General features: G+C 40.3%; 1 long non-coding RNA gene and 2 pseudogenes across 1 annotated transcript; 1 reads left to right on the top strand and 2 right to left on the bottom strand.

The window, feature by feature from the left end:
• Window positions 1–22368: 22368 nt before the first annotated feature.
• On the bottom strand, window positions 22369–45179 carry LOC132653549 (uncharacterized). The gene is made up of 4 exons (XR_009591277.1): window positions 44980–45179; window positions 31358–31406; window positions 30799–31020; window positions 22369–23348 (listed from the first exon to the last, which is right to left on the bottom strand). It is a non-coding gene; the product is annotated as an uncharacterized LOC132653549 (long non-coding RNA).
• Window positions 45180–60829: 15650 nt separating this feature from the next.
• Window positions 60830–63552, bottom strand: LOC110556108 (calcineurin B homologous protein 1-like; annotated as a pseudogene).
• Window positions 63553–63763: 211 nt separating this feature from the next.
• LOC110556112 (translation machinery-associated protein 7-like) lies at window positions 63764–63967 on the top strand (annotated as a pseudogene).
• The last annotated feature ends 8122 nt before the right edge of the window (window positions 63968–72089 follow it).

Genomic DNA, 72089 nt, shown 5'->3' with positions numbered 1-72089 from the left:
AATAATAATAATAATAAAAGAGTAGTTATGCCTAGCCCATTGGTTGTTTGTTACAAACCATGTTAGTTGAAAACAAACACCAGTTATGATTTCTCCAGGCTATGGGTATCCTTGGCAGTTCTGCTGATTTTGGCCTTGCATTTTGGGTTTAAGAAATGAGGAGGGCAGTAGATAGAGGGTGGTAATGCCAGTGGTTCAGGCTTGGCTTTTAGAGAGGGTCTCATCTCTGCTCCACATAACCTCTCCTCCTCTAGGATCCTAGCTAGGCCTTATTTTCATGGTGATCTAGAGATCCAAGCACCAATGTTTGTATAGCAAATTCTAAACAAGCACACTCTTACTTTCTATTACAGCTTACAAAGGCTATAGAGGTTCAGCAGGCATTGGCTAAGAGCCTGCCTTATGATAGGTGTAGTGACAAAGTCACTTTGCAAAATGTAGTGTCCAGAGCCATTGCGATACTGAGTCACTTTTGTTTGCAATTAGTCTACGGCACCCGACCTTTGTGGACTTGTCGACATACGAACTCCTGATTCAGACCGACTTAGCCTCGAACTTCTACAGAGATGTGAATGACAGAGCCATGTCTTCAAGGAGTTAGTCATGTCAGGAGCATAGCAACTTAATAGGGTTTAACAATGTATGAATCACATCTTTTTGTTTGTTTGTTTGTTTTTGACCACTGATAGAAAAGCAAGACCCACAAAACTTGCATTTTTTTTTGAAATATTTTACGTAATACTTATTAACATAACTTTCATTTCAATGTAAAATCAGTCTGAGTTTTAGATTTCAAGCCCTGTGTTCCTATCCTTCTGAACCAAAGAAATTCATCGGCATCTGTTACTGGGATTCAGCATTCTCCTGCAGGAATTTAGCTATCTACAGAAAGTACAGAAATGATCATTGGGATGTGCTTTGTCACAACTGTAACATTTTCAATTTACTAGAGGTAAACTTTGGCTTCAAATAAGGAAAGGGGATTCCTCCCTAGGATACCAAGTTTCAGCCTTATCAGGGTATTGCCTTGAAGCACAGAACAACCATTTCTACTTCTGGCAGTCCATCCTGTAGATATCTATACATCTGTGATAGTTGGGGTCCTTAATGTCTCCCAAAGGGTAACAGGTTACGGTTTTATTCCCGAGTTTGGTATTTCTGGGATATGATAGAACTTTAAAAGTATGGCCTAATAGGAGGAAGTTACATGACTGGGAGTGTGTTTCTGATGAGGATATTGGGGCCTTGTTCTTATGTTCTTTCTCTCTCTGCTGGCCTCTCAGATACAATGCTCTAAATAGGTCTCTTCTGTCACCTACTCCTCTTCCATCATATATTGTGCCATTCACATTCTTGCTCTGTAATACCCACAGACCCAAAGTAACAGAACCAAGCAATCATAGATTGAAACTTCTGAAATCGTAAAGCAGAATGAACTTTTTCTCAGTATATCCATTATCTCAATATTTTATTGCCATTATTTTTATGGATTGATTGTGACATGTTTCTTACAAGCTCCGTTGATTGGACTTTTGAGTTTTCGCTGCAAGTACTCGGTTGCGAGGCTATAGAAACTTTAAGAGGTAGCACTAAGTGACAGAAGTGAGTCACTGAGCCCTGTGATGATCCCTCTATCCTACTGTTGGCCCCCTCTTTCCTTCCCTCTGTTCATATGTGAACAAGTTCCTGTCACCATGCTTTCTCTAAATGTAGTAGACTGTATTCCTTCAGACGCTGAACTGAAACAGCAAAGTTCCCTCCTTAACTTACTCCTTCCAGATAATTATCCCCTCTTAGGGAGATTTCTTTGTTTGCAATTATTTCTTTTCTGCTAAGGCTTAACTCCCTACCCTAACTCACACTAAAACACCAAGTTCAAGTGGGGGAAGAACCATAAACTTCCTATAGGTTTGCAACCTGAGGTTACAAACCTCTTGAGGTATGGCTAAAGTACCTGATTAAAATATGAGAAGGGAAAGGTGTCAAAAGAAAAGAAAACTTTGTCCTAGATCATCTTCCATGGCTTATGATTTTATGTACATCAGACCGAGATCTTGTTCACACGTCACTGATTTTCTCCTTCCAAATTAGTGCTCAGAATGGAATACAGTGGTGTCCTTCCACATGGAGAGCTAGCAAAGAGAAGGTCACAGGTGGTAACAATACAGGCAAGCTCATAACAAGGTTTTTGAAATATACCCCAGAGCTGTTAGATGAAGTAGTAGATACAAAATGTCTGCCTAAACCCAGTTCTTTGTCTGGCTTTAAGTGCAAGCCAGCTGTTCACCAGCCTCGGGAAACAAGCTGAAGAATAATAATTAGATGAAGATGTTTCGAGGCTGAACAGGGGAGGATGGTATTTTGATGCACAGAGCGCTGGCTGCTTCTATCATAAAATCTTTCTTCCTCTCTGTGTACCATAACCATGTCCAGCAACTTCAATGGAAGAGGAATTTCTGTAGCCACTCAAAAAGTTGTTATGTGTGGTTCTGACTCAATTGTCTGGAAATCTGTGAGGCAGACCTGGCTAGAGACATATGCGATGAGAAGCGACCGTGCATGGTGAGACTGTAACTCTCTAGCTTCTAGAGACATGTCCTCTGAGAGTCTCCCATGTGTCAGCGACTTACCACTAGGTAAACACTAGCAAACAAAAACCATCTGGTTGTTGTCCTCAAATGATTACGGTCTAGGGAGAGACCCAGGCAGATGTTTGAACACTTAGCTTGAAATTTTCTGTGCTAACATAGCTTGAAAGCTCATTACCATAGGACAGACATAAAGCCAGAGCGCTCAAATATTGAGCAAGTCATCTGGAATATAGTTTTCTTCCTCTTTAAGGTTCACACAACCTTAACTTTCTTTTTATGACAGACAATTTACTTTTGTGTCTACCATTATTCTGCTGCATTTCCATGATATTGGGGTAAAGGAACTTTTCATAGAAGGTATTAGATAATGTTCATCAAAGGATGGATCCAACATAATGATGTCAGTATTAACGTCATTTTCAGTACTTGGGTTAAAAGAGTTAGGTGACAAAAATATGGTTATAGATTAAAGGATGAGATATGACAGCTAATATTTACAGAAACAATTGAAGGCTTGAAACTAAATGAAGAGATGAGATGGAAAACACAATAGGCACAAAAGTCAGTGTGTGTGTGGGTGTGGGTGTTCCTACACATAAGGAAATCAGCTGTTACATTCTAGTCAATTTTTACCACAAGGATAGTGGCCCTGTTGATGCCAAAGCATCCTCATATTTCTAGAACATGCAATAATCCATATTTAAAGGGAATGTCCTCAAATTTCAAGCTTTAGAAGTTATTGTTTCTGTTGGGGGATCACTGAAGGCCACGTGAAACATGTCGTTGAGTTGAGTGTGGCTTTGGACAGCCAGCAGGACTCTAGAACAAGGGTCACGATGCTGTCCTAAGGGAATGCGTCTGCGTCTTTGTAAGTCACAAGAATGAAGAGAAGCTGGGTAAACGTGGAACACAAGATTATTCTCCCAAACTGAAAACCCAGAGAAAGACGTAATACTTTCACGAGTCTACAAAAATATGTTTGAAAAGAAGGACAGTATCTTTGACACATTGATGTCATTATACACAACTCTACCCTTATCTCTTACTTTTACCTTTTGGTTTTCACTGATAATTTGCCTTTAGTGAGATGACGTGTGGATCTTGTTCTGTCTGAAAGGATTACCTCTACATCTTGGGTTGAGCCATGTTAACATACCTCTAGAAATGCTAGGTCCCTAAACCTGGCTCACCAGAGGTTAGCTGAAAATGTTCTGTGTGTGGAGAAGGTAGATTTCAAGCTGGCTTCTAACTTGGTTTCCCAAAGCAATAGATCTGTTCAGTGATGCCTTTCTGGTTGAGGTTAGTGAAACCACAGAAAATTTGCAAACTAAACTCACTAAGATGAGATGCTAATAGAAAGCATATTTTTCTTCTTCATATGCTGCATAGCTGGGAAGAACATCTTCAGAGCTCCAGTCTCTGTGCCCTCACTGTTTTGGGAACTAAGAAGCTGGCAGGACTTTACTTTGCTAAGCACATACTATATGTGTTTTTAGTTCATCTACTCATATTAGCCACAACTTTCATTTCTTCCATAATTGTCTCGATTTGCTCCTTCAAATTTTTCAGATTCCTTTACAACCAACTCCTATGAAGCTCCTATCACCAACTTCTCTGCAGTGGTCCCACTCTTACTCCTCTTCCTACCTGGATGAAGTTTTCATTATCACAGAACCACTCATGCTCACTGGCTTCTGTTGAAGTCCAACATTGCCTCGTGTATTATATTCTCAGAGAATGTACCTTGAGGACAGGGATAAACACATCACTTTTCTTCAATGACTAGCATGTGATTGAAAATTAAGGTAAATGCCCATTGAATGAATCACTGGCTTATGACTCATCAACTATGGTGAAGCATGCATTTAGGTAACCAGATCCTGGCTGGGCTTTCCCAAGCATTCATTTCCAGCTATCATGTTAAGTGTTCAGTATGACCATGTGTATTGTTCCAAATCTGCAGTCCTGTAGATAGTTTCACATGTACTTTTATGCATCTCAATTTTATTGTTTGGGTTTGATTTCTTTGGCAAATTATGTTTCTGATATATAAAAATAGTTAAAACATTTTTCTCTAAATTACTCAGAATGCATTTGTGTTTTGAGAAGACTTTGTTCAGATTACTTGGAGGGTTCAGTTGTGTATGGATTGAATAACATTTTTTTTCAAACATAATTAAAACTAAAATATAAAAGATATATATTTGGTCTTGATTTGGTAAATAATCAGTTTAAATTTTGAGTCAGACTTTTATTTGCACAAATGGCCAACTTTTAATATTGTCATTGCACATTTTTATATCATTATTTTACTCACTATACTCTCTTCAATATAAAGTCATCTTTCATATTTTTTTCTCAGAGTTGAGATATTTTTAGGGTGTATTAGTAAATCAAGAAGAAATACTCATGTCTTGGTACTTTCTAAAGCTGGACTTCCGAGTATCAATTAGTTTAAGAGGAAAACACAGGGTGAAAAAAAAGGAAGTATCAGTACTATAGTTCAACTCAAAAATAAATATTTTTGAAAGTGAACATTGCATTATAATATGATGCATAAAGTACTGACATGGAGAGAGGAACTGAATGTGAAGGAGAGTTGGGAAAATGGTTGAAATCTGGCCTGTCAATGCTTTGCCAGGTGAAATTGATGTTTGGCTCCACCCTCCAATTACTCAATACCAACTAGGTACATTATTTTCAAATGATTCATTGGGGATAAGGGCTGGAAATAGGCGGACATAACAGCCAATTCATTCCAGTAAGTGCATGACTCAATACTCCACTAGAATAAGCTATGGTCTCTGTGACTAAAGGTTTCACCATTAAAACCAAAGAATATTTCCTCGCCACCATCATCCTTCACAGTTACTGTTATTAATGCTTCCCTTCTTGGCCTACCCATTCCCTATAGCTTCTGTATTAATGTTTTCACACTTCTGAAACTCTTTCTCTGAACTTAGGACTGGATCTACCCACTGGCTAGATTTTGGTTTTCTATTCTTAGTTCATAATGTCTCTAGAATATTATAGCTACATACCTCTCCTATCCACCACTATGATTTTGAGTCTAATCTTTAGTTCATATCTTTAAACTTTGAGATATCTATAATTGTAGATGTTAGGTTTGGTTAAGTATCTTAAAGACCTAACGGACCCATCTTTTCCAAAGTAAGTTGTGGCCTGACCGTCATATGATCTCTGCATCCCAAATCATACTTTCATACTTGTTTTTGTTTGTGTTTTTTTTTTTTAATCTCACTATGGAAATTTTCCTTCATTTCTTTGCTCCTCATTCTAACCACAACTTTTTCTTGCTAATAAATCTCAATATTGTATATTCCAAATCTATAATCACTGCTTCTACTCAAGCTATTATTTTACTCTTTATGGAAAACTGGCAGTCTTTCCAAGTAGGTCTAACTCCACCTATTTTAGTTCTTCTCCAACTATTTTTCTCCAATCTACATGCGCAGGATAATTCAGAGTGGTTTTATCCCATTAGCTTCAAATGCACATGGCTTATTCTGAGTCAGTAGCATCTATTACGTCTACCTCAGCCTTTATCTACCTTATCTTCACCCACTTTTTAGGCTTCATAATGTACAAACAATGCCTTTTCTCTTCCTTTTTACAAATGATGTGTGGTAGTTCATTTTTCACATTGTTATAAAAGGATTCTTGACAGAAACAAATTACAGGAGAAAAGATTGATTCTGGTTCCTAGTTTCCAAGGGTTGAGTCCATCATTGTTGGTCAGGAAGTTAAGAGATGGTAAAGAAATATTTGACCCATATTCAGAGCAAGTCTCCCTTCTCTGTTAATACTCTCTGGAAAAATCTTTGAAAATACACTCCCAGGTATCAGAAGATCCTGAATCTAGAAGTCAACAGTGAAAAGCCATCATACAATCTGTAGTCCTCTCTCTCTCTCACTTGCTCTCTCTCTCTCTCTCTCTCTCTCTCTCTCTCTCTCTCTCTCTCTCTCTCCCGTTTCTTCTTTCCCATCCTCCCAATTCTCTCTCTCTTTCCACTTTCTTGGTTCTTCTTCTTCTAACAGGGCTTCCCATGTGGTATGATGTCCTTGAGTTTCTAACTCTGTGACAAAGCACCATGACCAAAAACAGCTTAGGGAGGAAATGATTTATTTCATTAATAACTTCCAGGTGACCCTCCATCGTTGAGAGAAGTCAGAACAGGGACGTAAGGCAGGAAACTCCAGACAGGAACTGAAAGAGAGGCTATGGAGGAGTGCTGCTTTCTGGCTTGCTCAGCTTGCTTTTTGATACAACACAGGATCAACTGTCCAGATTTGCCCCCATCCACAGTGTGGCCCTCCCATATTAATCATTAATCAAGAAAATGCCCAGCAGATTTGCCTATAGGCCAGTATTGTGGAAACATTTTCTTAACTGAGAGACTCTCTTTCCTGAGTGACTCTAGCCTGTGTCAGGTTGACATAAAACTAACCAGTGTATATGATTCTCACCCTCTCAGGTAGCTCTCTCTACATAATTAATTCTTATTTATTGGAGCTGGAGAGATGGCTTGGCAGTTAAGAGATTTTGCTACTCTTTCAGAGGACCAGTTTCAATTCCCAGAACCCACATGTTAGCGTACAAATGACTATAACTCCAGTTCCAGGGAATCAAACACCTTCTTCTGACCTCTAAGGACACCAGACATGCACAGGAAGCACAGACATGTGTGCAGGCAAAACACCCATACACATGAAAATAAAATAAAATTTAAAGTTAAACAATTTTTAACATCCCATAGTAAAGCTCAATGGCTACTTCCCATAGTTAAATATTCTTCCCTTTTCTAATTAATGAAATCTCTTAGCAGATTTCCTCTTAGCATTTAACTCAAGTGCAATTTTATTTTGGTCTGTATCATTATTTATAGCTGTTTATATTATTTATTGTTTCTTAATAACACAATAATCTCTGTTTCCCTCCTGGGTTATAATTTCAATAAGACAGGAATCGTACCTAGTTTTGTATCCATTATATATCTATAAGCCAGGCACTTCATTAATACTGCTGAATGAAGCAATAAAAGAAACTGAAAAATAGTGTTTACATTTGAAAGGTCATAATTGAGACTTGTACATATTTGAGTCCTTAAAAACACTAAACAAAATGCACTTTTTGTAGGGTGGAGCTAGTGTTCCTCACCTCCACATTTGAAAATGCTCTGTAACTTGTTCGAGGACTTGAACTGATGGAGGAGTTAGGTGAAGGGAGACACGAGAATGCGAGGGTGTTGTCCATCTCTTCTGACTCTCCACCTCTGTTCCTGTTTAACTAAAGAATGTCTATGAACTTCTGTTCCCTTAGTGACTATACATTCACAGTAGGAAACCAATGATTGGTGACCAGGTTGAAAATAAGAAAGAATGAAGAAAAGGGAAGAAAATTGGATTTCATAAAGAAATAAAGGTAAAGATTTCTTTTTTTCCTTTTTTAAAAATTCTTTATTAATTATACTTTATTCACTTTGTATCCCCCTGTGGTTCCCTCCCTCCTCCTCCCGTCCCAATCTTTCCCTTTCTCCACCCACTGCATGCATGCCCCTCCCCAAGTCCACTGATAGGGGAGGTCTTCTTTTCCTTCCTTCTGATCCTAGTCAATTAGGTCTCATTAGGAGTGGCTGCATTGTCTTCTTCTGTGGCCTGGTAATGCTGCTTCCCCCTCAGGGGGAGGTAATTAAAGACTTATGGGCAAAGGTAAAGATTTCTAAAAGCTGGAAAAAAAATATTCTTGAAGAACTGTGGGAAACAGTTCCTGTAAAATCTTAGTAATTTCTGCATAACCTCCCTCTGGAACATACGGCTGCCACCATCCTGGATGTCAAATGCCTGCCTTTCTTATAAAACTTCCAAATCCTCATATTATTGGAAGTCAGATATGTTCTCCCAAAGTAGTTTTGCATTCAGAAGTAACACAAGCTGCCCATCCATACCAGTTATGCTTCACAAAATAAGATTATAATAAATGCTCTATTTTCAGGTTTGAGTTTAAAAAGGAGCCCCTGTATTTTTTTAGGTTTTTAACATGGATATTAAAATCAGTATCATTCATAGTAGACAAAACTGGAAATAATCTATAAACTGATGAATGCACAAAAAAATACCTTATACTCATAAAAAGTATTGCAATTAATATAGAGAGGAAATGAGGTTTAGGGAGATGGTTCAGTGTTGCCACATAAGGAACAGGACCTTAGTTCAGATCTCCAGTGCCCACACAAAAGCTGGAAGTAGTAGCACAAGCCTGTAGTGCCCACCAGGTAGGCTCATTGAATCAGAAAACTTAGAAGCAAATGGGAGAACCTAAAAAAAATAATAAGGCTAGAGACATAAATCAACACCAGATATTGACCTGCCGCTTTCATATTTATCTGTACACACCTGCACTCTCTCTCTCACACACGTGCTTACAAGCCTCTACACATACACACATAAGGAATGAAATGTTGACATATATATATAGCAACATGGATGAAACTTAAACTATCGTGTAACTAGAAATAAAATCAGGCAAAAAAGAACAAATGATTTTAATGATTCTGAATTTATATAAAATGTTTAGAAGAGACAAAACTGTAGAAACAAAAACGATATTTATTGGGCACCAAAATCAGACTAGGAATTAACTGGGAATGAGCAAAACAGAATTTTAGAGGTTGATACAAACATTCTAAAACAGGATTGTGGGGATGGATGCCAAGTTTTATAAACATTAAATATTATTAAGTGATATGCTTAAATAAGTAAATATTAGGTACACAAATTTATCCCAATAAAATGTATGAATTCAATTTAAAATTAATACTTATTTTCATTGAAAGACATCAGACTAGCTTTCCTATTGCTGAAGACACCATGTGCTTCAGACACAGGCCTAGAGCCCCTGACCTGAAAATGACCTGAATGCCTTCTCTTGAGGACAGCCTTTAAAAATAAATAAATAAATATTAATTACAGTTTATTCACTTAATAGTCCACCTGTAGCTCCCTCCCTTTTCCCCTCCCAATCCCACCCTCCCTCCCTCTTCTCTACCCATGCCCCTCCCCAGTCCAATAATAGAGGAGGTTCTCCTCCCCTTCCATCTGATCCTAGTCTATCAGCTCTTATCAGAAGTGGCTGCATTGTCTTCCTCTGTGGCCTGGTAAGGCTGCTCCACCCTCAGGGAGAGGTGATCAAAGAGTAGACCAATCAGTTTATGTCAGAGACAGTGAATGTTTCCATTGCTAAGGAACTCACTTGGAGACTGAGCTGCCATGGGCTACATCTGTGCAGGGGTTCTAGGTTATCTCCATGTATGGTCCTTTGTTGGAGTATCAGTCTCAGGAAACACCCCTGTGTCCAGATTTTTTGGTTCTGTTGCTCTCCTTGTGGAGATCCTGTCCCCTTCGGGTATTTCTATCTACCTATTCTTTCAAAAGATTCCCTGCACTCTGCCCAAAGTTTGGTTCTGAGTCTCAGCATCTTTGATACTCTGCAGGGAAGAGTCTTTCAGTGGCCCTCTGTGATAGGCTCCTGTCCTCTTCCCTGTTTTTTTTCTCTCTCTGTCTATCCACTTTATCTTTTTGAATGAGGATTAAACATTTCACTCAGAGTCTTCCTTCTTGATTAACTTCTTTAGGTATACAGATTTTAGTATGTTTATCTGATATTATATGTCTAATATCCACTTATAAGTGAGTATATACCCTGTGTGTCTTTCTGGGATACCTCACTCAGGATGATCCTTTCTAGTTCCCACCATTTCTCTGCAGATTTCATGATTTCCTTGTATTTTAAACAGCAACAAATCATGTAATCCAATTAAAAAAATGGGGTAAAGAGCTAAACAGAGAATTCTCAATAGAGGAATATAGAATGGCAGAGAAACATCTAAAGAAATGCCCAATGTCATTAGGCATCAAGGAAATGCAAATCAAAACGACCCTAAGATTGCACCTTACACCCATCAGAATGGCTAAGATCAAAAACTAAAGTGACAACACATGCTGGAGAGGATGTGGAGAAAGGGGAACCCTCCTCCACTGCTGGTAAGAATGTAAACTTGTACAACCACTTTGGAAATCAATCTGGCACTTTTTCAGAAAATTAGGAATAGCACTTCCTCAAGACCCAGCTATATGCCTCCTAGGCATATATCCAAAAGATGCTCAAGTACACAACAAGGACATTTGCTTAACCATGTTTTTAGCAGATTTATTTGTAATAGCCAGAAGCTGAAAACAACCCAGGTGCCCCTCAGTTGTGGAATGGATACAGAAATCGTGGTACATTCACACAATGAAATACTACTGAGTAATTAAAAGAGAGGACTAGCTTTTTTGGTAACAGAGGGCACCACACAAGTTCCCAAAAAAGGAGAGGCAAGTGATAGTCCCACCCAGCTGTGAGTATACAAACCACAGCAGAGGACCACAGCATGGCCAAAGAACTCTCAGGGTGCAGTACTAGCATTCTTTAATTGGGCTTAAGACCCACTCCCTGGGTGGAAAACCATCCCTGGTACTGGGAATTATACCCAGGGCTAATGACGTCATGTCACTTTACTAAACTAGGATAGTCCCTAGCTAAATTCCAAATGTCTATCCTCATGCCCACAAATAAGTTTTGTCTCCACCCATAATGAAGAAAACTTTTCTTTGTAACAGACAGAGACCACTGCAGAAAATCACAACAAATCAAAATGCAGAATTGTGGGATTTGGTCCCAAGGAATACAAACCAACTTTAAGGCTCAGGGATCATTGTGGAAGAGGGACCAAAAGATTTTAAAAAGCAGAGGAATCAGGAAGTGTGTTGTGAGGTGTTTCTTAGAAGTTTCACTTATAAAGCGTGAACATGAGCTTAGTGAGTACAGCAGCAAAAGCCATGTGAAAGTAGACCATGGAAAGCCCATGAGGACTCCTAAAACTTTAGGCAATTAAGGAATGCTGTGAGCATGAGAAATAGTCTTCCCCAGGGGAAAACACACCAGTTGATTACACAGTACCAAATGATAAGCTTTGAAAACATACATGCAATTAATACTATGCACACTGAGAAAATTGTATTTATGTGTTTAAGGACATGTATGCATATACTAATGTGCATGTAACACTAATTTTAAAATGTGACCATGCAATTAAAAGAGAGCAAGGGATGGCTAAGAGGGAGAAAAGGGAAGGGGAAAATGATGTAATTATATCATAATGACAAGAACTAAAAGAAATATTTTTAAATGTTAAAAACAAAGACATTAAGTAAGCCAAACTCCAAAATAAAAAATGTGAACTTTTACAGATGATCCTCAACTGACAATAGGTCAAATTATAATTTTTCCTTAATTTTTTCTTCTCTCATATATCACATCCAGACAGCAGTTTTCCTCTCTCTTCTCCTCCCAGTCCTTCTCTCCTAGATCCAGTCCTCTGTTTCCCTTCATAAAAAGGCAGGCCTCCCAGAGATATCAACCAAACATGATATGTCAAGTTGCAGTAAGACTAGGCATCTCCCTTCATATTAAGGGTGGATGAGGCAACCCAGAAAAAGACTCCCAAAAGCAGGCAGAGGAATCAGAGACAGCCCTGTTCCCACTGTTAGGAGTTCCATAAGAATACCAAGCCACACAACTGTAACATGTATGCAGAGAAGGCCTACATCTGTCCCATGCAGTTCCAGTTCAATCTGGGTGAGTCCCTATGAGCCCATGTAACTTGAGTTTGTGAAGTTTTTGTGGTGTCCTTAATCACTTTGGAAGAATTTCCCAAGCTCCACCTAAATTTTTAAGATGTTGCCAAAATGTTATACATTTAGTAGAACTTTTAATTTGAGTTTTATTTATTTTTTCTGGTAAACCCCAGTGTTCTTATAGGAAGCAAACAGAATGAAGTTCAACATTTTAAACAGGAGTATATGAGTATACTGAAGACATTTTTCAAAATAAAAGGGTATCAAGGCAGATGCTGAGATGCATAGCCAAACTTGGGGTAAAATGCAGGGCATCTTATGAAAGAAGAAGGAGAGAAAAAGACCTGGAGGGAACAGGAGCTCCACAAGGAGAGCAACTAAACCAAATAATCTGAGCACGGGGGTCTTTTCTTAGACTGATACCCCAAACAAGGACCATGCATGGAGATAACTTAGAACCCTTGCACAGAAGTAGCTGAAGGCAGCTCAGTATCCAAGAGGATTCCCCAATAATAGGACCAGGGATCATCTCTAACATGAACTCATGGGCTGGCTCTTTGATCACTTCCACATGAGGGGGGAGGAGCTTTACCAGTCTGCAGAGGAAGACAAAGAAGCCAGTCCTGATGAGACCTGATAAACTATGGTCAGAGGGAATGGGAGGAGGACCTTCCCTATCAGTGGACGGAGGGAGGGGCACAGAAGAAGCAGGGAAGGGAAGGTGGGATTGGATGGGAATGGGGAAGGGGGACTACAGCCAGGAAACAAAGTGAATAAACTGTAATTAATAAAATAAAATAAATGAAATAGAAAAAACTAAAATAAAAGTGAAGCCTATGTTAAGGGCAAACTCAGAATGTTAGAGTTGTCTACAGTAGGCCCACACATCTTCAAAGCCTTCACAGGGTCATGCAGGACACAACCTCTTGCAAGCTCGCACTCACCTCTATGGTCATTCCTCCATTTAGCTCTTTCAGTTTCTTATCTATTTGATCTTGAAATAAGATTCTTTGGATAAAATGACTGGAATTGTAACACTCTATCATGAACTTCTGCCCCATAGTCCTGACTTATCCAAAGAGCATTTTTAACTTAACTTTCATAATATTTCTAAAGTGGTGCCAACACTGAAAATTAGAAATGTACATAATAGTATAGAAAGTTGAGTTACTTAAATAACTTTCCTGATCCTGCCAAACCATGAGCATGGGAGATCTTTCCATCTTCTGATATCTTCTTCTAATTTTTTCTTCAGAGACTTGAAATTTTTTTCAAACAAATCTTTGACTTGCTTGGTTAGGGTTACAGCAAGGTTCTTAATGTCTTTTGTGGCTATTGTGAAGACCTCAACATAAAACCAGACACATTAAATCAGTTAGAAGAAAATGTGGGGAAGACCCTTGAACTCATTGTTACAGGAGACAACTTCCTGGACAGAACACCAACAGCACAGACTCTAAGAGCAGCAATCAATAAATGGGACCTCATGAAACTGAAAAGCTTCTGTAAAGCAAAGGACACCATGATCAAAACAAAACGAATGCCTACAGATTGGGAAAGAATCTTCACCAACCCTCTATCTGACAGAGGGCTAATATCCAGTATATATAAAGAACTAAAGAAGTTAAAAAGCAACAAATCAAGTAATCCAATTAAAAAATGGGGAACAGAGCTAAACAGAGAATTCTCAGTAGAGGAATATCGAATGGCAGAGAAACACTTAAAGAAATGCTCAACATCATTAGTCATCAGGGAAATGCAAATCAAAACAACCCTAAGATTTCACCTTAGATCCACCAGAATGGCCAAGATCAAAAACTCAAGTGACAACACATGCTGGAGAGGTTGGGGAGAAAGGGGAACCCTTCTCCACTGCTGGTGGGAATGTAAACTTGTACAACCACTCTGGAAATCAATCTGGCGCTTTCTCAGACAACTAGGAATAGTGCTTCCTCAGGATCCGGCTGTACCACTTCTAGGCATAGATCCAAAAGAGGCTCGAGTACACAATAAGGACATTTGCTCAACCATGTTTGTAGCAGGTTTATTTGTAATAGCCAGAAGCTGGAAACATCCCAGATGCCCCTCAACTGAAGAATGGATACAAAAATTGTGGTACATCTACACAATGGAATATTACTCAGCACTGAAAAACAAGGAAATCATGAAATTTGCAAGTAAATGGTGGGACCTGGAAAGGATCATCCTGAGTGAGCTATCCCAGAAGCAGAAAGATACACATGGTATATACTCACTCATATAGACATGTAATATAGGATAAACCTACTAAAATCTGTACACCTAAAGAAACTAATATCGCGGAAGGACTCTGGCTAAAATGCTCAATCCCCATCCCGAAAGACAAAGAGGATGGACATCAGAAGAAGAAGAAAACTGGAAATAAGTTAGGAACTTGCCACAGAGGGTCTCTGAAAGGCTCTGCCCTGCAGACTATCAAAGCAGATGTTGAGACTTATGGCCAAACTTTGGGCAGAATGCATGGAATCTTATGTAAGAAGTGGGAAATAGTAAGATCTGGAGAGGACAGGAGCTCCACAAGTAGAGCAACAGAACCAAAAAACTTGAGCACAGGGGTCTTCCCTGAGACAGATACTCCAACCAAGTACCATGCATGGAGATAACCTAGAACCCCTGCACAGATGTAGCCCATGGCAGTTCAGTATCCAAGTGGGTTTCATAGTAATGGGAACAGGGACTGCTTCTGACATGAACTGATTGGCCTGCTCTTTGGTCACCTCCCCCTGAGGGGGGAGCAGCCTTACCAGGCCACAGAGAAAGACAATGCAGCCATTCCTGATGAGACCTAACAGACTAGGATCAGAAGGAATAAATAGAAACCCTTCCGTACCAGTGGACTTGGGAAGGGGCATGTGTGGAGAAGGGGGAGGAAGGAAGAATTTGGGAGGGGAGGAGAGAGGGAACTAGAGTGGGGATACAAAGTAAATAAAGTATAATTAAAAATAAAATAAAATAAAAATTGAAAAAATAACTTTCCTGATGAGGAGAATTATCTAGGCTCTTGTCATTTATATCTTCCCTGTGTTTTCTCCAGCTGCCCACCTCTCACCTTTGACTTACTGACATTTCTAAAACTGATCACAGAGGATGTGAAGAGGACTCTGACTTGGGTCTTCCTTGCACGGTAGGGTTCAAAGTGAGCACTAGGCAGCGCTCTTCTTCTATCTATGAATGAATTAAGAAGGCAAGGAGCAATATGAAAGACAACAAGCCCTTGTCCAAAAGTGGAAAATGGGCTTGTCCAGTGGCATAGAGCATTTGGCAGTTTTGACAATCTCTTGCTTGTTTGTGCACCGCATGTGCTAGGCATGGTACATGCACAGTGACATGGGTTCAGACTTCACTTAAACTTTGTGAATTTGTCTGGCATTAATGAGTGGCATGATACATAGTTACTTAAGTTTTGTCCATTTGAACTCTCTTTTCTCATTCTCAAGCTGATTACCGTGTCACAGAAAAAGATACACATAAGATATTTGGAATACAGTTTGGAAATAAGTAAAGGCAGCACTTGATTATGGAAATGTAGTAACTAAGGCCTAGACATGTAGCATTTTTTAATATGCAGCAAAAATCAGGTTTGGGGATTTCTGATGAGCCCTTTTCGCTGCTGTTGGTATCAGAGGGAAATGTTTGCTTCTGCTGCAATCTGGGCAAACCAGACATTATCACCCCTTGATCATTCATTTTGCTAGCGCAGCCTGTTTCACTTATTACAGAACGGGCAAGGCTGGAATTGGATCTCAGCAATGCATATCTGTGGCTTTATGTGTTTCTGTGCAATAAACAGCCTTGGTGTTTAGCGTCCACTTTTTAGGTTATAATTTGGATTTGTCTTTGCCTGACCCAGTAGTATTATGGTGTCTGTAGCTTTAAATAAGAAATTTGTCAGGAGGAGGAGAGGGCCAAAGTTTCCTTTTGGAAGCTGTTGGGAGTGGGTAGGAAGGGGAAGCTTTTGTTCAGTTATGGAAAATGGACATGTGTCTCATGGTGTCCGCAGTTTAAATAAACATAAACTCTGAACCAGAGATCATACCCATCATTTCCTCAGTGCCAACAGCACTAAACCAGAATATAATTTTATTTGGCTAACCCCAAAGTAGGATGTGGGTACCAGGCTTGAAAGCCACACGATAAGGTTTCCAGCAGACACCAGCAGGGCTGGCCTTGTCTTGAACAGGGAAGTCACAGAGGCATTGCTGCGGCAGCCCATCACCATGTTTAAGCAAACAGCGGAACCATAACAACAGTGTGCAGAGGTGAAGGGTCTTGGCTGGCTAAGCATGAAGTCTGAAATTGCTGCATATCATGACCCCACTGGGGGACAGGGCATCTTTCCAGAGGTGGGAGAGAGATGGAACCCAGGGCAGAACCATGGTTGGGAAACGCTATTTCTCCTCTAGGTTGTGGAGTTCAGTAATCAGGAATCTCTTTAGGAAGACTGCATGGTCTTCCCTCATAAGGCTTTTCCAGGTTTTCTCCTGGGGATTCATTAATAAACAAGCCAGTAACATGGATTTTGTATGTCACTAGTGTCTCTTTCTTAGATAAGAAGGGTTTGGGGAGGGGACTTAAAATCATTCCAGTCACCTCCAATTCTGTGAGCCCCAAGTCGGGTTTTGCTGCCTCACCGGTTTCCACGGTGTAAGTTCTATTTATTTATTTACTCTGGATTGTTATTTTTCCTCACTCTCTGGAGCGAGGAGGGATGAGTAGATGATAGAGTTGGGTGCCCTGAGTTAATGACTACCTCTATATTCACAAGATCGTCTGCTTTTGTCCTCATCTGATGCTTCACTGCTGCCAATGAGTGGGAATTAATTTTATTGAGGACCTCTCAGGTCCTTAAAAAAGAAGAAGAAGAAAATTCAGAAGAAGAAAAAAAACCTGCTTACTTGGCTAGCAATCCTTTGACAGAAGGCCGAGCAGCCGGTCACAGTCGAACACTGTGTCTTCTAGATTTGAGGGCATACAGGGAGCGGCAAATCTAGGCAGAAGGAGAGTGGCCGGAATTATACAGCACAGCCTATCAACAGCTGTCCCGTTCACGGCACACCCTATCCTGCCACTCCCCAGGGACTCTGTGCAGGACCCCCAGGTCCTTCCCAACAATCAACTCCCCAGAAGCAGGTAATCATCTTATGGTGAATTGGAGAAGAAGAAAAGTCAGTCTAGCAAAATGTTAGGATAATAGAAAACTCTTCAGTGTTGTAACCATCTGGCGAGTTGTGCTAACAAAGGGGTGATAATTGAGTGCCCAATAACTTCTTTTGGTCCAAAATAATGCTCACTCACCCAGATTTGTGTTCTTCACAAGACTAGTTTGCCATCATTTCACACCACATCTGCAGCACATTTCTTCCCTCAATGCAGCCTTACATATAAGTTAGCACACTTAATTAAGTCCACATCATTCTCTTACAAAGAACAGAAAAGTTTGTGTGGAGGCCCGAGTGGCAAAGAATCACAAATGAGACTTTAGTGATACTTGCTTTGTGGAAGAAACTGAGATTGATGGGAGCTCATGCCACCAGGGGTTGGCTCCTGGTTGAGGCAGGGTAGGGATGTGCCCAACAGCTTTAGGCTGGGCAACAGCTGTGGCTAAGCTTAGGCAGGCAGCCTTGTGGCCAGCCTTGCTCTGGGAGGGGACAGGAACCCATTGTCCCGTAATCTTGCTTTTGAAATTGTGCTACAATTGATTCGATGTGATTTCTAAGGTACTGTCACCAGAGCATCATTAAAAGTCTTTTAAGAAACCGGAGAATAGACTAGATCACCAAAGGCGGCTTTGTCGGCCTCTTCCCAGCTTTTCTTTAACATGTTCTTCCATCCCCCTCGACAGAAGGGGTGAAGCCTGCAAGTGCAGAAAAATTAACATGGGTAATTTTATTTTTTTCCTTTAATCAACACCCTAAAGTCATTGCAAGAATGAAAACATTATTTCGAAGACAGTAGCTTTAAAATATTGTATCTCCATCGTCTGAGAATAACGATTTATAAACATAAAACTCACCTTACTAAAACATTCACTAGCTGCTAATGCTGCTCCTGCTGCTGCTGTGTGTGTGTCCTGTGTGTGTATCTGTGTGTGTTTGTGCCTTTTACAAATAGTATAAAGAGGCTTAAAAGGTGTCTTCTCTAGAGGCTGTGTGAGCAGCAGACAGCTAGGAAGCCTGAGTCTAATGAGGACGTTAATCAACAGAATAAACACCAATGGATGAAAGCGGAGATTCTTCTAGTCTCCCAGTTATCTTTAGTTATAAGTAAATTAGCAACTCTTTATCCTCTCTTTAAATGATAAGGAGGGAGCCGCTTTGGGGACATTTAAGATATTTCTCACAATAAGTGTCAAAATACCCTGAAAGCTCCGGGGGTCCACCTCCCACGCACAGTATGCCCTTCATTTGTTTATCTAAATGCTGACAAATTGCGGTATTTTAACAGCCTATCTGTAGGCTTGGGTTCATTTGCATGGTGAGCCCCCTATCTTTGAGCGGATAATGAGGCTCAACATAAAGCCTCCATTGACCAGAGCTGCAGAGCCCGACAGTGATGAATACTGAGCAGGAGAATTAGGTGGTGTGGAGAAGAATATGCTATTGTGTGTCAGCCATATCCTTTCATCTTCCCTGCTGCTCACTTTCAGGTCTTTCAAGGAAACTGCCTCCATCCCCTTTCCCTCTAGTGTCTTTTACTTCCCTTTCACTCTGAATGGGCACCATCTTCCAAATCGTCAGCTCAGCCTGTGCTATTTTAGTCACTCTAATTATGATCCCTTCTTATCCTATGAAATGCTAGAGGTTTCCTTTCACTGCTTGAGCCACTGAGAAAAGCCATAAACCATTGTCCCAGGAGCATTTGGCCATGCACCCACTGGATTCTCAGATACACTCTTTTGCATTGCAGAATCCAGGCACCTTCTGTCTGCAACAGCCAGCTGCTGTCACCAGCAGAGTATACCCTCTGGGCAGAGAGAGAGTGTTTAGGAGAGTTAAAGAACCTGGCAATTTGAACTTCCTTGGAAGGCTAGTACTGAGAAGGCACATGCTTGGGCTTCTGTAGGTTTAGCTAATAGTACTTACATTTTTCCAACAAAACTGAGAGAATATTTAGCATAGTTGCCATGAGCAATGCTACATGGACAATTTCTTTGGGGAAGAAAGAATGTTTTCCCATCCTAGAAGGCATTCCTCAATGTGATAATTGGGCAAAGCTTTTGGTGAGAAAATAAAGGGCTTGCAGTGTGTGTTGGTAAGATCCTGGAGATGTACAGAGATGGAAGACTGCTTCATTTTCAGAACAAATGAAGAGGCTTGGAAAGCTAATAAATTTGTCCTGAGTCACAAATGGGTTTGTGAAGGAACCTCCTCTCAAGCTGAGGGCTGGTAAAAGCAGGAGCTAGCTATCTTTTTAAGTAAAACATTTAGGCTGGTTCATCAGACCTACTTCCATTTCAGTGAGCAAATTGTTTACAAAGAGCAATGATAATCCCAGACCTCTGCTGCTTCCTACTCAGGTTGTTGGTTTTAGGATACAGTCCCCCTAATTCTGTAATTGTAACCAGCAATTCTTATGTCATTGGCTTTTAGTTGATCTCCAGGTTAGCTGACTATGTAAGTACATCCTACAATTCTAGCTTCTTAAATTCCCCTACCCTCTGTCAAGTGAGGTAGAGAAGAACCTGGTCCTTTTAGACCGTAATGAGATGGTAAGAAAAACTATTGACCTGCTGGGAAAACAGCTGCTGCGTAAAGCCTGAGACTGCATCCAACCTTCTGTTGCTGAACCTGTGAAACCATAAACTCTTCTCTGTGCTTGTCATACTTCAGTGTCTCTAGTAATTTTACTTATGACTCTTCATTGCTAATGTGGCATTTTGTGTTTTCAATTGTCACTATAGTGCATAACTAATATAGAAGATATGGAAGCTAGAAAAACATTCTTTATTCCTCTTAATCATTTCCAATTCACCATACAATCTTGATTATTGTATTATTTATTGTGTACAGCCCATCAATTTTTCAAATATACCAACAAAAATGTTTAGGGTTGTATATTTATTTCTATTGACATTTTATAATTTTCTTTTTAGAAACAATTGTTTTATAGTACACATTATGCGTCTAAGGAGTACTGTTTACATAGCTCGTACTACATGCTACTAAGTTCCATGAAAGGAGGTGAATAATAACAAACCCACAGGGAATGATAAGTTTGCATGCTTTTTTATATATTGTGTCCAAGAATCCGTAAAATATGTGAAATAGGCATAAATGAAACCAAATATACATGATTTTTGTTTCCAGTTCTAGTGTAGGAAAATTGCTTATCCAGAATAGTCATCTTTTTTTTTTTTTTCAATTTCAGAAGATGGATAACAACATTTTGTCCTCTAGTATCTTATAATGACTTTTGGTCACATGTCTTACACATTTAGTACAGGGCATGGTAAACATGGAAGAGTTTTGGCAAGAGTAAAAGTTAAGAAAGATACTTACAGAAACCTTCCGGACTTCTCTGTGACTGATTCACTTACCCAAAGAAGAGTGTCGGTAGAATCAAATCTTTCTCATTACGAACATATATATGCCAATTTGTGTACAAACCCCAGGAATCGGCCCAGAATTTGTCCCAGCCCAGCTTCAGTGGTCATTGAGAAATGGTTGGAGAACCATCGGCACTACTCTGATGCAGGAGTGACTGATAAAAGTTTTGTACATGCTCTTTGTAAGCCAGTCATACATATCTGCCTGTATGACTGCTCTGATAGTACTGAGATGACTTAGATAGTGGAATTTAAGTGCTAATCTTTGTTTTAGAGAGAAAGGGAGATTTGCACTGGAAACATTTTAAAATACAGAATGGGGATGAAACTATGAAAAATAAATAACAATTCTCAATTTTAGTATAATAGTATTCTTGCTTTGGAATGCAAAAGAATGCATAGATGTATTGGTTTCACTTAAAAAGAAACATTTTTCCCATCTGTCTTTCTAAATGAGGATTGATCATCTTACCCCATGTCCGCTCAATTGATTATCTTTTTTAGGTGTGTAGATTTCATTATGTTTATCATATCTTATAGGTCTATATAAGTGAGTATATTCCATGTTTGTCTTTCTCCTTCTGGGATATTTCACTCAGAATGATCTTTTCTAGATCCCACCATTTGCCTGCAAATTTCATGATTTCCTCCTTCTTGATTGCTGAGTAGTATTCCATTGTATAAAAATACCACAATTTCTGTACCCATTCCTCCGTTGATGGACATCTGGGTTGTTTTCAGGTTCTGGCTATTACAAATAAAGCTGCTATAAACATGGTTGAGCAAGTATCCCTTTTGTGTACTTGAACAAACTTTGGGTATATACCTAGCAGTGGTATAGCTGGGTCTTGAGGAAGCACTATTCCTAATTGTCTTAGAAAGTGCCAGATAGCTTTCCAGAGTGGTTGTACCAGTTTACATTCCCACCAGCAGTGGAGGAGGGTTCCCTTTTCTCCACAACCTCTCCAGCATGTGTTATCGCTTGAGTTTTTCATCTTGGCCATTCTGATGGGTGTAAGGTGATATCTCAGGGTCGTTTTGATTTGCATTTCCCTGATGGCTAATGAGGATGAGCATTTCTTTAAGTGTTTTTCTGCCATTCGATATTCCTCTGTCGAGAATTCTCTGTTTAGCTCTGTTCCCCATTTTTTAATTGGATTACTTGGTTTGCTGCTTTGAATGCTTTGAATGCTTTGTGCATTGAACGTATGACAGGAGTCTACTGAGCGCATCTGAAAGACTCTAACTAGCAGTGTTTTCAAAGCAAAGACTCATGACCAAATCTTTGGCAGAGTACAGGGAATCATAAGAAAGAAGGGGAGTTAGTCTGATGGGGAAAGGATAGGAGCTCCACAAGGACCAAATATATCTGGGCACAGGGTCTTTTCTGAGACTGACATTCAACCAAGGACCATGTATGGATATAACCTAGAACCTCCACTCAGATGTAGCCTGTGGTAGCTCAATAACCAATTGGTTTCCCAAAGTGAGGGGAACAGGGACTATTTCCAACAGGAACTCAATGACTGGCTCTTTGGTCTCCCCACCCCCGAAGGGAGGAGCAGTCCTGTTAGGCCACAGAGGAGGGCTTTTGCAGACAGTCCTGAAGATACCTGATAAAACAGGATCAGATGAATGGGGAGGAGGTCCCCCCTATCAGTGGACTTGGAAAGGGGCACGGTGGAGATGAGGGAGGGAGGGAGGGACTGGGAGGGAATGAGGGATCGGAACATGGCTGGGATACAGAGTTAATAAAATGTAACTGATAAAAAAATAATAATAATAAAATAAAAAAATGTCAAAAAAAAGAAACATTTTTTTAAAAATTTAGATCATTACAAGCATATGTCATGGTAGGATACACTGTGATGGTTTAAGAATAGGGTGTTAAGCTGAACTAGGCTCAGTTTATTCCATGACAAATGTGTGTGATCATGGACTAATAATTGATCTATTTTTAAAACTGATTTTTAGTTGTCTACTAAAATCGCATGTGTTCAAATTATCTTTCCATAAAGTGAACTGCAAATGGACACAATGCTTATAATAACGCAAATGGCGAGCTGATAATAAGAAAGGCTGGTGTATAACTTCCTGTGATGTTTGATCACTTGTCTGAGACACAGCCCCATCTCAGATGGCAATGACAGCTAGCCTTGAGTGAAAGCAGATGCTTTTTCTGTGATATCAAAATGCTACTAATTTTTAAACTGTCTATTTTACCTAATTCCTCAGGAATAAAATCCTCAGTTCCTAAGTAACTTCCTAGATAAATGTGATGTTTTCTAGTATTTCTTGTTCTTAAATGACCATGAAATTAACTTCTGCCCAGGAGATGTAATTGGAGGAAGTGTAATCCCATTTCTGGAAGTATCCTTTGTCTTCTTTCACGTGAGCTGGAATGAGACAGGGTCAGTGCAGAGTCCTATAGTCCACTTGGCCATCCTCAATTGAGTTATGTCTTAAGCGCCATTTTTCTGTGTGTAACAAAAAAATATAACACAGTAAACTTGGGTCCCAACATCAGATAGCAACATACTAGGGTTCTGAGACATACTTACGTCCATACCTTTCAACTAACAAAAGAAAATAGAGATTTGTAGTTTTAAAGCAACTGTTATAAGAACTATTTGCTTCTTACACAATGAGTCTAAGCTTACATTACGTAGCTACACTCAATATTCTTTTTTTGAAATTAAAGTGGATGTCAGGTTTTTGGGACTCTTCCTGTAGTACCCCCTAAACACTAAAAAAGTATAAAGTATAAGAGAGGAATATATATATATATATATATATATATATATATATCTTCCCCCTGATGCTTGCAGATGAATTTTCAACATGGCTCTGAAGGACATGAAGTTATATGATCCAATACAAGAATTTCTAATAGCTCACACATCACACATACATCAGTGGTCTTCCATAGAAAAGAGATGGTTGTGAAATGTAAAGCTTATATACAGCAAATGGTGACAAAGTAATGTAGAGGTAATGGGAGTCCATTGTTTATTAAACAGGTTTGCTTGTAGAGGGCTGCATAAGTTCTTTAATAATCAAAACACATCTTGGGAAAGTACCTTACTATCAGTGAGTTTTCTCATCTGAAAAAAGTTCCTCACCTGGAAATAATAATCGAGTTTTGTTCAAGATTAAGCACATCAATGTATGAAAAACAATTACAGGAGTGTCTAATACACCATAACCACTCAGAAAGACTGGGTTACCCTTTTATAAGACTGGGCTATCCTTTTATAAGACTGGGTTATCCTTTTATTATTTTTATGTATAGAGAACCTCCAAATATAGTAGGAGGAAAAACAGGAAGACGTTAGCAATAGCCTAGCATAATGATTTCGATTATACCAATGTGGATAACACTCTGGACAGCACACAAGAGAAATTTAGATTAGAGGAGGCATTAGGGCTTTTCTCCTAACCCAAAGAAGCCAGACTCACAAACCCTAGACTCATATTATTAGAACATAGACTCAGAGAGGGCTCTGTATACATGAAGAACAAGATTCCAGGCTGGAGCTCAACCTGTGCAAAGACAAAGAAAGCAAGCTATTGCTTAGGATGTGAATAGAAGCAAGGAATCTCACTCTGGTCAGATGTGAAGAACTGATGTGAGGCGTGGGGTTTTCCTGCCTGTGCCTCACTCTAGTATGGCCCTATAAATTACTATGTTATGATACATGATTGATGGTCATGTAGCATGAGTAACGAATGGAACTTTGTAGCATTAATTAACTGATATTAAAATTAACATGTTAAAATTAACAGGGTTAATTTTTAGTTCTTACCTTTACCAACAACAAAATTTTTACTAGATATGGGTAACAGAGAGCAACATCCCATAGTTCTGAGACTCACATCTATAATGTCCATATAAAAAAAATAAAATAGAGATTTGCAGTTTTACAGGAACTGCTATTAGAGCTACTTGCTTCTTATACAGTGAACCTAATCTTACATTATACATCCATTCTCAATGTTCCTTTTTGAAGTTAAAGTTGTTATCGGGTCTCTGGAAATCTTCCTTCAGTATTCCAAAACCGAGTATAGTAGAGGGAAGTAGATGCTGCCCCTCATAGTCAGTCGTAAAGGCTCACCCTCAACCTGACTTGAAGTTAGATGAAAATGGATCGCCCAGCAAGTCCCCAGAATCTGTAGCTTTCACTTAGTGAACTAGTAGTGGGCATCGACCAAATTTCTTTCAAAGGTTAAGAACACGGTAAATTGTGTTTTTGTTTGTTTGTTTGTTTTTTCTGGAAGGAAATATTTGTGAAAATATTGTGTAAGGAAGTTTATTCAAGACAAGATAATATAGTTTCTAGGTTAGTATGTCTCGGGAAAGAAACTAGAAAACTGACTTTTAGCTTTTCTATTGTAGCTAGACTTGACAAATGATCAAAGATTTGAAAAGGATGACCTCATTGAGAATAACATGTACATAGAAGATCTGAAGAGAAGCAGAAATATGAACACTCTATCATAGCTGTTGGGACTTAAAACAGTTTAATCCCATTTTATGACTCAAATATTTCAGAGAAAATGTCTTTTTAAAATTTTATTCACTTTACATGGTTGTTATAGCCCCATCCTTCCTCCTCTCCCAGCCCCACCCTCCCTCCCTAGGGAAAATCTTTTAGATTTGTCATTTTTACTACACCCAATAGCTTTTAAGATAAAAACTAGGTGACTTATGTTGGAAAAATGAGAAAATAAGCATTTTGAATTACATATAAAGAAACAATCACTGTGATTTTTGATATATAGGATTGACTGGAAGTAAATTAGAAAGATGAATTTTTAAAAATTTTTACTGACAAAGAACTCTTAAGCACCTCATAAGACAAACCCCCTATAAGCTTGTATGATTATTGAGATTTTCAACCAGGTACAGTCAGAAAGAAGGCTGAGAAAGTTGTACAGTTTCAGAGATGGACATTTTCCTTGATAGCCATTGAATGTGATCAAAGAATGTAATAGACCAAAACAAACAAACAAACAAACAAAAAACCAAGCCAGAAAAAGTTTAAAGAGTCCTGGGAACATTGGGCTCAGGGTGTTCTGCTCTAATGTGATATTCCGATCTCTCAGGTCCTCAGCGGTCTGTGCTGAGAGGACACGTGGTTGCTTTGTGCTCCATGCTTCCCATCACTCCTCTAGTCCTCTGACTTTATGCAATGGGAAGAAAGCAATACACATGTTTATAGTTAATAAATTTTGGGTCTAAAATGAGCTATATTTGAACATGGCAGAAGTATAACCACATGAATATTCTGGATGTTGAGCAAGATATAATGATAGAACAACATCTTAAGTCATTTATTACAGAAAGAATGTGGGATATAAATGTATATGCACATGTACACACACACGAGAATCTGTTAGGTAAAATGTCTGTAGGAAATTAGGTGATCTAACGTTAGCATACATCAAGGAAGGTTTATAGATCAAGGGACTAGTTAAAAACATGTAGCAGAGTGAGAGAGGAATAAAAGGATACTGTAGAAATCTCAAGCCATTGGCAGCCAGAATCCTGAAGGAATGAGAAGGAGAAACTGATTGCCAGGATCTGGAAGCAGAATAAGACCAAGACATTTGGGTAAAGTTAAGAGTCTAGGAGTGCCAAGGTGACCTCACAGGGAAAGTTCCATGGGCATAAATGCCATGAGCTCATTCTGCATTTCTCTTAAGTCTCCTAGGTCTTTCCCTTGATGGTCTAGCTATGAGTTAATTTTCACAATCCTTTTGATGTAGTCCCCATATATCATCATGTATGGGAAGAGAGCTAGATGAAGAATGGGGAGGGCAAAGAGAAGATATAAGGCATGGACATAAAGGGAAGAAAAGGCTATTTACTGACAATGTCAAAGAGCTGAGGCATGTGATCCCACTCACACCCCCTCTCCTGTTGGTGGGGACTAGACACACACTGCAAGCTGAAGAGACCACTGCTGCTTGCTGCAGGTTGGTCATACACAGAGCAACAGCAGAGCATCACCGGCCTGTAGGGTCTGGACCATAGTCCCATTTCCTAGCCCTTTCCTAAGTACCATGCCGCTGACCAAGGAGCAACTAGTTAAATCGAGGAACAGGAGTGGAGAGTGTGGGACTGACGGTGTGTAAGCACCAGACAGTGATCACACTATTCTTCTTCTAATCTCTTGATTAATTTATTGTATTGGTGTTGCTAATTCTTTATCCTTCTCTATGGCTTTGCAGCTCTTTTCACTAGAGACATAGAATCTGCACCTCAGTACAGGCTGCTTTTAAAGACTGATTTGGCCAACTAGAAAGAGGTATGTGGGCTAGGATGCCAGATCTATACAAAGGGAATGTGACAGATAATGATGATGATAATAATAATAAACTAGTTAGCCTGCAGGAAGATGAGAAATGCCTAAAGCAGAGCCCAGGCACTCTCATCTCTTCCACTAGTCAGCACAGGTTTAGCGGCCTGAACCCCAGGCATAGTATGGTTCCACATCATGTGTTTTACCTGCCTGCATTGTGCCAAGTATGAAAACATACATAGATGCTGTCAGTCCCACTGAGGAATCCATGGCTTTTGTTACATAGCAACTCCACATTCATGGATCCCAATGCACTCTCTCACATCTCTTAAGCATTACATCAAATTGTGCTTCATAAGGCTGTTCTGTTTTAATGACACCTGGGGCTACAAAATGGTGTCAGGGCCTGCTCTCTTGAGTAGCAACTTTTAAGTTGCTTTTTTTAAAAAAACATATTATTCCTTATTAGAGATTGCTAGAATGTTGTTCACACTGAACCTTCTCAGTTGTTGCCTAATTTTGACTTAACATCAGTGGTAAAATCAGTCAATCCTGGGCGTGGATCTTTCACAGATGTTACCTTGGGTAGAATAATTAAGTGAGCTAAGCCTCAAACATCTCTGCAAGAAAATGAGAAAGGCATGGCTCACATTCAATGTGTATGAATGTGTATAAGGCTTTCAGGCATACATCATGAAAGCTTTCCTAGACAGATCAATCACAAAAGATGAGCTCAGATGGCTTGCTGGCTACCATACTTAGGGAAATACTGTGTAGAAATCACCACCAGGAAGGCATGAGGTGGGTGGGGCTTAGAAACACAATTTAGACTTCTGGTTATTGCTCGTCACATCATTTTCAGGGAAGAGCAGTTTTAATGGGGACCAGCAATGTTAGGAATCAAAACAAAGAGGCCAGAGGTCCTCAGCATGTTTGTGGTCACTGTTTACATATCCTCATGAGGGCAGGGTCACAGGCTACTTAATTAAGCCAGCAAGGTTCAGGATTGTACCTAAAGGAATGCAGAAGGCACCTTAGCTGCTGGTGGGAATCAACTGTTCCATAATCAAGTTGTTGAAGCTGTTATTGAATTCACATTTATAAACTTATAGTAAGATAAGTTAGATAAAATGACAAAAAGTATTCAACACTTCTCACTTCCTAATATTAAGTGACATGTTCCTGTGACCCAAACTCTTACCATGTTTGGTCAGTCATACCTGGGTAGAAGGGATGATACATAAAGCCTTGCTGACCATACTTTCCCTGGTCAGTGGCCACTAATGCCACACTCCAGTGCTGAACACAGGCACAGAGGAAGCATACAAATCACAGAAATCGGCGCATCTTGCAACTCTGGGGTTTTTATTTGGAAGCCAATTGATCAACATGCGTAACCACACCTTTGGTGACTGCATTTGTGGGAGTCAGAACCATTGTTGTTGAGCCCCTCGACACCTGCTTTTGTGATGCTAGGATGTTGCCTATTACTAGGCACACCCCTGCATGGAAAGCTTGCCTTTTCCAATATTATACTAATGACTCAAGCAAACCTACAAAGAAAAGCATGGGATTTAACTACAGAATGTGGTCATTGTAATTCTTAGCTACCTCATAATCTGGCAAGAGGTAGGGTGAGAACACTAAAGCAAGGATGAGGCAGCCTTGGAAACCTGGTGCAAATATTTTCTGAGGAGCTTTGACCTGAATTCTTGGCTAACTGTGAGTTGAGGAAGAGAATGTTGACTTGAGACCAGATTTCCAGTTGCCTATTTGTACCTCTGTGACCTGGTTTGTGTTACTTTCATTTATCTTAGAAAGGAGATGAGCATGTGAAACATGCATGAGCTCAGCTTATAAATGCCATGGCATTTAGTTCACAGAGGAAAGAAAAGAGAATCTGGCAGTTAGCTATTTCTGCTCCTTCATTATCTTTGGTGGAAAAGACTGTTTCAGTAGGGCTGTAACCGAGGGATCTCCTGCTATTTATTTTGAGTCAGGAGATCATACAGCACAGGCTGGCCTTTAACTCAAGATGTAGGCAAGGAAAACTTTAAACTCCCGATATCCTGCCTCTGCCTCCCAAATCCTGGGATTGCAGGTGTGAGCTGCCACATTCCATTGTATTCTACCTTAATAAGAAAGAATTAGTGGTGTGGGAATGCTTATCCATCTGGAACGTGTAACCATACCTTTGCCGCTTTGAGTTTTGTTATAGGTCAGGCTGAAGAGGAAATGTTGGGACCTAAAGTCGCCATACAATTTGAAAACTGCACAGACTTTGCTTCTGCAAGGTGGCTGGTCAGAAGTTCCTTTGTGCTTCTCTGTGTCTCTGGAAATGTGACCCTAGAGGGGGTAGGGGTGGCAGAGAGTAATGGGCCTCACATTTTGTTGGGTAAACAGTTACCCTGGGACTAGTCAGCACTGGCTGTCCCAAGCAGGGTCACAGGCCTCCTTGGGGCCCCTCCTCCCTGCTCTGAGACGAACAACTACCCACTGTCTCAGCTTCCACTTGGCTGAGCAGGGACTGGATGCCACTGCCTCTGAGCAGAGCAGGGCCACTCCTTATTCAGCCTGAGTCAGACCAAGCAGATGGTGGGAGCTTCCCAAGCACTGAGCTCTCACTGACTAGAGTTGACTCAAGCCCACAAAACAGAACAGTCAGACTTCTGTGGCTGAGGTCTCCTCACCTCATCCCAACACCCTGGATCATTCCTCCCTAGCTGTGAGCATTCCATCGTGTGGGGAAGCCCAAGCCTAGAAGGACCTAAGAGGAGGAACAAGCAAACAAACAAAACAAAAACAGACACATACACAACAAGAGGCAGTTCTATGGTAGGAAGAGTTGTATGTTTAGGAGAGAGTTGCCCATGTGTCCTCACGGGAAAATTACTTAAACCTTACAAACAAGGCCTAATGTCCTTGGCTTTCACCTTTTGTCGTTTTGTGCCTCTCCTTCTTTGTAAGTCCCCAAAGCCTTGTTGCCCATACTTCTTACAGTGACAGTCACTTAAGGGGCATGTTAAGATTTAAACTTGATATGTATTTGCCCAAGGGGCCTTGCTGTTTCAAAAGATGGCCTTCCCCATGTGCATGTGCTGTGGCAGCATTAGTTGGTATTGCTGCTTGGAGCCATGCTGGAATGAGGTCTGATCTTCGTTGAAGTCACTGGACAAAGCAACATGCTACAGTGCCAAAGATATCCATGTCTCCATCATTTCCTCTATTTGCTTAAGTTTCATGGTGGAACACACACACACACACACACACACACACACACACACCCCTCACACATGACTGTATACTTAATACACGACTTTTTCAACATAATTGGTGGCTTGCACAAAATTTGTCTAGTCTCCAAAGCATAACTGTCTAATTATCTTTGATATACAGCCTCTTATTTAATTCTTACATTTGGTTTCATAGTTATTTATTAATTCACCAAATAAAAAAATTAATAAAATTTAACATTTAATATAAGGAATAATAGTGACATGATTTAGGAGTTAATGCAGTGTACTTCCAGGTATATATCAAATAGAAATACAAACATAAAACCACGGTAAATCTTGCACATAAATGTACACAGAGGTATTTTTGTGTTTGTCTATTTGCTTACAAGACAGGGTTTCTCTGTGTAACCTTGGCTGTGCTGGACTCGCTTCGTAGACCAGGCTGGTCTCAAACTCATGGTGATACGCCTGTCTCTGCCTCCCTGAGTGCTGGGATTACAGGCAAGCGCCACCCTGCCTGGCAGTATTTTTCATGGTAGTTGAAATTATCTGGCATTGAGGACAGAAGACGTCAACTGTAATATACATACGGGTAAGGTTCTCTTCAGCTGCGGAAAGTAATAAAGAGGCAACATCAGTGACGTGACAATACCATGGCTCAGTCTCAAAACGTGAGTGATGAAGCCAGACCCAATAGTGAGGCCTGGAGGGTTGGCTTGGAGAGTAAGCATGCTTAGTGCTCTTCCAGAGGACAAGAGTTTGATTCCCAAAACCTACATGCCAACTCACAACTTTAATTCTAGTCCCAAGGGATCAAATGTCCCATTCTGACACTCTCTTTCCAGGCCCCAGGCACAGCAATGTGCACATGCATACGTGCAGGCAAAACACTCATACACAAATTAATAATAATAATAAATGAACAAAACAAAACCTTTAACTTACCATAGTCTAGAAGAGTCAAAGCCAGAGGCTGATGCAGATTAGTGGCTGCCTGGGAGTTGAGCAGGGGGGGGTGGGAGGAAAGAAAGATTCAGAGCTTCTGTTTGAATGTAGTGATGCTTATGTCACTGTGAATGTGTGAGAATACACTGAAAGCTACACTTTGAATAGATTAATTGAGTAGTGTGTGAACTATACTTCCACAGGCCTACTGTAATGAGGCCAGGGACCTGGCACAGTAAGTACTTCCCGGGCAACAGTGAGGACCTGACCTCTAGAATGGACGTAAAAAGCTGATCATGGTGACACGTGTCTGTCTTAGAACAGGGAGGTGCAGACAAGAGGAAGAACCCTGTGGTTGCCAGCCAGCCACTCTAGCTCAATTGCTGAGCTCTGAGATTTTGAGAAACCATGGCTCACAAACATACAGTAGAAAGTGCTTGAGGAAGAAGCCTGATGTGGACCCCTGGCTTCTACATGCCTGTGTCCACATGTGCAGGGGCACACACACATGAAAACATACACTGACATAACAAATCCATTGTAAAAAAAATTAAATACTCAAATGTACTGATCTTTTTTTCAAATAAATGATCTTTATTTTTCTATATTTGTTATCATTAAAAAAATTTGGTTTGTGAGAGCAATACAAAAGCTAACACTTGATTAACAATTGTATATTAAAGTCATTAGCACAATGATATCAAGGCCTTTTTAAAATGAGTAGTTACATTATGTAACAAGCAGGGAGCTCAAGTTAGTTGAATTACCTAAGGGCACATATTGTTTATCGTCTTATTTAAGCTGCTTTCCTGAGTTTCCTTTGGCTGTATCTTTCATCCTGGGATGTTCTCAGTATTATGGCCAAGGTGGACTGCATCTAAGAAGGATGCATTTCTCTGGGAGTCACCTATTTGGCTGCAGTGGGTTGCGTACTCTCTGAGTCAGGGTTCAAAAATAAAATCACAGAATATACTTTGATTCAGGGTGTGATGTTAGGATTCTCCCTACTGTTTTTCCAGTGTTACATAACACAAGATGTCTTAGCTGAATTTGCTCCTAAGACTATCCCCAAATGCAGTTTATAAGACTATAATTCTATGGTTCATAGCTTCTTCTTTGGGAGGATAGTAGAAGAAACACATCTGTGGGGTAGACAAAGTGACTTGGAGGAGGATAAAACACCTTCGAGGGTGTTATTGCCATAAGGAGGGTATCAAAGTAGCTACTGTGGGAACAACTATGCATGAGCTTTCCTGGTGGTGATCCTGGCTTATCCCAGCATAAAGAGTAAGAGGACCTGGGGTTGCTCATCACAGCTCTGAAGGGTCACTTATCTGGGATTGTTCCCAGGTGTATTAATTTTTGGTCACTTCTTGTCTTGCTGCCTCAAGCTAACCTGACCTCTTAGGCCAAGAGGAAGTTGTGTGGCTATGTTCTGAAGGAGGCATGCCCAAGGTTATTTAAGGAAGGACCTGCTGCAAATGCCACACAAGTGCCATCACATGGCTTGCCTTTTCCCTGTTTGTCAAACCGCATTTCTGATATATAGGCAATGCAGGAAGAACACCAATGTACTTCAGTATAAACCTTGCATTCATAGTCACTGTAGAACTAAGGAAGGCAGAGCAGCAAGAACTCAGGGTGGGTTCATCACATGCCAGCAACAGTGTCCTGACAAGTTCTTTGGGGGAACTCAAGCATAGGAAACCAAAAGATTATTACTTAAAACAGAGTTATGTCATGTTTATAGCTACCCTAAGTAGAGAATTGTAAAAGGTCAAAAGCATCCTTCTTGGATCACAGCAAGCAATTTTCCCTTGTTTGTCTGTCTCCATTAAATAATGTATTCAGGAGACATGAATCACAGAAGATTTGACTATGAAAGTTTTCTCCTTTTACTCTCTAAATGTGAAGTAACTGATTTAAAGTATGTTTCTTTCTTAGAAAACTAAAATTTTCATCTGTTGTCAGCATTCCTCTAAGAGAAAATTATTCATGTATGAGTCTTAACTAGACTACAAAATGAAGTGTGTGTGAGCATGTGGGCACGCGTGCACACACACACACACACACACACACACATGCATGCACTCACTCACTTGCATGGAAATAGTGACCTGGTTTTAACTCTAGTGTACAAGCAGGGCTGTTGTAAGACAAAAATGACTTCATCAGGAAATCAGGAAATCCTCAGTCAAACTTCCAAATATACAAATAGAAGCCTTTCATTCTGCTGTGAATCAAAATGATGCCACGTCCTGTAACTGAGGATGTTAGTGGACAGGTTGAGTGAGTTGCAGCCATTCTTAGCCTTTGTTTCTAAGACAGTCATTTCAAGGTCAACATCACAAGGCTCATAGGCACCTTATTTGGCAAAGACTCAGTTCTATCTCCTATGTTAGGGTGATAGAATTTTCATTTGTTCTTTACCTCAATTGGAGATATACTGATTGTTTGAGCTTGATGCACAAGTATTTATGTATTTTGGGCAGGTTACCATGCAGTCAAAAATAAAGGAATACTGCCTAAAAAGAAAAGAGCATAAAAAGTCTTAGTAGTGATTACAACTGTTACTGAGCAAGAGAAGTAAAACAAACAAATAAAAAACCCTGTTGTTAAATGCAAATATATGTGAGAGTGGGTCAGTAGATAACATTGGCTTAGACTTTCTTTCTTACAGGAAATCGCATGGAGCCATTAGGCTTTCTAAATATTAACTTCTCAAACTGACTGAGTAACTGGCTCCAGTGGGGCTGACACACAACGGCAGGGTGATATGGTCTGTTGAGCTGGGCCACAGAATGATGGGAGGGGAGCTGAAACACAACCTTTCCTCACCACGGCAGGTCTGAAAACACCTCTGAAAGCAGCCTTCAGCCCAAGGTCTGCCTGCATGGGATCTCTTCCTCTGGGTGCAGAAAGAAGCTCTCTGTCCAGCTCCTCCAGCTGCAGGAGGAAGAAATCACCTGAATCCTGAGATAATGCCTGAACTTGCTAAGCCTCTGGTCCTGCCCTCTGCTCCACCCCCATCAAGTTCTATCTTTGTTTGGGCCCTGACTCATGCCCCACCCAGGCCCCTCAGTCATTTGTGACTCATAGCAGAGGTCAGCTAACCCCAAAGCTGAGCCATAGGAACAAGGGAAATATGGTGTCCTTTCCTTCTTCCTCCCTCCCTCCTTTTCTTCCTTCCTTCCTTCCTTCCTCCTTCCCTTCCTTCTTTCTTTCTGAAAGTTTCTGTACCAGCTCAGAACCCCTAAGATCAAGTTCTCAGCGGAAAGGAGATTTATTTGCTCCAGAGAGACAAAGGGCAGAAATAAGGGGCAAAGCTAGGAGATAGAGGACAAGGGAAAAAGGGAAGAAAAAAAGGGAGAGGGGGACAGGATATTTGTCTGGGGGAATAAGGAGAGCCATGTGGCCCATAGGCAAATGGTAGTTTATAAAAATAAAATGGGAAACCCCATGCTAGTATGAGATGTTTAATTTTAATTATAATTAGGCATGTTAACTAGGTCAGCCAAAGGGGGCTTTTGATTTCTTCAGTACTTTAATAGCTGGACCTTGGTAGTCAGTCTCAGAAGGAGGAGATGGCTAAATAAGGGAATAGACCTTGGTGGGTAGCTTTAGGACCATAATCTAATGGCTTTTAGCAAGGCAGACTGAATGGGACAGAAGGGCAAAGCCTGCCAGTCTTGCCATGTTTGCCATACTTAAGCTGTCTCCAATTGCTTTCTCTCTCTCTTTCTCTCCCTCTTACTCTCCCTATCTCTCTCTAACTTGTAAGAAATTTTAGGGCAAATGCTAATTTCTTTAGCATCTTCCTCAAGATCCCCTCTCCCTTCTGCGTCTTTAATTTGGGGGAATTTTTATCCTGAGTATGGCTTTCAGGTGCTTGTTTTCTTTTAAATGGCATTGTGGGTCAAATTTCTTCCTTGGGGCAGGTTCTATCTTTACACAATTGCAAACATGATGCCTAATGATTATTTACTTATTTATTTACTATTTCTTGTGTCCTTGGCCTTTGCTATGTGACCACAGTCATCCCAGTTAATCTGTGTTTCTCTCTACTTCCAGAGTCTGGATTTGCCTTCCTTTGGCCGACAGGTGTTTCAGAAGAGATTCTATGTCTGTTAAATCAGAGCCAAGGCCAAGGCCAGCCTCGGCCAGCCAGACTGCAGGTGACTTCCCCTTAAACTACAAAGAAATGATCTTGCAGAGCAAGCCAAATTTTATTCAAAACTGGAGAACAAATCTCTTGATATCTAGCTTCACAAAACAGATAAAAACAGGATGTGGTTTATCCTTAGGAATTCTGGTAGCTTGTCACTGCAGCAGCAGATAGCACACATGTCCTACAGGTTAGATCCAGAGACTAATGCTGTAGTGTTTCAGGAGATTGTGCTTAACATTATCCTGTTAGTTTTCACAGTGGTGCATCCCAGACTCCAGGATGGGAACGTTTGTGGTGTTAATATGCGCTACACAAGTTAATTAATGGGAAATGTATTAAGTTACACATAGAAGCAAAGTGAAAGCAAAGCGCAGATGCAGTGTGTTAGTTCGCTATCGCCACATGGGAGAGGGCTGCAGACATGGTGGCTTAAATCACAGAAACACGTTTTCACCCTCCTGGGAAACAGAAGCCTGAGTTCAAATATGAGCACGGCTTTTTAGGTCTTTTTAGCTCTCTCCTTCCTTAGAAATACCTGTCTTCCTCTGTGCTATCCCCTGAGCTTTCTTCTGTGTATCTGCGCTCATCTCCTGTTTTATTTCTATTTTTTCTTTTCTTGTGTGGTGCATGTGTTTGCACATACATGTGTGTATAGATGTGAATGTGCTTACGTATACTCAGAGCGGTTAGAGGTCAACCTTCGTGTCTTCCTCTTCCACTCTCCTTATTACAGGCTCTTAAGCTGTGTTGGCCAGAGTAGCTGGTCAGTGAGCAGCTGACACTGGACCATCTCCATCCCCAGCCCCACCCCCGCCAAACCCTGGAATGACCCACATCTGCTGTGTCCTGGTGATCTGACTGGAGCCCTCCTCTTGGCACAGCAACCATTTACCCACTGAGCCATCTCTGCTTTTCTCATAGGGACAGGAGTTGGGCTGCAGTAGGGCTCACCTTATAGCATCACCTTAATGACACCTATTCCATGAAAATACCTTTAATACCTGGGAATGGAGTCATAGGAGCTCAGACTTCATCATTTGAAATTTTGAGAAATAAAATTCAGGCCACAAACCCCACTTACTGTACATCTGCAAACTATAGGCCTGATTATGATATCTGCTTGCTCAATCTTTGTGTGGTTCTGAATTGTAGTTAATAACGTATTACTACTTTTCTCCACAATATCTACTAATTTCATCATTATTTAGACCCAATATTCAAAGCAGCCCTAAATTGACTATTTCCTTCTGTCTTTATTTACAATTATTTGCTCCACTATGGTTTATCCATATTTGCCTCCAGAAAACACACACACACACAGTGAAAGAGAGGCTTCAACTCTCTATCTTTCTTCCCATTGTCTATTTTTTACTCTAGGTTATTGCTTGTCAAAATCCTTTGCAAATCTTAACGCCACTCAAAACTTTCTGGTTTGGTACTGTACACACAGGCCTCTCTCAGGTATGTGACATTGCCCTGTACTCTGCTGCTGCTTTTTTATTTTATTGGACAGCTATGTGGTTCTGTGAGCTGGGGCTAGCACACGTATTTCTATAGTTTCTCTACTATAGTTCCACTATTACAGGGGCACCTACAGTGGAGATCATAATAATCACTTTCTTATTCTTCCACCACAGCCTCTCACTGGATGATAAGGATTATGTTGGGGATTACAGCCTCCCTTGAAGATAAGGCAGGACGGGTGACTGAACTTTGACTGGTCGAGTTTGGATGAAATGTATATATTGTAAATCTCTGATACGTGGCTACAGTAGTCAGCTCTTATTCACTTTCAGTCGCATGTATTACCTTTTCCTATTCTGTTACACACTGTATGATTCATTTTCCTTCTAGACGCTGAGTAGGTCTAGACAATGACAGAAATAGCTGAAATTGGCATGTGGAAGGGAACCGGAAGCTAGGATATTTCTTTTTCTCTGTTTCCCCACAGCTTATTTGTGAGTAGCAGCACCTCTGCGACTCTGGGTCCATCTCCAAGATTCTGCTATGAATCATCCTGTCCTCTGTGGGACATCTGTGACTTCTCTGCCGTCCCTCCAGCCCAGAGCTGCTGCTGAGCTGAGGCAAACTGTATGGCCCATTGGACACCTGTTTAACAGGTATCAAAACCCCTATCTAAAGACCTGTTCAGAAAATCAAATAAGCTCAAATCCGCAGTTAGTAACTGAGGACCTAGCATGCATTACAAAGCATGATGTTTCTCTCCAGAAATGCACAAAGACTTCAGTTTTGATTTTCAGTTTTGTTACCATTTTATTTGATCTTCTGGAGGTTTGTAGTCTGTTCTGCTATCTTTTGCTTGTGACAGTCCTTACTCTGTAGGAACCTCATACAGTCTACTCTGCTGCACTTCTTTTTAGCTCTTTTATGGGAGATGCTTCCTGGTGTCAACCAAAACCTTTTTGCAAAGAGTATGGAGAGCCTTTGTCTTTCCATCCCATTCCCAGGCCTTTCTTGCTGGCTTCCTGGTACTTTGCATAGAAAAACTGTCAGTGATCAGATGAGAGGACTGGACTCCATCCCACCACTCTAAGACCTCTGGCTTCTCAGATCACAAGTGCCTCTGCAAAAGAAAGATGGTTAAATCAAGTAAGTAGATAATGAGCTCTCATGATCAATCTGTGCTCTCTGGACCTCACTGGTGTATTGAAGTAGACACATGTGAAGCAAACGTGTCCACTTCTTTACCTGAGTATGCTTTATTAAAATGGAAGAGTAAATGTTCTTCTCTGGAAATGCAGCTTCAGTGGCTCTTCAGTGGTTTCTAGAAAACTTAGGATTCAAACTTTCCAGGGGCTTCTAACCAGAGATCACAGTGTGAAGATATCTGCTACAGCAGTCTTGAGCATCAGAAATAGTCAGTGCTTAAAGGGAGGAGGACCCCTTCCTTTCTAATGAGAGAGAAGGTGACAGGAAAGATGGATTGTGGAATTTGTCTTAGTTTGTGAATGTTCCGTTCATCCATGCTCTTTGTAGCATACTCGTGTATTAACACAGGACTTCCCATGGGATTCACTCTGGTTAATACTAATATGCTAAAATGATACAAAACAAAGTATAATATGACAGCAAATATTATGAGTATTGTGTGAACTATAACGTGTGTCATATATTTACATACGCGTATATGTATGCATGCACATGTACCTATTATATTAGGGGCTAGGAAGAGAGTTCATGGCGCAGCATTGTCTTACATGGTAAGATCCCAGGTCTAGAGCCCGGTACCACCAAAGAAAAAGTTTTAAACAAGGGAAACTGGAAGAACATTAGTACTTTTTACATTTTATTTATAGTTGTAGTTTTAGAATTTCATAAATGAGTACTGTATTTATAATATTTTTCTCTCACTCTTCGTTTCCTCGTTTGTCAGACCCCCACCACTCCTTTTCAAATTCATGGTCTCTTATTCTTAATTGTGTTATACATGCACACATATACACAGACACACACTTATAAATACCACTGTTAGCGTTGCTCATATATAAATGTGACTAGTTCTGAGCACTTGGGACTGGATTATTTCTCATGAGTTTGTTGTGGGAGAAGGCTGATTTTTCCATCTTTCTCTTTTTTAACTAATTAATTTGTTTATACACTTTACATCCTGATCATAACCCCTCCCTCCTCTTCTCCTGGCCCTACCCTCTCTCCCTCTTCCACTTCTCCCCTCCCCTATTTCTCAGAAAAGGGGAGCCCCCTTACCCACCTACTCCATCTCATCAAGTTGCATCAGGACTGAGGCATCATCTTCCACTGTGGCCTGGTGAGGGAGCCTTGCCAGAGGGCAGTGATTAAAAAGCAGGCAACAGAATCCCTGACAGAGACAGTCCCTGCTCCTTTTACTAGGGAACCCACATGAACCCTGAACTGCCCAATGGCTACATCTGTGTGTAGGGAGCCAAGATCGAGTCCATGAATGGTCCTTGGTTGGTGCTTCAGTCTCTGCAAGCCCCTCTAAGCCCTGGTTAACTGGCATTGTTATTCTTATGGAGCTCCTGTCACCTCCAGGTCCTTCTATCCTTCCCCCGACTTTTTCACAAGACTCCCTATACTTCACTCAATGTCTGGCTGTGAGTCTCAGCATCTGTTTCAAACTACTGCTGGGTAGAGCTTCTTAGGGGACAGCTATGCTAAGCTCTTGTTTGTGAGCATAGCAGAATATCATTAATTGTGTCAGGGGTCCATCAGAATGGCTAAGATCAAAAACTCAAGTGACAATACATGATAGAGAGGATGTGGATAAAGGGGAACCCTCTTCCATTGTTGGTGGAAAGTAAACTTGTACATCAATCTTGCCCTTTCTCAGACAATTAGGAATAGTGCTTCCTCAAGATCCAGCTATACCACTCCTAGGCATATATCCAAAAGATGCTCAAGTACACAACAAGGACATTCATTCAACCATGTTATTAGAAGCTTTATTCATAATAGCCAGAACCTGGAAACAACTCAAATGTCCCTCAATGGAGGAATGGATACAGAAATTGTGGTACATTAACACAATGGAATATTACTCAGCAATTAAAAACAAGGAAATCATTAAATTTGCAGGCAAATGGTAGAAACTAGAAAAGATCATCCTGAGTGAGGTATCACAGAAACAGAAAGACACACACAGTATATACTCACATATAATATTAGACATATATTATATGAGTATGTACTGTATATATACTCACAGTATATATTAGACATATAATATAGGATAAACCTATAAAAATCTGTACACCTAAAGAAGCTGAGCTAGAAGAAGGACCCTGGGTAAGATGATCAATCCATACTCAGAAAGGCAAACGGGATGGACATTGGAGGAAAGAGAAAACAGGAAACAGAACTTTCAGAGGCCTACTAGAGAGGGCCTCTGAAAGACTTTACCCAGAAGTGTATCAAAGCAGATACTGAGACTCATAAACAAACTTTGGGCAGAGTGCAGGGAATCTTACAAAAGAAGGGGAGATAGTAAGACCTGGAGAGGACAGGAGCTCCACAAGGAGAGCAACAGAACCAAAAAATCTGGGCCCAAAAGGGGTCTTTTCTGAGACTGATGCTCCAATCAAGGACCATTCATGTATTTGACCTAGAACCCCTCTCAGATGTAGTTCATGACAGCTCCGTATCCAAGTGGGTTCCCTAGTAAAGGGAACAGGGGCTGTCTCTGACATGAACTCAGTGGCTAAGTCTTTGACTGCCTCCCCCTGATGGGGGCAGCAGCCTTGCCAGGCCACAGAGGACGACAGTTTTAATGCAGCCAGTTCTAATGATACCAGATAAGCTAGGGTCAGATGGAAGGGAAGGAGGACCTCTCCTGTCAGTGGACTTGGAGAGGGAAAGGGAGGAGATGAGGGAGAGGGAGTGGGGTTAGGAGGGGATGAGGGAGGGGGCTATTGCTGGGATACAAAGTGAATAAACTATAATTAATATAAAAAATAAAAATTCAATTAAAAATAGCATCAGGGGTCAGCTTTCTCTCATAGGATGGACCTCAGGTTGGCAGTCATTGGGTGGATTCCCTCAATCCCTGCTCTATCTTTATCCCTGCACATCTTGTAGGCAGGGTAAATTTTGGATCGAAGTTTTGTGAGTTTGTGTTTCTCTCCCTCCCTCCGTTAGGAGTCCTGTCTAATTAGAGGGTGTCCTCTTTAGTCTTCATGACCCCTGTTACTAGGAGTCTCAGTTAAAGTCATCCGCATATCTTCTCAGAAGCCTACCCTGTCCTAGGTCTCCAGCTTGTCACAGAGATTCCAGATCACAGTTTCCCTTCTCTCTATGGGTCCTCGGTCCTCCCGAGTCCTACCCCCAGGTCTGGACTCCACTCTCATTTCTCTCTCCAATTCCTCTCCTTTATTGTTCCCTTTCTTCAACCACTTATGCTGTCTACTCCATTTCCACTTCTGAGTGAGATTTAAGCTTTCTTCCTTGCATGACAAAAGCAAACTTAAACAATATCTATGAGTGGATTTTCTATCTTTAAGAACAGCAGCATTTTGATTTGTGTTGACTTCGTTTCGTTCTGTGCTATTAGGCCAGCCTGTCCATTCAACCAACAAGTCATGCACTCATCCACTCTTTACTCCCAAGCTGAGCTTCATGTCTGTCTACGCAACCAGCCCTCGAGTTAGTGCTGCTCTAGTAAGTGATCTGGTGGAAGCCTTTCTTATCCATGGCTTGCTGGACTGGGACGCTGAACATTCAGTGGTCTTACTGGCCTTCCTCTTTTGTTAGAGGTAGGATTAATGCCTTCATATTTCAGCTTAATGGACACTGGAAAAGCTTCCTGTTTTTGATGATTCCCAACCTCCCAGCCCTCTGTCAGTTTCTAACTGGTGGCACAAAACCTATTGACATACATTTGCGGTTTAAAGCTTTGTTTTACTGCCATCAATACTTCACATTTTCCCACTCTCATCTGGCCTCAACTCACCTACAATGGGTTCTTGTCCCTTCCTAACAAAATAAAACAAAACAGACAAACACCCCTTCCTCCCCCAACACATATACACAGGACATGGCTAGAATGCAGCAGATGTCCATTAAGTAATTAAGTTAAATGCAGTCATCCTTAGTGTCTAGGGCCTCTGTGGACAGCAAAAATCTGAGGCTATTCCAGTCCCTGTGGAAATGCATACTTTTATATGTAATTTGCACATATTTTCATGTGTATCTTAAACCATCTCCATATTACATACAATTTCTAATAAAATGTATGGTTTATAAATAGTCATGCTATATTATTTAGAGAGTAATGGCAAGCTAATCAAATCTGCATGGATAGTTATAGAAATTTTTTTTTCCTGTATCTTTTCATCTGAGTTTGGCTAAATCTATGGACATGGAACCCAAAGATACATAAGGCCTAATATAGAGAGAAAGCCTAAAATATAGTATGACTGGGGTGTGCTTTGGAGGTGAAGCAGAGTTAGAAGACAATTGTACAATGACTGTTTCCAAGCTGACAGGGCTACACGGCATGTCCTGGGGCTGGTCAGGCTTGGTACAGGCTTGTTGCCAGGGTTAGGAGGTTGGGACTGTAGTGGGTGACTTTACTCTCTCTCGTTTCCCTTTGCCTCTTTTCATGTTGTGCGCCCTGGGAAACACCCCCCCCCCATAGGATATCATTAAGTACTGCTTTTATTTAGGGTTCCCAGAGATGATCTTAGGTAAAGAATACAGTGACAATTGTGAAGTTGATAGGAGAAACCAACAGACTAGCAGTAAGAGAAACAGAACAAGTACAAGCCCAGTGATGGCTGGGTTATTATGTTAGCCCTCACTGAGCACGGCTGCTAGATCAGGCAGGAATTCTTGGTGGTAGGGGTTGGGGTTGTGGTACAATGTATTTAGTTACTAATTCCCATCAGTTCTGGTTTAGGCTTCTGTGGAATACACCAGCTACCCAGTTCATTTGCAGTGTCTTTGGGCCAATCATAGCTCCCTGTTAAAAGTCCTTAGGCCAAATGTCTTAAAAGTAAAAAAGCTTTCTGTGGACCTTAGCATGCCCAGGGAAAGGGATGGGGCTGCTGCTTGCTTTGGGAAGCAAGAGGTGCCAGAGGGAGATTTACAGAGTGTAAGGAAAGTTAGATTTTCGAACTAGCTTTTCCCACTTCCTCTGGCCACACTTTGATGTGCCCCTCCACTGATGTCCACAGTTTGCACCAGGACATCCCTTTAACTCCATCTCCCTGGTTTCCAGTAAATGCTTTCCCTGGCTTCCCTTTCAGCCCATGCATGATGGCAATTCTGGGATATCACATTCCCTCCCTGCTTGTCTCCAAACTAATATGTTGCTCTGTAAAAAGTCCCTTTACTAAATGATTAAAAAGAGCATGTTATTTCCAGTCTACTGCAATCTACACATACATGACTGGGCAGCCTTGTTGATACCTCCCATCAATGCAAGACGGCTCTCCTCCTTCCTTCCTTCCTTCCTTCCTTCCTTCCTTCCTTCCTTCCTTCCTTCCTTCCTTCCTTCCTCCCTCCCTCCCTCCCTCCCTCTTTTCTTTTCTTTCTTTCTTTCTTTCTTCCTTCCTTCCTTCCTTTCTTTCTTTCTTTCTTTCTTTCTCTCTCTCTCTCTCTCTCTTTCTTTTTTCTTTCTTTTTCTATCTCTTTTTCTTCCTTTTCTTCCTTTTTTTTTTCAAACACAGGAGACCCAGTGGTAGATTTTCTACGGCTGTGGGGTGACGCCAGAGGTAAGGCCGTGTAGTGAAGAGGTAAATAATAAGGTTGAAGTCCAACTCGCTGCTGCTTAAGTCCGTATGCTAACGTCCCGTGCTGAAGTTCGATTACATATATATTATATGTATATTGTTACTGATACTCCCCAGCTCCGTAGCCCTTTGTCTATCACTCTGCCAGGTCCCTGGCCGGCCCCATAGTTGTTTGATGTAGAGGAATGCCAGGCAGCCACAGCGGGTAGCTAAGGGGCCTCAGCCAGCCAGGTGACGCCAGATGGTCCCCTCCCGCCCACAGAGGCCACCATTGAAAGAGACAAAACGTCTATGGAATCCCCCAAGAGGGACCAGATGCTGCTTAAGGAAAAGCTGTCCACACAGTGCAGTCTGTGGGCATGTGGGGCAGAAGAAACTCGCAGAAGCAGGGAGCAGCCCCATATCATTTCAGGATAAAATAAATGCCCGCTTGTTTCCCATTTGGGGGAAGGTCACTTTCCCCAAATCAAGTTAAAAACAGATCCCTGAAGACACTCCTGCGCCTACAGTTAGCAATCTCAACGGAGAACTGCTTGGGAGAGGAAAAATGTTCGCGGAGGACTCTGCTTCAAACACAACTCCACCCCCACCATCTTGCTAGTATTTCTTTTGGCAAAAGTGAATCCTATTGGAGCATGTCCCACAGACCTTAAGTAGGGGCAGCGGGTCCTGTGGAATGGAGCACTATCAAATGGCGCTCCACTGTGGTTTTGTTTGCTGTGACCCCAAAGTGCCTGCTGGGATCTGCGCACAGACAGCCCCCTGCGAGAGAGCCCTCAGTCTTCTTTTGTCCTGCTCAGCTCCAGGCTGCAGCAGCTGATCTGGTTATTATACTCCTGAAAAGAATTTCTAGGTGGCCACAGTGACCATAAGGAAGCGAGAAACCACGAGGGCTGAAAGCCACGAAGAACAACACATGGGCTATTGAACGCTAATCCTGCCCTAATTAGAGGATGGCCTCAGCCTTGTGGTGCTCACAGAAATCTAAGCTGAGGAGGAGCAGACAGGGTCTGAAGCCATCATTTACCGCATGTGCCGTCATCAGCACAGTTTTTAGAAAGAAGCAAAGGGCTGTATAAAGAATAGAATGGGGACAAAACCAGATCGCAGTTAGGATTTAATCAAAATTGCCTTAGGTTTGTCAGCTCTTTTCCTCTCTACCTCATTCTTAAAATCATGAACAGTTCAATGAAAATTTAATCCGCACAGATCATTGATTTGCTTACCTTCGCCTCATCAAAGATGATTCCATAATTGCCAACATTTGCACAATTTTCTCTTGGAAATTTCTCTTGTGCTGTAGTTCTTAGAAATAAAGCTGACGGGCAGGCCAGCAATGAGCAGACTTGCTTCTTCTGAGACTCTTGTGCTGGCTTGCCAATCCCGCCCTTATCCCAAGCATCTCGGTTTCCATGGCAATAAAGAAGCTGTGTTCTTCATCTGACTTTAGCCTACATGGATGCTCAGAACATGTCTACCGCATCCTACCTACCATGTTCCTTACTATTTTAATTTCTCTCAGTGTGTTTGTTGGCTGTGTGAACAGTATCCAGTCACAGATCTGCTAATCATTTTTAATCACTGAATGAAATATTAAAAGTAGCCTTTAAGAAGTAAATTATCACTTTTCAAAGTGCTACAAACCCACCCACCCATGCCTTAATCTATTTAAGTACCTGCAATAAAACTAATAGAGAGAAGATATGTGGTTCTACCACCAGCTCTTGCACAACTTGTATCTTGATTGATTGTCTTAACACGTGCTGGGATAAAAGGTCAGAATTTATTGTTATTCTTATTATTATTAGGAAGAAGTTGAGGCCTGGGTTTTCCACAGCCCCACAGAAGACTCAGTATCATAACCTCAGTTTTTAACACCTGTAGTGATTATTTATTCTAGGGCACCATAAGCAGATCTCAACGAAAAGAGCTCCGCTTTTCCAGGCCTGGCTCTGCATCTGAAAAGGAAGGAGGCAGAACTTTACATGTTAATTGCCTCAGATAAATTCTTGCCCCCAGGAGGAATGAGTGAACCAATTTAAGGAGGTGACATTCCACCTGAAAGAACTTTCTGAAGATAGGATTTTCATCAATTTTTTTGGGAGATGTGAATTACCCTTTCTGTATAGCTCTGGAATATAAACTTGAAGGAATCCCTTAAGGGCTTGTTGCAAAGACAGCAGATCTTACTAGGGGAAATCATGAAGGAAGCACCACCGTTGAACCAAGCTCACCTGTGACCTCAATAAACACAAATTGCCTGAAATTTGGAAGGAGACTGATAGCGGTAGTACAAATTTTAAATCAAAAGCTTTTAGCTTGGAGCAAATGTACACAGCAACTTGGTAGCAAACAAATTTGAAGTCAGTTTTCACTATTGATTTAATGTTTACCCTGCATGAAGACAAATTGGTGTTTTTATAGGATACAGACCTGAATTAGAAGTAGGAGATAAACAGCCAATTTATATCCTGTCCAGAGTTCTAAAAGAAAGAAATGGAGAATAAGGATTAAATTACCACATTTAAATCCTTCCAAAGGTCCCACCGTATGGCAAAAGGCTTGTGCACATTTAAATTGGATCTCACACAATATGGAAAATGACAAAGTATTAGGGAAGATTAGACTAATTAAACTAGATTGTGAGAATGCCTTGGAGGGATCCAAAGTGCAGATATCTTCCAAGTAGGATGACAGTGAAAGCTTCCAGAAGCTTGCCTTGTCTCGCCAGCTCTCAGGCTTTGATGCTGGCAGCTATAGCAGCACACTTGTGTATGCAGTGACATCTAGTGACAAAGAAAAATAAAGCCAGCTCGAAGGTTCTGGGAGGCAGTACAGAAATGACCCTGCTGTCCTCCTTTCCTGGGTCTGTGTACAATGCTTCTAATGCAGATAGATATGACAGGTTCCACACCAAATATGTTCCTACTGGGTAAGTAGAGTCTTCAGACTACCCTGCCTTCAGAAACAGGAATCAATATAGATACTTCTTACCTTGTCTGTTCACAAAGAAACACTAGATTCCAAAGTTTGCTGGTATTGTTTGGGTTTAGTTTTTGTTCTCATACGTATTGGTTTTCAGGTGTCTTTCATTTGAAGCTTTCAGTGTCCTCTGACTCTGCCAAGTGACTTTGCACATATACTTCTACTACCAGAAAGACCTGGGGAAAACCCTTTGAAGATGAATTTCTACTGCCTGGATATTTGATCTGGAGTTTGCAGAGTCTGAGACATTAGCAGCATGCTAAGGGGTACAAAAGCTTTAGGGGTGGTGTAAGAGTCCACACAAGGAATGCCTTGTGATCACAGCTTCCTGGAAAAAAAAGACATTCCTTCTACATTAAACAAAAGTTTCTCCTGCATCACACATATTTGCAAGATGCTAATTTAGAGATTTTCTTAGAAAACAATATTTGTATTTTATTGTGAATTTTATACAATGTATTTCCATCATGTAATCACCTCTACTGCCCCCCCCATATCTCTTCACCCTCAGCTTACCACCCACCCAATTTTGAATTTTCCTTTTTTTAATTTTCCTTTCTCCATCAAGTCGAGTTTGTGTTGTCTAGCTATTCCTCCATGTGGGTCTCTTCTGGAGTATGGTCCACCTACCAAGGGTCAAGACACGCCATCACTTCATGCCAAAGCTAGCTCTCCTCCCGGCAGCTGCCGGGGCAGCAGTTCCGGGCAGCCTGGCAGTTTGTGACTACATCTCTTCTTCCATGCTGGGATGTTTTTTCTGCCTTCACCTTGAGCAGTTCCATCCTACTTAGGGCTGAGCATTCCACAGTCTCTTCCTTTCAACATGGTAACCAGGTGAGAGCCTCTGTGTTAATTGTCATCTGCTGCAAGGGGAAGTAGATGAGGCTTGACACTGCTTTAGGAGTACAGACCATTCTGAGTCATTTTATACTATGTCCATTTAATAGAATGATAGGAGTAGGTTCTACTCTAGGACTTATGACTTATCCAGGTACATGTTCTTGGTCCTTTTAACAGTGATACAAACAGTTTCATCTCAGGGAAAGCACCTTAGAGCTAATAAGAAAGCAATTGGTTGCTGGGTCAGTACCCAGCAGGTGGAGCTGAGAAGAGGGTGGCCAGTCCAGCTGGACGCCCTCCGTGGCTGAGCAGGATGGCAAGTGTCCACAGCGCGAACCTCCCCGGATGCTCCAGGGAATAAAGCACCGAGCTGGGAGATCTGTCGAAGCAGGAACTTGGTTTATTAAATTAAGTATCCCCTTTTATAGGTTTGTGTCAGGGGCAGGAGTAAGAAAGTGAGGTAAGATAATGTAGAGGGCGAGGTTAAGTGGTGCAAGGAGAGGTGGGCCAGGGACAAAACTCCAGTTACCAGGCAGGGGTGATTTTAAGGTGGATATGCTGAGTCACTTTTGCCCAGAAGTGGCGCCTCTTAAATCAGAAGCTAAAGACATGTCTCCAAACTCGAGCCAGGCTCAGGTAGATTCAGCAGGCCTTATCAGGCCCAACAATTGGTTATTACCAATATACTTAATTGCACCGATGGACATAGTTTTCCAGGGCCAGTCTTTGTTGTAGCTTGCAACACTTTCTTCTCTGGTAGTATAGATATCACATTTCAGTACTATGATATCTAGTAGAGATGAAGTTCTCAAGTGAATAACAGCTTGATTTTTTTTCCATAAACTGTGAGTCCAGTATGGGGTGTCTTCATTAATAAGGTCTTACCATCAAGTCGTGGAGGATAGCCAAAAACATTGGCAAATAGCTTGTAATGCTGGGGTGTGGGATCTATGAAATCCCATTGGTCAAAAACTCACAGTGATGTAACCCATTCCTGGTACTTGTGTTTTTATGTGCTAGCATGCGGTGGCCTCCTGTTGTAGAGAAACTCCACAAAAACTCTTTTTACATATGCACTAGTATAAATTTTAGGAAGCTTCTACAGTAGTAGGTTTTTTCCATATGGCTTTTTCAAAAGGCCTTTAGTGTTAACTGTGCATCTCACATTTCCTCCTCTCTTTTATGCTCCCATCTTCCATCCTGATTTATTATTTCCTGCCCCAATATTTCCCTATAACTTTATATAACAAAATGTTTTGTCTCTGCTCCTTTGAAAGCCCCTCCTCATGACCATTTAATACTTTTCCGAGCTCTCTGGCTATTCCCGATGAAGCATGGGCACACCTGAAGATTCAAGGCGAGCACATTTTCCTCCAGATGAGCTGCGAGTCACATGTCTGGGAACCGCATGGTAGGAGAGAATGCTCCCTTGTAAGTATCCTCCGACGGTCACGCGCCTCCAAATAAATAAGTGACAAAGAGGGACGAGAGCAGATGCAGATGACTGAAAGGACATGAAAACGTTCAACAGGACATTAACACAACAATGCCAATGGAAACCGTGTCGACACATTAGTCTCCATTTGATTGATATGGTAACTTCTATCCAGGACATGGAGCAAAGATACCCTTGCCTAAAACTGAGGAGAATGTAAAATAATAGAGCAATCATGAAAACTAGAATTGGGATTCCTAAAAATAATTAAAAAATAATATTCATGTAGCACAGACCTACTATACCTTTAAAAAAGATCAGTGTGCTGAAGAAATCCCCGAAATCCCCTGCTCATCATACAGTATTTACAACTGCCAGTATATGGGATAAACCTAAGTGCCCATCAGCAAATAGAACATGCTGTGTAGTAGGTGAGTATTATTCAGTAACAAAAAGGGAAATGGTGTCATTTTAATTAAGTACAGGTTTGGAGGACATATGCAACAAGTCAAGTCAGACACAGAAAGACAACTGCTTGATCTAATTTAGATGAGGATTCTACAAAAGCTGAAGTCTAGAACAGTTGTAGGTAGGTCTGAATGGCATCAAGTGTTGGTCAAAGGTGCAAAGTCTCTGTTACCTGGAGATCTATTTGAGAGTTGCGGATTATAGTTAATACCAGTGTTATTAATAATGTATCAGATACTTGGAAATTACTAAAATAATGTATCTTAAATTTCTTGACATATACAAACAGCACCCATACAAAGAAGACCATGCAAGGTGATGGAAATGTTAAACTATGTGTTTATAGAAAACATTCTGTAATACACACGTTTATCAAAACATAAAATTATTAACAATGAATATACGTAGAAAAGTAAGTACAAGAAACTTCCCAATATGCCATCAAGTCACTTTATATTGGCCATCTACAGCTGATCATGAAGTAGATCAGAGTAGTTTGTATCTCTAGAAAGATTCTATTGGATAAAACTAATTTTTCATTTACAAGGGGTCATCAATTGGAGATAGTTTCTGGGCTAGGGTTTTTGGGGCATGTGCTCACTTTTCTCAGCGCAGGAAACCCATCCAGTACAGACATGTGTAAGTCTTGTGCATGCACCCACAGTCTCTGTGAGTTCATGTGTCCATTAGTCCTACTATGTTTAGAAGGCTTTATTTCCTTGGTGTTTTCCATCCCCTCAGGCTCTAACAATCTTTTACTTCCTCTTCTGCAAGGTTCTTGAGCTCTAAAGGGGGGAAGTTAATGGACACTTCTCAGGTAGAATGGAGTATATGAAGGTCTCTCATTCTCTGCATGTGGTTTGGCTGAGGGTCTCTGTATTTATGCTCATCTGCTGAAAGAAAATGCTTCACTGATGATGGCTTGAGCAAGGCACTGATCTATGTATAACAGAATGTTGTTAGGAGTCATTCTATTGCTATGTTCCTGTAACAGAGAAGTGGTATTTTGTTTATTCCTAGGTTCCAGGTCCAAAGAGTTTCAGGTTCTTGGTGACTCAAACAGTGTTATGGATTGGTTTTATTTCATGAAGTGTGCCTTCAGTCCAATCGGATATTGGTAGGTTATTCCCCAAAGCTTGTGCACCAGCACTTCTGGAGGCAGGTCATCACTGCAGATTGAAAGGCTTGTAGCTCGGTTGGTGTTCACCCCTTCTCTCTTAGTAGCCAAGTTATCATGAACCCTATTATGTAGAAGAAAAGAGAGGCTCGAGGCAAGCACCAGCTTGACTTCTCTTTGTTCAGTGAGTTGTGTAGGTGTGGTCTTCACCAGGGCAGTTTATAAAGAACAATCAGTTGCCTTGGCAATAGCCTGGGTTGTTTTGGGCTTGTTTGGTCAAAAAGGCTATTGGATGAAACCCATTACTTAGATCCTGGGATGGGGTAAGAATGGAGGAAGTTGCCACAGCAGGTGGTCTGTTACAAATGTGGGAATACAACTGGGAGATTGGAACTGGAGGACAGCAGGAAGAGCAAGACTGCCTAATTTATGTCTTGGTCAGTGTGGCCAGAGTGTTTCCAGGCTGAACCAAAGTGATGGGTGGGAAAGGGAGGTTTTAAGAGATCTGTCTGTTTGCAAGCTTGAGATTTCTCCACACTTATCTTCAGAGTGGCTGCATCAGTTTGCAGTCCCACCCACGGTGAACACGGGTTCCCTTTCCCTCACATCGTTGCCAGCATTTGTGGTCAGTTTTGTCATAGGTCCCATTTTTAGTGGGGTAAAATGAAATCTCAAAAGTGTTTGCATCTTTCTAATTGCAAATGATGATGAGCACTGTTTGGTATATTTTATTCAACTTTTTTGAGAACTCTGTTCAAATTTGGAGACATTTTGTAATTTGGTTGTTTTATTTATTTATTTATGTTTACTTTATATATTCTGATTATTAATCCTCAGTCAGATGTCTAGTTGACAAATATTTTCTCCCTCTTCACTTAACTGATTGCTTCTTCAGCAGTGGAAAGCTTTTTTACCACAAAATTTAGTTGATACACTGGGATTTGTAGGAAATCATTGAGATTGAGTTTTGTAGTCAGAACTGAAGAGCAGGAGAAAGAGCAGATATCATCACCCTGAAATACTCATTAAAAGTGGCAGCAGTTGTGTGTTCTCATGCGACAATTCCACTCGGTGTTGCTATTGTAGTCATGTCAGATTGCAGGACTTCATTGAATTAAACCTGAATTAGAAAACGGGAGCTGTTTATACAGGGTGGTGGCAGCACTCGGCTTTAGTCCCAACATTCGGGAGGCAGAGTCAGGAAGATCTCTATGAATTCAAAGCCAGCATGGTCGACAGAGCGAGTCCAGGACAGCCAAGGCTACACAGAGAAACCCTGTCTCCAAAAACAAAACAACAAAAAAGGAGGACAATATGTTTCTTAAAGTTTTCAGGAAAGACACCGTTCTGGGATGAAGCAGAAGCTTATCACTGTGAAAACAGCAAGGAATCGTGACAGCTGTAGTTTTCAGCAGTAAAGACATTTGTTACAGCCGGAGTTGTGGTGTTGGCATCTGAGAAGCCAAGGAGGAATGGGAATGGTAGTAACTATCAAAATACTTGAGCAGGGTTCTCTGAGCTTGTAAGTGTACATGGCATTTGCTGCAAACTCTGAAGATCTGAGTTCAGTTCCTAGAACCAACAGAGTAGAAGGAGGGAACCGTTTACGCTCAAGCTATCTTCTGATCTGCACAGGTCCACAGTGGCACTGGTGCACACACGTGCATACATGCGTGTACACACACACACACACACACACACACTAAACACAAACACCCACACACGCCAAACACACACACACACACACACACACACACACACATTAAACACACATAAACATATACATGCACACACACAATTACTAAAATTATCTAATACATTTAGGCAAACACAAAGAAGTCTGAGCAGAAGTTACAAGTTTCCGATTATGATAAAGGGTTTTTACGAAAGCTGAATCAGAGGTAGCAGTCACAGCAGCTGAGCTGACATGGAATCCCACCAATAGGTGACCTTCTCATCTTCTGGTTGTGTTGGTCTATTGCTAGTGTGGCCACTAAAACCTTAGCCACTAAAACACCATCTTATTATAAATGCAGTCTTGGGCATTTCAGCCCGAATCCAGAGTCTCTCCAGCCACCTTGGAGTCTGTTCTTAAGCCCTCCAGATGACTGCTCCATGCCAAAGGCAGAACACAAGTGTTTGACTGAGGGGGCCTAGCAACACACAAAGGAATCCTCAGCTAGCAGAAGGCTGCAGCGATCCAGTTGTAGCTTCTTTTCTAGGTGGGCTTCACAGTGAGTAGAAGATTCCCATGAGGGAGCAAACAACTCTTCTGTGTCACCCCATATTCTGTAAGTCTAGCACAAACCGCCTACGCTGCTGGGAACCAGCAACTCCCAGACAAACTAATTCAACTGTTCATGCTTATCAAGTGGCTTGGAGGCCAGCTTATGAATCTGTGGGCTCTGAGGGACTCAGACAAGTTCTGGTGCCTTCTGGATATTAAAGTATTTACTCTGCAAAGTGTTTTGAGGGAGCTGGTTTCCCAACGAAAGAAAAATGTCACAACTAGCAATTAAGTTAATTTGAAACCAACATTAGACTCATTTGAGAAACTTTTGCATTTTGTAACTGTTAAGAATATATTTCTGAAGCCAGCTAATGTCAGAATTTTGTGTTTTTTGTTTTTATTTTTTATTGTCTAACTATGTGGTCAGTGACAGACAAATTAGAATCATTATGTCTTCATCTGCAAATTGAGCCTACCAACATGTCTATTCAAAATGTTACTACAGTGTTTTTCACTATTTAGGATAGCAAAGATAGACTTTGTTCACATGCTAAGCTGTGGCCTTTCCCATAAAAAAGCTGTCCCTCTTTTGTTATTGTTGTTGTTGTAAAGCCCAGTATTGACTGTTGATTTTTATTGGCTAGTGTTTCTATGTTTGAGATTTTAGCTATAGTTGTTTTCTGGTTAGTTACAGAGTGGGATTGGCCAATTCCTATGTATTAATGTATTTCTGTTAAGCAAAAGTAAAGCTTAATATATTTTATACCTCATTAGTAGAACTAGGAAGCTAATGTTGCAGAGACATTGTATTTGAGAGTAACACTACCCAAGGAACATTTTGAAGACCTCATTTAAGTGTTGGCCAAGAAGTCACAATGTATAGAGGGTTCTGAAGCTACATCTGATACTGGCAGAAAAGAGTAATTAATTGATTCTCTTTACTCGATTCATGTCACAAAGGTGTGCATTCATCTTGTCTCTGCAAAACTAGTAGTAGAATGAATCATGTGTAATTTGTGCGTTAGTCAAATACACAGACACACGTGGAAGCGTTTCCTGGAAGTGAAGGGGAGGAAAGTTTTACTCAATAAAGGTTGTAGAGTTGTGGACACAGCAGAGAGAGTCTAAAACATATGTTTGAAGTTGGCCTACAAAGATTGTCTTTGCAACCATTATACTCACAAATCTAGGAGAATCTGAATCTTAAGTCTATTTGTATTATAAACACAATTGATTTTGTAGTCTCTTAGGATTGAGTCACAAAGAATTGTGTTATGAAAAACATACATATGCGCAGTGTATATCCATAAATGTTTAGAAAATACTGATATACTTTTGATGATTGATACATTTATTTGGTGAAAACTGATGGCTTACATTTGGAGTTTATCTTTTTCATTATATGTTGGTTTTTATTTTTTATTTTATTATTATTTTTATTTCTATTTATCTATTATTTGTTTGTTTGTTTGTTTGGTTGGTTGGTTGGTTTTTAAAGACTGGGTTTCTCTGTGTGGCCCTGGCTGTCCAGGAATGGCTTCGTAGACCAGGCTGTCCTCGAACTCACAGAGATCTTCCTGCCTTTGCCTCCCTGAGTGCTGGGATTACAGGTGTGCACCACCACATCTGGCTCAGAGTTTATCTTTTTATAGCTAAGTATTTAAATGCATGTAGTAGTGAATTAATAAGGTTTTCCGGGTGGTAGAGGCACATGCCTTAAATCTCATCACGTGGGAGCCAGAGGCAGGTGAATGTCTTTGAGCCCAAGGCCAGCCTGTTTACAGAATGAGTTCTAGGACAGCCACAGGTATACAGAGAAAGCTTATATTGAAAATTAAAAAGAGAAAACAAAGGATAAGGTTCACATCTTCATGGACACAAGGCCTAATGAAGAAGTCTGAGGGGTTAAGCACTGTGTTAGTGACTTTCCATTACTGTAGCAAAGTGTCTGTGAAAACAACTTGGAGGAGGACATTAAAAGTTTCAAAGGATCCAGTTCTTGTTAAGTGACCTTACTGCTTTTAGGCTGAATCAGATCATCAAAGGAGGACATGGGTGAGGAAGGCTGCCTTCCTCCTGGCAACCAGTGAACAGAGAGAGCAGGAGTAGGGATAAAAGGTAGAGAGGGGAGGGAAGAGCACGGCTGTATGCTGCCATTCAGAGGCCCACCTGCTCTAACCAGGTGCCACTCCCCAGCAGCTTCTTCCATTTGCAATTGTCAGTGGATAATTAGTTAGTGCCACTGTCAAGGGACCAAGCCTTAAACACATGAGCCCTTGGGGGAGACAGCTCACATTAAACCACAACTGTTGGAGACTTGGTGGCTCCTGCGGTGCATCCCAGCTCCTGTAAGAGCACTGCCCACATTGTTCTATGGGATGGACGGTCTTTCGAACCATTCACTTTAAGACTGTGTATATAATGACCAGATTTGCAAGACAGTGTAAGTGCCAACTTTCAGACCAAAGTGAGAGATACTCATCAGGGTAAAATAAGCCAACATCTTTTGGGTGGAAGGACAAATGAGTCTTCGTCGATCATGAGAGACCCAGGTTCCCCTTTTCTAAAGCTCATATTGACTGTCTGAAGGCCATTTGGTTCCCTCTGCAGAAAGGGAGATGTGACTTAGAAAAACAGGGCAAAAATACTAACATACTGGTCATTGTTACTGTTCTAAGTAAAACATTTTTTCTTCACCTGTGACCCAGAAGCCTACATTTTCCTGCCAGAATTTATGATACTGAAAAACAGGCTAAAATTGTTCACTTGTAAGTGTGTTAAAATATAATTCTGACTTTGAGTTCTGTGGAAAAGACTCTCAGCCACTGTCTCACAGTCTTTGTCTCTCTGTCTTCTTTTCCTCTATTTTGACCCATTGTATCTCTATCCTCAACTTTCTTCTTTAGTAGCAATGTTAAATGCAAGACAGTCATATTGTTCAAAAATTACTCATGATCACATATGAACTTTTAGCATTTTACACATAATGTGAAAGTGATTTTTCTTCTAAAAATGTTTTTATTTCCCAGTCTCCTAAATAGAAGAACTTAAAAAGATATTAAAGTATATTCTGAGACTCTGGGAGTTGAGGCCTACAGAGGAGCCATTTGCCAAGAGCCTTCTGAAACTCCAGAGATAACTGGAAAATACTTGGCACTAGTGCAGGGCTGCAGTCTCTGCTCTTGGCGCTCCTGAGTTATCAGGTCTCTGGTGTTTCAGGACTAACAGAGTTAGCACTATACTGGGACATACTTTCATCAAGATGAAGACAGAACATTCTGATTGATAGTTTGCTGTGTTATTAAAGTGGATATTAAAACTTAAGTCAAGATTATTAAACCTCGGGGCTGGAGAGATGGCTCAGAGGTTAAGAGCACTGGCTGCTCTTCCAAAGGTCCTGAGTTCAATTCCCAGCAACCGCATGGTGGCTCACAACCATCTATAGTGAGATCTGGTGCCCTCCTCTGGCATGTAGGTACACAGGCAGACATAATACTGTATAAAATAACAAATAAATCTTAAAAAAAAGATTATTAAACCTCACACAGAAAGGCAAACGGGAAAGACTTAGGAAGAGGGAGAAAACAGGAATCAGGACAGGAGCCTACCACAGGGGGCCTCTGAAAGACTCCAGCAAGGTATCAAAGCAGATGCTGAGACTCATAGCCAAACTTTGGGCAGAGTGCAGGGAATCTTACAAAAGAAGGGGAGATAGAAAGACCTCGAAGGGACAGGAGTGCCACAAGGAGAGCAACAGAACCAAAAAATCTGGGCCCAGGGGTCTTTTCTGAGACTGATACTCTAACCAAGGACCATGCATGGAGATAACCTAGAACCCCTGCACAGATGTAGTCCATGGCAGCTCAGTGTCCAAGTGGGTTCCCTAGTAATGGGAGCAGGGACTGTCTCTGACATAAACTCAGTGGCTGGGTTCATGGCTGGGGAGAGTCATGGGAGGAGATAAGGGAAGGAAGGTAGGATTGGGAATGGGGCCATAGCTGGGATACAAAGTGAATAAACTGTAATTAATAGAAAATAAATAAACTTTAAAAAAGAAAAGAATCTTCTCAAGTCTATTTTTAGCTGTTCACATAATGCTATGATAAATTATGCTAATGAATTTCTAATAGTAAAACTTCTTTGTATTCCTATCTGTTAGGTTGTTAGACTAAATTGCTATCTTTAGGGACTTGGTAGTTGTTCCTATATTTATCTGTACATTTACATAATAAAAATAGAAGTTTGTATAGCCATACTCTCTTCATTCCTTATACTCTTTCCTTAGCAATTATACAACTATAGAAATTCCATAGAAGAAATAAGAGCAGAAACACAAAAGCTCCAAACAGAATTTGCTAAAAACAGATTTGATCTCTGTGTGCCTTACGTAGCTGTCAGTGTGACACAGCTGAGAACATCTGAATAAAGTCTCAACTGAGAAACTGTCTTCATCAGCTTAGTTTGTGGGAGGGATACAGAAGAGTTTGGGACTTTGGGCTGGAAAAGCTTGGGTGTTCAGAGCTTCCTAAGCTATTGTTATTAGGAAATTGAAGACAATGCTCAGAAAATGTGGACAACCAAGGTTTAGGTAACAATGTTTCAGAGGGAAGCAAGGCATGGACTACCGGCTCTTGACTCAGTATTTGTGTGTGCTCATTGCACTGGGACTGAAGAAGCAGTTAGGATTGCCACAGGGGTCAACATCACTGAAATGCAACCTCTTGTGCTTTTGGGGAACAATGGGGTGCTCTTCAGCTAGGGCTGAAGCATCATCTAATTAAATGAAATTAAATGAAGAATCATTTAATTTTTAAAAATAATAAAATCATTGAAGTTTCACTGGGACAAAGAATATTTCTCTCAGGATCAGTGCACAGAAGCTACGGTTTAATGGGGGCTTAAGGCTACAACAAAACTAGCTGCCAAATTTCACAACATAAAGATCTCCTAGGAAGAACTGGTTTTAAAAGCAGGAAAGCTACAGGATTCAAGAAGTCACTGATAAAAGCTGAAGCTTGGTTTGATACAGCACATGAGAGTTATTAAAGAGAGGCAGGAGAGGCCAGTGGTGAGGGCTCAGACCCTAGCATATTAGACATGCAATCGCTGAGGGCTGCCTGCCAGCTACTGTGGCAGGTGTGGAGTGACGCTGGCCTAAATTTACAAGACCAACTGTGCGATGGGGAGGGTAGAGCTGGAGAAATGGGGCTATTAAAGCTGTTTGGAGCCCAGAAGATTACATCATGAGTGAGTCCCAGATGCCAGACATCAAACTATCAGATTTGGATTTACAAGGCTGGATTTTGAATTTGCTTTCATATAATTGTTTTTATGCACTAGTTCCACCCTTTAGATTAAAAATCTTTGATTTTTACAGGAGCCCACAGATATATTGGATTTTTGTGGTTTGTTTGTCTTGTTCTTTGAGACAGGGTTTCTCTGTATAGCCTTGACTGTCCTGGACTCACTTTGTAGAGCAGGCTAATCTCAAACTCATAGAGATCTGCCTGCTTCTGCCTCTCTGAGTGCTGGGATCACAGGTGTGTGCCACCGCACCCAGCAATACTCTGGATTTTTAAAGTGTTAAAAAATGAAAGTCAGTTGGACTTTGTTTTGTACCATAATATTAGCATAAGATATTGAAATAAAATCAAAGATTATTGCTTAACCTGATGTATCTCTGTGTAAAGATGACAAGGGGTAGAGTGTTCTAGTTAGAATGAACGGTCAACTTGAACAGCATATTTCAACTGAGTTCTTCTATATCAGATTGGTTTGCGGCATGCCTTTGAATCACTGTCTTGATTGTTCATTGAAATAGGAAGGCTGTGGGTAGGGCCATTCCTTGAGCAGACGGTTCTGGGTCATACGAGGAGGCTAGATGAACGTGATTGGAACCGAGAACACGCCAGCAAATAGAGTTTCTTCATAATTTCTACCTGTGGGTTTCTGCCTTGAGTTCCTGCTTTTACTTCCTTCAGGATTAGACTGTGAACTGGAAATGTAAGCCAAATAAAGCATTTACTTCCCAAGTTCTTATGGGTGAGAGTATTTTATCACAGCAACAGAAAGGAAACTAAGACCATTTATTACCTTAAATTTAGGCAAGTGTTATGAATAAGTCTTTCTTTTATATCCTATTGTTAGGCTCTGGAGATTCTAGATATATTTGGATGATGTATTTGGTTTATTTAAAAATTTTTCAGATTGTATTATCTAAGTTCTGCTTGGCTTATGTTTTAAATTTTCTATTTTTCATATCCATAATTAATTTATTTATTGATTGAGAAATACAATTTTAATGGTACAATAAGGCACAAACTGTGAATTAAAACAGTATGCCATACAGCCAGGGAGCATAGTCTTGGAAACATCTAATAAGTAAACAAAGAGGCCAAACATATTAATATCAGACATTTTTTATTTTTATACAGTTATTATATTACATCATTTGATTACAAAGTCAAACAGGTATTCCATAAAGAACTGTCCCAGTCCATATAGACTCCAGCTTTTTATCCTGCTCCTCCCATTTACATGCCCTTTTTTGCAGTGTTTTTGTTTGTTTAGATTTTCAATAGCACTTTTTTTCCTAAAGAATTGTTCAAACACGTTAGATAGCCTTCCAAAGCAAGGAAAAAATTTGCCAGATAATGCCAGCTAAGAGCAGCTTTATACAGACACAGGGTAGAAACAGCCTGATTCAGTGAAGTCTAAACTAAACTGACATTGGCAGAAGAATTGAGCTGTATCACTCAAAGGCATCTACTGTCAAGTCAATTGGCACCACCAGTTGACAGACTCCATGCTTCTAAGTGATCTACAGTGGTCTCCACAGTGCTCAGAAGGTCATGTGAGTAAGATGCTCAAGAGAATACATCCAATGCTTTCGATTTGGATTTCCAGCATTACAACTTGCCAAGGATAAAATCCATTCAGAAGTCTGTGCAAAACAATAAGACACTGAGGAAAGTCTAATTCCTTAGGACTGAGGTAAGTCGGGCACTTTCGTAACACTAGTCATTCTTTTTGGAAATGTGAAGAGTCTTTCAGAGTACAGAACAGTGAGGCATGACCCATGCTGCAGGGCCAACGTGGATGGCTCTCCAGGGTGCCTCGCCTCATCAGAAGACCACAAGTTTGTCCCCCAAATCTGTCAGGGCAGCCACTCTGGTGGTAACAATGTACCAAAAAGAAACAAACTGGCAAGAATAAGACCATCTCCTGAATGTCAACACTGCATTGAGGAAGAAGCTACATAAATATGCTGTCACCAAAAAGCCAAAGGTACAGAGACTTAGAGGACCTACCTAGGAGCTGTGGCTCTGAAAGTCTCACCATGGCCACCTTTTAAGAAGATCATGTTCATTCATTAGCCCTGTGATGACAAAGCAGGGAACCAAGAAAGAACCACATGTTTCCACGAAGTAGTACTGGTCATTGGAAAGCTTCTGGATAGGCAATGTCTCAGAGACAGGTCAGGAGAAGATAGATATCACCACTCACTCTTCTGTCATGTCAGAAACAAGCTTAACAGCAAAGGCTGGTATTAGCAGCACACAGGGAGTCTCAAGAGAAAGGAGGAAGGCCGAAAGACCACGTGGATAGAAGGCTGAGAGACAGAGAAGAAGGAACTAAAGAATACATTTGAAGGACATAGAAACATGCTGGAGTCATGCTGAAGTAAGAGCAGCATGGATATGGTCTCCACCCAACAGGAGCTTTGCTGTCTGGTTCTTGGCATGAGTCCCTGTCTCATCTCAGGCGGGATGAAAGCAGGGCATTTAGCAGGGAAAGATGGCGTTTACCAATAAAGACCTGATGGGTGAATATCGAGCAGAAATGATTGATTGCCATTCTGCAATGCCTTGTTTATACACGTAAGTCAGGTTTGTGTGGAGAGGAGAGATTTGGGATTGTCACGCAAAAGTAGTATTCTGGGAAAAGGGGATGGCATGATAGGGGTAGGAAGAGGATAGAAGGAAGTTACAATACTAAATACTAGAAAGGAGGAATGATTTGTTCTCTGTCACTTAGTGAAAAGATAAGACATTCAATTTCCCAGTCTACATCCACCTTTTCTAAAGCCTTAACAAATTCTGTAAGAGATGTGGCAGTACACCTATCCCGCCTCCTGGATGGTTCTGTCTGTGATGATGCCCAGCTGATCCTCTGAAATAGTCACTTCAGCCATTTGTAGACCCGTAACAGCTTGTCACAGGAGATCTTGTCATCTCTATCCAAATCATATCTGAAAGTGCAGTTTGTTGCTTTTGCTGTTGAGCATGTTCATTCACATCATTGCCTTTTTATTATTCTGAATGGGTCAGAAATGAGCCAAAGTTCTCAGCATTCCTCAGAAGCATACTTGATCTTCTCCCTCTGAGCAGTTTCCAGCACCTTCCTGCAGAGGACCTGGGTTCTGTGCCAGCACCACATGGTGGTTCACCCATGATTCCACTTCTTGGAAGTCTGACGGTCCCTTCTGGCTTCTGAGGTCACAGAGCATGTCCATGCTGCACATGCTGCTGTCATATCCATACCCAAAAGTAACACTTAAAAATTAAAAAAAAGATCATCTACCTCTGAAAAGTAGACACTGATGATCCTGTCTCCCTTGCTGGTGGCTTGATGGCATGTTGTAGAATCATCTGGAAATCTTCCCAGCTGAGATTCCCGTTCTCTTCCTTGCCCAGGCTGGTGTACCAGCAGTACAGGTGAGGGATCTGACTGTGGGAAGAACAGACTTGGAGCTCTTGTCCTGCAGTAACATGGACACTTGAGACCTCAGCACTGTGTCTTAAAAAAAAAAAAAAAAAAAAGAGAACGTTCTTTTTACTGTTTCTATCAGAGTTCCTTGTCATGATCATTTCACCTTTGCATGTAACTGCACTTACAGGTAGGTAGCGGGTGGCTCTATATGTAATAGGTACCCATGACTGATAGACAATGCTCACGATGAGGTAAAATTTAGCTGCATCTTAAAGGGGAGAGGTCTTCAGGGTGGGGGTTATATTTGTAGATACTATTTTTAAAATAACTAATTCATTCAGAGCTAACTTTTTAAAACTTTTTAGTTTAGATTTTCCTCTGACTAATTGTTATCATTGCTTCATTTTTAACGCTTCTTTCATAGGCTGTACCCTGAGATTCTGTTGCCCTTCAGTTTCCTTGGAGATATAGTCAGTTTTCTATTATTAAGATTATTACTCATTTTCATGTTGATTGCAGAAAGGAGCGAACAGCAGTACCTTCCTAAGCTTTAAACAAAATTTGACTTAGTTAAGCTTTTAGGCTGTTCTAGCCTTTGAGCTCAAAACTTGCAGCTACACGGAACAGTGTGTAGGTTAACTTACAATGACAATACGGTTGCAATAAATTGTGTCTTTACTATGCCCTAACATTTCATCTTTCCATCTCTCTGTAGATCTGAAATTTCATGAATATTTGCATTGAAAAGTCAATGGGATATTAATCATAATAGACATTATGCTATTAAAATTATCTGAGAGCCAAATTTAACCAAAGTTGGTAAATTCTGGTCACTTTCATGCAAAAGTGGCATTCTAGAAATTTCTAGTAATGTTAGATTTACTGTAGATTACAACTCAGCTAATTTGAATGGTAACATTGCCCAATATAAAAAACACCACCTTTCCAGTTTTTTCTTTGAGGAAAGATTTTTTTTTTTTCAGTTTTAGAGCTGATTTTTTTTCACATGGTTTACCCCTGGCTAACAAGATGTATTTGTTTATTCATAATATTTCTCTCTTTTTTATTAATTATACTTTATTCACTTTGTATCCCCCTATAAGCCCCTCCCTCCTCCCCTCCTGACCCCAACCTTCCACCCCTTTTTTCAGGCATCCCCCTCCCCAAGTCCACTGATAGGGGAGGTCCTCCTCTCCTTCCTTCTGATCTTAGTCTATCAGATCTCATCAGGAGTGGCTGCACTCACATCATCTTCTGTGGCCTGGTAAGGCTGCTTCCCCCTCAGGGGGAGGTGATCAAAGAGCAGGCCAATCAGATTATGTCAGAGGCAGTCCCTCTTCCCATTACTATGGAACCCCCCCCAAAAAAAATCTTTCCTCAAAGAAAAAAAAAGGAAAGTATTTGTTGTATGTCTTTACAACATAACAAGTATCAAACTTTATCAATAATTATTTGTTTGCTTGTATTTGGTTTGAGGCAGGATCTCATCAGGCATCTAAAAATGATCTCTAATGTGTGGCAATTCCCATGAATCAGCTTCCCACAGTGCTTAGATTTAATAAGAGCAGTGCCACACTCAGCCAATAGTTACTCACATGAAGAGTGCGCAAAGCTTTCCAAAGCAGGGATTTCTAGTGCTCAAACTTTTCTTGCCTTTTGTTTTTATTTATCATGGTCTTTTGCACTAGAAAATAATGTTAGCTGGTGGTTTGCTGCCGTACATCTCTTAACTTGAACTTCATGATCTCTGAACTCCCATATAAAAACTCACCAGTGCATGGGGTTGCCTACATCTTTTTCTTCTTGCTGTCCCTTGTGAAATTTCAATAATTCTTCAACATAAAATTCATTTTACACTCCATGTTATAGATGTGCCTGACAGTTGTGTGTTTCCTTTTCTTTGAAAACTTGAAGGTCAACCACTTTTCTGCTCCTTGCTCTCAAAGAAATACACCGTAAGATGAAACTCTGTAGATGTAGGCTTTTCCTAGTGCAACTTTGTCAATAGCCATTGCATTCATACAATTTTAACTTTATTTATAATTAAGAGAAGCATATGTGAGATTATGTCATCAAGCCATCACTTGAGTATCGAAAACTGGCTAATAGTGTCCATTGTCATATTATTCAATACACAACTATGTAGAGTCATGTTAGCATAAAGATTGTTTTTGCTTACAAAGAAAAAAAAAAGAAAAGAAAAATGATTTATTGGTAGGTGTCATGTCGGGTCGCAAAGGTGGCAAAAAGAAGCCCTTGAAATATCCCAAGAAGCAGGCCATGGAGAAGGAAGAGGCTTTCAAGCAGAAACAGAAAGAAAGGCAGAAGAAACTTGAGTAGCTAAAAGCCTGGGCCATGGGGAAGGCTCCCTTGGCCACATGTGGAATTAAAAAATCTGGCAAAAAGCAAGCTGTCCCTCATATTTGAGGTGATGGTGACTGCCTTCCATATCTATTTAAATATATGGATTCCATGCTGTAGCATTTTTGCCACCTACAGTTAGAACAAAGTGTTATCCTGGAGCCTATTGTACATTGTAACAAACTTTTATAATAAAATAAAATAAATAATAAGATGAAAACATAAAACCATTAAAAAAACACTTTAGTTTTGTGCAGGGTGATAAGTGTGGATCCATTTGCATTTTTCTACATGTAGACATCCAGTTAGACCAGCACCATTTGTTGAAGATACTATCTTTTTTCCATTGAATGGTTTTGGCATCTTTGACAAAGATCAGGTGTCCATAAGTGTGTGGGTTTATTTCTAGGTCTTCTGTTCAGTGCCATTGATCCACCATTCTGTTTCTATGCCAGTACCATGCAGTTTTTATTACTGTTGCTCTATAGTACAGCTTAAGATTAGGGATGCAGATACCTCCAGAAGATCTTTTATTGTAGAGGATTGTTTTAGCAATTCTGGGTTTCTTGTTATTCCATATGAAGTTGAGAATTTTTCTTTCCAGGTCTGTAAAGAATTGTGTTGGTAATTTGATGGAAATTGCATTGAATCTGTAGATTGCTTTTGGTAAGATGGCCATTTTTACTATGTTAATCCTGCCAAGCCATGAGCATGAGAGATCTTTCCCTCTTCTGATATCTTTTTCTAATTCTTTCTTCAGAGGCTTGACATCTTTTTTTTTTTTTCATACAAGTCTTTGACTTGCTTGGTTAGGGTTACACCAAGGTACTTTATGTCATTTGTCCCTAGAGTGAAGGGTATTGTTTCTCTAATTTCTTTCTCAGCCCTTTTGTCTTTTCTATACTGATTTTTTTGAGTTAATTTTTTTATCCGGCCACTTTGCTGAAGGTGTTTATCAGCTGTAGAAGTTCCCTGGTAGAATTTTTTGGGGTCACTCAGGTATAAGATCATATCATCTGCAAATAGTGATAATTTGATTTCTTCCTTTCCAATTTGTATCCCCTTGATCTCACAAAACTAAAGTCCAAGTGGATCAAAGACCCCAACATAAAACCAGACACATTAAATCGGTTAGAAGAAAAAGTGGGCAATACCCCAGAACTCATTGGTACAGGAAAGAACTTCCTGAACAGAACACCAACAGCACAGACTCTAAGAGCAACAATCAATAAATGGGACCTCATGAAACTGAAAAGCTTCTGTAAAGCCAAGGACACTGTCATCAAAACAAAACGACTGCCTACAGATTGGGAAAGAATCTTCATCAACCCTTTTTCTGACAGAGGGCTAATATCCAGTATATATAAAGAACTAAAGAAGCTGAAAAACAGCAAACCAAGTAATCCAATTAAAAAATGGGGAACAAAGCTAAACAGAGAATTCTCTGAAGAAGAATATCGAATGGCAGAGAAACACTTAAAGAAATGCTCAACGTCATTAGCCATTAGGGAAATGCAAATCAAAACGACCCTGAGATTTCACCTTACACCCATCAGAATGGCCAAGATGAAAAACTCAAGTGACAACACATGCTGAAGAGGTTGTGGAGAAAGGGGAACCCTTCTCCACTGCTGGTGGGAATGTAAACTTGTACAACCACTCTGGAAATCAATCTGGCGCTTTCTCAGACAACTAGGAATAGCGCTTCCTCAGGATCCAGCTAAACCACTCCTAGGCATATATCCAAAAGAGGCTCAAGTACACAATAAGGACATTTGCTCAACCATGTTTGTAGCAGCTTTATTTGTAATAGCCAGAAGCTGGAAACAGCCCAGATGCCCCTCAGCTGAAGAATGGATGCAGAAATTGTGGTACATCTACACAATGGAATATTACTCAGCAATGAAAAATAAGGAAATCATGAAATTTGCAGGTAAATGGTGGGACCTGGAAAGGATCATCCTGAGTGAGCTGTCCCAGAAGCAAAAAGACACACACGGTATATGCTCACTCATATAGTCATACAACATAGGACAAACCCACTAAAATCTGTACATCTAAAGAAACTAATCAAGAGAGAGGACCCTGACTAAAATGCTCAATCCCCATCCCAAAAGGCAAAAAGGAAGGACATCAGAAGAAGAAAACACAAAAAAAGCTAAAAACCTGTCACGGAGGGCCTCTGAAAGGCTCTGCTCTGCAGACTATCAAAGCAGATGCTAAGACTTATGGCCAACTGTTTCGCAATGTGCACGGAATCTTATGTACAAAATGAGAAATAGTAAGATCTGGAGAGGAAAAGAACTCCATAAGAAGAGCAACAGAAACAGAAATCTGGACACAGGGTTCTTTCCAGAGACTCATACTCCAACCAAGTACCATGCATGGAGATAACCTAGAACCCCTGCGCAGATGTAGCCCATGGTAGTTTAGTGTCCAAGTGGGTTCCATAGTAATGGGAAGAGGGACTGCCTCTGACATAATGTGATTGGCCTGCTCTTTGATCTCTTCCCCTGAGGGGGGAGCAGCCTTACCAGGCCACAGAAGATGACAATGCAGCCACTCCTGATGTGATCTGATAGACTAAGATCAGAAGGAAGGGGAGGAGGACCTCCCCTATCAGTGGACTTGGGGAAGGGGATGCATGAAGAAAGGGGTGGGAGGGTGGGATTGGGACGGGAGGAGGAAGGGGCTAATGGGGGGATACAAAGTGAATAAAGTGTAATTAATAAAAATTAAAAAAAAAATACAAAAAAACATTACCTATCACCTATTTTGGATATCTGGGGATTTCCCAATCTCAAGATATTTCTTATCTGGAGAAAAACGTAAAGATTTGTTGTGCTAACATTAAACATATTGTAGCATCCTTTTAAGTAACAGTGAGTTTCTTAGTATTAAAAATATTGCCATTTTGAATTTGTAAACTCACCACCTTCCATGGCAAGTTTCAGAGCCCCGAGCTTCGTAATTGTAGGTATTCCGACAGACGCGGCATGTGGAGCATGAAACTGAAGCTGTCATTCATCATGGCACAGGCATAGGAGAGCTCAACACAAAGCCACCTTGCTTCATCGTCCACCGTGTTCTCTCTCCTTGCACTGGAAAAGATACCCCTTTGTCCAGACACATGGACTTAAGAGAACAAGGGTAAATTAAACCAGAGTCATCAAAGAAGCAATGAAAGCACCTGTATGTTGGGAGCTTTATCATCAACTCTGACTTGGCCCACAGAACCAATTTTGCCTTTTATTTATTAAATACAATTCTGGATTAATGGACTGAAAAGGATATCTTTCCATGTTTGCTTCAGAATCCTTGTTTGTGGTATGTTGGGTATGTGAGTGGGAAGGTGGAATAAAGAGTTTTACTAGGAAAAGCAATCACACGTATGGTCAGAGAAGAAGCAAAGTCACACTTTCTAGGCTGCACATACACACGTCTCATTTCCCACTGTTAATTCACTTACTGAACGGTGTCTCATATCACTGACGTCCCCGCCTGATCTTCACTGCCCTCGGAAACACTTCTTGAAATTTAATGTGTGAACATTTAATCTTCATAAAATGTGGCTCTGGTTTGGTAGGTCCGGAGTGGACCTAGGATCTAAGCTCACACACTTAGAGATGATGCTGACACACACTCAGTGTGAGCATGAATAAGACTTCTGAACTATGAGAACCAGTGCAGAAGCCACTGGAATTCCCACTGGTATCAGACGTTAGGATGTGGCTCGTGGAGAAGGAATATTGAATTTGGAAGAATACAACCTAGTGCATAATTGGAAAATCTTTGTTACTTCTTTTTTAATACAAAATAATGTTTTAAAATGTCATTTTCATAAATGTGTATTATTGGTTTTGGCTCATATTTGCAACTGCATTACCCTCCCTTGCCTCAACTTACCCTCTTCTAATAAATAGTCCTTGTTGGGCTTTTATGTCATACATGTTAAAATGTTAGCTTCATAATATGAGAAGCTAACATGATACTTGTCTTTCAATTCTCCTCATTTCTCTCTCTTACCACCTTCTCTTTCTACAGCCTTCTTTCCCTTCGCACAGACTATCCCTTCTTCTTTCATGTAAAAGACATATACCTGTACATGAAAATGTAAATATAGATATGATATACACACATATTAATCTTTTGTTGTTGTTTAAAATTTTTTTGTTTGGTTTTTTTGAGACAGTTTCTCTATGTTGGCCTGGCTGTCCTGGAACTCACTCTGTAGACTAGGATAGTCCTGAATTCATATATCCATCTGCCTGTGCCTCCCCAGTGCTGGGATTAAAGGCCTGTGCCACCACTGCCCAGAATAATTTTAAATTTAGATTCCACATGTGATAGAAGATGTGATTATTTTCCTTTCCTGGTCTGGCTATTTCTTTTAATATAATGATCTTCATTTTCCTCTGAATCTACCTCGTTGTATACACATTCTAGACAGTCTAAATATAGATCAAGTTTTAATAAAACCTTAGCTCTTGGGTTTAAACTGTCTACAGTAGCATTTGACAGCATTATATATAGAAAAACATAAAGAATTATAATCAATCAATCAATCTAGTAAAGTTGAAGATATGAATTCAACATTAAAAAATCTGCAGTATTTTTGTGCATAGTTGGTAAGTGTGTTAAAGAAATAAAGAAAACAATGCCATGTACCAACTTCATAAGAGGCTTAGAAAGCAATATAAACAGGGAATAGGAGACATGAGCACTGATAAATATAAAACAGTGATGATAGACATTGAAAAAGATCCAAGAAACTAGAAAGCAGTCCAGTGCTCAAGGACTGAAACAGTGAGTCCTGATACCATTCCCAGTTACCATTCGATACAATCTCAATCAAATTACAGTGGCATATTAAAAAAATCTTATTACATTTGTGTATTGACTTACTCTGTGTGTGTGTGTGTGTGTGTGTGTGTGTGTGTGTGTGAGTGAGTGTGTAGGCCCAGGTGCACACACACACATGCAATAGCACGCTTGCACTCTAAGACGCTGTGTACTTGGAGGACAGGAGACAATACGCTGATAGCACTTATTACTTTCTACCATGTGGTACCTGGGGATTAAAATAGAGTCATCAGGTTTGATGGTAAGTACCTTTATCTGCTGAGCCATTTGCTAATATATATTTTTTGTATAAACAAAAACTATCCCCAAATATGTGTTGAACAACCAAACATTCTAAACAGTCTAACCAATCTTGAGCAAAAAGAACAAGATTGGAAATACTATACTCCCTGACTTCAGACTATATTGCAAAGCCATAATAATCTAAACAGCATGATACTGTATTAAAACAAAACCACATTGGAACAGAACCCAGAGCCCAGAAATAAGTCAACAAGTTTATATTTAATTAGTTTTTTAATAAAGGTGCCAAGAACATATACAAGAAGAGGACAGCTTGATTAATAAATGTTTTGGGGACAACATGTATTCACATGCAAAAGAATTAAATTAGACCTTTTCCTTACATATAAAAATAAACTCTAAAGGAATGAAAGACACAAATGTTAAACCTAATCTTATAAAAACTATCTTAAAATCTTTATGACATTGGTCTGGGTGATTTTTATTTTTAGGGGATGGCATTGCAACCCAAAAGGAGGTGATAACAAAATGGACAAATTGTATTCTAACAAAGTAAAAAGGCTTCTGCACAATGAGTAGAGAGACAGCCTAGAGAATGACCAAAAATATTTGGAAACCATACATAATCTGAACAAAGCCCAATAATGCTCAAAAACACATACAGAACCCAAACCGTATGAACAGAACAGCAGAGCAAGCATGGAAGCACATGCCTATAATTTAATAATTTGAGTTGAAGTAGGAGGACTTCCAGGCTCAAAAGTCCAGGCTAGTAAGACTTTGTTGCAAAAAAGAATGCAAACAGACAAATAAAACAGAACAAGAACAAAAACTACATACCAACAAATTAGATAACATAAAACATTTTGTAGAAAAACATACTGTATAAAAAATTAAAAAAAATTGTTCAGTAAGAAACAATTTGTGCTATTGAACCTTACTTGTGAAAATAAGAATTGAAAATTATAGCTATAAAAAGAAAACAATCTCATTTAATCTCATTAGGGATAAAATTAATAAAAGAAATGCAATATATTTTTCATGGACAGCTACAAAATATTGTTGAAGAAGATAATTGGAAATATGTGTTCAAGGTTTGAAATACTAACTAGCTCTTCTTAAGATTGCAAGTCTACCCAATTCTATGTACAGATTCATTGTAAATTCTGTAAAAATACCAGAAATCAATAGGCTGATCCCAAAATTTACATTATAATACAAACTTTTTAGAATAGCAAAAATAATATTAACCAGGCTAGACTGAAAAACTAATGTTTCTCAATATCAAATCTGCCACAACAAAACCAAGTTAGAGTAGTGTAAGGATGCTCATAGTTCAGTAAAATAAAACTTAGCCCAAGTGCAAACTTTAAAGTATATGAAGCTATTGCTGAGAAGAGTGAAGAACGGATAGCCTTTCACTCAAGTGAAAATAGAACAGCACACAAGACGATCAGTGTGGACCCCAACTCACATAACATCCAAAATATAGACTAAAGTGGTCATTTAGCTCAGCAAAAGGTTAGGACTCTTAAAATAATTCAGAAGTAAATATTGATCAGATTATTCCATAATTTCTTAAATATAACATCAAAAGCAGAAAAAATAAATACTAGGTTATCAAAATTTAAAACTTGTATGCTTCAAACCACACTATGAAATATAAGCAACTCTGTTATGCAGTCTTGAACAAAAGACTTGTCAAAACTTTATTTGATGAGGAGCTTGTATACATAACTTTTAGAATTTGTCATAAAAATTTATATTGTCCAACTTAAAAGTTGGGCAAGGAATTTGAGTAGGTAGCTATTCAGAGCAGACATACAGACAGACATCGGTAGGGGGCAAAGGTCCTCCGTGTCACTAGTTGTGAGCAAAATGCAACTTAACTGCATGAGCTGCCAATGTGCATTAGCTCAATTGGCTTTAATTTGTAAGACAGAGCTGTGGATATAGAGAAATTAGAATGTTCATCAACCCCGAGTGTTAGTTAGTTTTCTGTTGCTGTATTAACCTTGAATAACTAACTTAGGGAGCAAAGGGTTCAGTTCCCCAGGGAATATGGTCCTTTGGGATGCAGAAGGCATGACAGCAGTACTATGAGGCACGGTTGTGAACAGAGAGCATTCTGGTCACGCTTCTTCTACTTCCAAGAAAGAGAGAGAAGAGGGAGTGGGGGCAGGCTATCAAACCCCTTGAAACATGTCCTCCCTCCAAACTCTGCCTCCTAAACATCTTTTAACCTCAAGTAGCCTCACCCAGTGGAGAAAAAGTATTCAAATGGATGAACCTATTGGGAACACTTATCATTCAAATCATAACACTGCACAAATGTTTTTGCTGTGAGTGTGTCTGTGTGTCTGTGTTTTGTGTCTGTGTGTACCTGTGTAATTGTGTGGGTATAGAGGCCAGAAGTTGACAACAAAGTGTCTTCCTTCATTGCTCTCCACTTTCCTTTGTCTAGGTATAATTTCTTCCTAAATCTGGAACTGACCCACAAGGGTAGGCTGGTTGGCCAGTGATCTCTAGGGCAGTGCCAGTCTCCATTCCCTCCGGACTGGGGTTTCAGACATGTGCCATCATTCCTGGATTTTATGTCGGTGCCCAGGATCTCAACTCAAGTTCTTATGGCAGGCACTTTGGTGAGTAAGTCATATCTTAAGTACCAATTCCATTCTTAGAAGTGTGATAAAAGTATATGGGCATACACATATTTATAAACAAATATTTCAGGTGGATTTCATCATAGTAGTTCAAAATAGTAAGTGTTTGTTATTGAATTAATGTACAATAAAATAGAGATGCCTATACTTTGGGATAGTTAGCCATTAAAAGGAATTTAACATTGATAGATGCTATGTTAACCTAAACAAGTCATTCAAGATCACAATTTTATGATTGCATTTATGTAAAATACCCAAAATATGTAATGTCTTTTAAAAATGATATTCTAATTTGTTTATTATTTAATGAATTATGCAAATTATTCATGAAAGTATAATCTTTTAGCACACTTAAAAAGCAGTATGTCTGAGAGAAGAAACAAAAGGGTCTTGCTTGGGTAAATACTTTGTATCTGAAA

Source organism: Meriones unguiculatus, chromosome 4, assembly GCF_030254825.1.
Source record: "Meriones unguiculatus strain TT.TT164.6M chromosome 4, Bangor_MerUng_6.1, whole genome shotgun sequence".
Classification (NCBI taxonomy): domain Eukaryota; kingdom Metazoa; phylum Chordata; class Mammalia; order Rodentia; family Muridae; genus Meriones; species Meriones unguiculatus.
This window is presented reverse-complemented; position numbering and strand designations above follow the sequence as displayed.